We start from the raw sequence: 72,089 nt of genomic DNA, 5'->3' as shown, positions 1-72,089 counted from the left end.
AACATGAACCATGGAATACACCTTGCTCCCATAGCGTGGGGTAGCTTCGCCTGGGGAGCTAGCACCACACTCACGCCAAGGCCGTGAGTGTGGCGCCGGATAACACTCCCCGGGTTAGCTTTAGTGGACAAGCATAAATACCACAAAAAGTGGACTGGGAAACAGGGCCGCGGTATCTCAGTTGGTAAGAGCATCGCACGCGAAATGGAAAGACGTGGTTTCTTATCCCACCTGCGGCCAGTTGTTCTTTCATCCATTTTCTTTTCCATTTATTGATAATTTCGTTCATTCATTGTGGAACTGCGGATTGTTTTCCTTATGCTGTACGTGGTGCCATTGTTAGTTGGATTCTTAAATGACTATATAGAAAAATGTAAAGCACAACTTCGTGGTTATTTGTGGTGGTTTATTTACCCAACAGTTTAGGCCGGTGGACCGACCTTTTTGAGGGATCGATATATATATATATATATATATATATATATATTGTAACGTAGATCGAAGACGGAGTCTTGAAAAATAGATGCTTCTCTTTAATGGCGTGCCAGAAGAAGAACGTGCAGCCTACGCGCTTCGTCGTCTTTCACGGCGCCGACCTTTGCGCGCGCCGTCCCGCTGTGCGTGAGCCCCACATCATTGTGTCAATTGCCCCCCGTGCGAAAAGCGACCGTCTCGGTCGCGTCAAAAAGTTCTGTCAGCCATGACAAGAAATGGAGTTCCTCAGGTGCATCTGGGCGTTCACGTACGCGCATGGTATGGTTTCATGCGTACTACATGAACAACTTCAGCGCGAGGACGACGACGGAGCGAACGGGTGTCGGAACTGCAGGGGACGACTTCGTAAGTGACGTCGCTGAGGCGGCGTGTAACCTTGTAGGGACCGAAATACCGGCGGAGCAACTTTTCCGAGAGTCCACGGCGACGGATGGGCGTCCAGACCCACACGCAGTCGCCGGTATTGTAATGGACGTCGCGGCGACCCTGGTTGTATCGAAGGGTGTCGGTATGCTGTTGGCTCCGGATACGATGTCGAGCAAGCTGGCGGGCTTCTTCGGCTCTTTGTACGAACTCTTCCACGTGTTCGCTGGTCGGGCTAATATCATCCACAGGTAGCATGGCGTCAAGTGTTGACGTGACGTGGCGCCCGTATACAAGTTCGAACGGCGTAAACTGTGTAGTCTCTTGTACAGCAGTGTTATACGCGAAGGTGACATAGGGTAAAATCTCGTCCCACATTTTGTGCTCTACGTCGACATACATGGAGAGCATATCAGCCAGCGTTCTGTTCAGACGTTCCGTTAATCCATTGGTTTGAGGGTGATAGGCAGTGCTCTTGCGGTGAGAGCTATGTGTTAGCTGGAGAACGTCCTGCATAAGTTCGGCTGTAAATGCTGTACCGCGATCCGTGATGACAGCAGAAGGCGCACCATGTCGCAGGACGATGAGGTGAACGAAGAACTTGGCCACTTCATACGAGTTTGTTTGCGGAATAGCTTTGGTTTCGGCGTACCGGGTTAAGTAGTCGGTAGCGACGACTACCCATCTGTTGCGCGAAGAGGTCACTGGGAATGGCCCAAGTAGATCCATTCCTATTTGTTGGAACGGTGCTTGAGGAGGGTCCACAGGGTGGAGAAAGCCAGCCGGTTTAAAGGGCGGTTTCTTGCGGCGCTGACAATCGCGGCAGGTCTTCACGTAGCGTTGAACAGAAGAAAAAAGCCGGGGCCAGTAATACTTCTGTCGTATCCTTGCTAATGTCTTAGCGAATCCCAGGTGTCCCGCGCATGGCTCATCATGGCAGGCTTGCAAAATGTCTTGGCGCAGCGCCGACGGCACGACAAGGAGGTACGTATTTGGACCGCTTCCGCAGTTTTTCCTGTAAAGGACGTTGTTGCGCAAACAGTACGATGATAAGCCGCGCACGAGCGAGCGAGGTAAAACACCTTCAACTCCTTGAAGGTGCTCGATCAGCGGCAGCAGCTCAGGGTCAGCGCACTGGTGCTCAGCCATCTTTACGGCGTCGACAACGCCGACAAATGGCAAGTCATAGTCAGGGTCCGACGATGTCGTAGGGAGCGGTGCGCGGGACAAACAGTCAGCGTCACTGTGCTTCCTTCCAGATCGGTAGACAACGGTAACGTCGTACTCTTGTAAGCGCAGGCTCCAACGGGCTAGTCTGCCTGAAGGATCCTTGAGGTTGGCAAGCCAGCACAAGGCGTGGTGATCGCTGACAGCCTTAAAGGGTCTACCGTACAAGTAGGGTCGGAATTTACTAATTGCCCACACAACCGCTAAGCATTCTTTTTCAGTGGTTGAGTAGTTTTTCTCAGCCTTGGTGAGACTGCGGCTTGCATAAGCAATAGTACGTTCCGCACCATCTTGCCACTGCACAAGAACTGCGCCGAGACCCGCATTGCTGGCGTCAGTATGGATTTCTGTGTCTGCGTCTTCGTCGAAATGAGCAAGTATTGGGGCAGCTTGCAAACGCTGGCGCAATTCATTGAACGACTGCTGCTGCTCGTCCGCCCAAATGAATGGCACATCGTCGCGTGTAAGCCGTGTGAGAGGCTCAGCAATTGTCGAGAATCCCTCGACAAAGCGTCTATAATAGGCGCACAAACCAAGGAAGCGTTGGACAGCCTTCTTGTCTGTGGGTGGTGAAAACTCGGTGACGGCAGCTAACTTGTCGGGGTCTGGTCGAACGCCTTGAGGACCAACGACATGGCTGAGAAATTTGAGCTCTTGGAACCCAAAGTAGCATTTTTCGGGCTTGATGGTGAGGTCGGCAGTACGGATCGCAGCGAGGACGCTCTCGAGTCGTGCGAGGTGCTCGTCGAACGTGCTCGAGAACACGACGACGTCGTCCAAGTATACGAGGCAGGTTTGCCATTTGAGTTCAGCAAGCACGGTATCCATCATCCGCTGAAAGGTGGCAGGTGCGGAACAGAGACCGAAGGGGAGAACTTTGAACTCATAAAGGCCGTCAGGTGTCACAAACGCTGTTTTTTCACGATCCTGTTCATCAACTTCGATTTGCCAATATCCGGATTTAAGATCCAACGAAGAAAAGAACTTGGCATGTTGTAGACGATCCAATGCGTCGTCGATGCGTGGCAGTGGATAAACATCGCGCTTGGTGACACGGTTCAACTTTCTGTAATCTACACAGAAGCGTAACGTGTTGTCTTTCTTTCTGACTAACACTACAGGGGAGGCCCACGGGCTTGTGGACGGCTGGATCACGTCGTCTTGGAGCATCTCTTTCACCTGCTGCTTGATCGCTTCCCTTTCCACTGGAGACACTCTGTAAGGATGCTGGCGAACAGGACGTGCGGATTCATCCGTAATAATGCGGTGCTTTGTGATGGACGTACGCCGTACTTTGGACGACGTTGAAAAACAGTCGGCAAACTCGTTCACGAGACTCAGTAGTCGGTCTTTCTGATGGTTTGGCAGCGTATCGTTAACGTGAATCCGTTCGTTTAGGCTGGGTAACTCAGATTGCTGAGACGATGCGATTTCCAATGTGCCAATGTCAGTAACATGAATGATTTCTCGAAGAAATGCGATTGTCGTTCCTCGTGGTACATGCCGATACTCGTTGCTAAAGTTTGTTAGCAAAACGACTGAACATTTGTTTTGCACCTCAAGAAGTCCTCTGGCTATGCAAATGTGGCGCTCAAGAAGCAGGGGGATGTTTGCCTCAGCAATTCCTTCGGCGACGTCCTCCATGTCGCATCGGACAAGGGTAAGCACACTGCTCTTGGGTGGCAACGTGACGTGATCGTCTGCAACGCGTAGCGCGATGTCACGGTCGTTGTCATTACTGTGCGCTATGGCTTGCGTAGTAGCGAAACTGACTCTAGACTCCTGCAGGTCGATGATAGCGCCGTTCGCCTGAAGGAAATCCATGCCGAGTATAAGGTCCTTTGAACATTCAGGAAGAATGACGAAGTCGCCGATGTACGTGAAGCCTCGAATGTTGACTCGTGCCGTGCACCGGCCCATTGGGGTTAAGAGGTGCCCTCCCGCAGTACGAATCTGAGTTCCGGCCCATTGCGTCGAAACTTTGTTCAGCATACGTGCGAGATTCTGGCTGATGACAGACGTGTCCGCACCCGTGTCGATTAACGCCGTGACTTCGTGGTCATCTATGGTAACTGGCACGTCGCAAGATACTGACACCGAACTGCACCGATTTCTCTGCGTCTCAATTGCGTCATATCGCGGTCGTCGTAGTGGAGGATCTTCAGCGTTCGCAACGTCAGCGACCTCACCTCCGCAGGTCGCTGGACTCAGTTTTCCCGGGAAGCAGGGCTGGGTGAGCGACGCCTTGTTGCGCTCGGCGTGAAGAGGGGGCTGGAAGACCTGTTTCGGGCGGGTGACGGTGACCGGGTGTCATGGAATCGTGGGGAAAACGAGGTCCTGGCGTCCGCGAGGTAGGCTTCAATCTCTAGAGGGCGTTCGCCATTTCGTGGGCACGGGGCGTTCAGTGAAAATCCACGGAGCCCAGCTCGGCGGTAAGGACATGCCCTGTAGAGGTGGTCGGCTTCACCGCAATGAAAACACAAGGGCCTCCGGTCTGCAGTGCGCCATACGTCGCTCTTGCGGGGTGGTCGCGCTTCAGCCATGAATGGCGTGCGGCGAGGCCTGACGTCGCCAGTTGCTTGTTCCACGGCGCGCACTCCATGGAAGTCCGGCACGTCGCTCACACCGTGAAAAGTCGGCGACAACGAACTTCGCGCAACTTCCGCATACGACATGCGAGGCTGTGGCTGCCGTATCTCGGGCTGTGGTGTCTCGCTTCGCTCTGGGACTTGGACTGCCTGCCTGATTTCCTCTCGGATGACCTCAGCCAGAGCAAGTCGCGGTACCGATGCCGGAGCCACCTGAAGCTTCTGGAGCTCTTCTCTAACAACAAGCCTAATGAGCTCCCGCAAGGCGTCGGTATTGTCAACAGGTATAGTGAGATGGGCACGTGATAGGGTCGACACGTCGCGGTTGTACTGCCTTGTTCGCTGCTGCAGTGCCTTTTCCATTGATGTGGCTTCCGCGAGAAACTCTGCAACGGTCCTTGGTGGGTTGCGTATCAGGCCTCCGAATAGCTCTTGCTTGACACCACGCATTAAGTTCCTGAGCTTCTTTTCTTCCGGCATGGACGGATCCGCGCGTCGGAAAAATCGGCACATATCCTCGACAAACATTGCGACGCTTTCGTTCGGCCGCTGTACTCTCGCCTGAATTGCAGATTCAGCTCGCTCCTTGCGATCGAGGCTGGCATATGTGCTGATTAGCTGCCGTCGGAATTCGTCCCATGTTGATAGGGCCGCCTCACGGTTCTCAAACCATGTCCGCGCATAGTCCTCGAGGGCAAAGTAGGCGTTGCGTAGCTTGCGCTCCGGAGTCCAGCCGTTGAATTCTGCGACACGCTCAAAGTGATCGAGCCAGTCCTCAACATCCTCGAAGGTGTCCCCATGGAAGGATTTGGGGATTAGCGGCTTATTAAGCACGACCTCGGTCGGTGCAGTTGAGGAAGAAGACGGAACTGATGTACTTATCGTTCTGACTCGGTTGGGTAGAGGCTCGTGCTCCGGTGGCAGTCCTTGAAGTCGACGGCTTGTCCGTACGTGAACAGGAGTCAGCTCGACCGGACTTCGTACTGGGCTTGTAGGCGGGGTTCGATCTGGGAGTGGTAGCATGTACCCCGCACCTCCACCAGAAAAATGTAACGTAGATCGAAGACGGAGTCTTGAAAAATAGATGCTTCTCTTTAATGGCGGGCCAGAAGAAGAACGTGCAGCCTACGCGCTTCGTCGTCTTTCACGGCGCCGACCTTTGCGCGCGCCGTCCCGCTGTGCGTGAGCCCCACATCATTGTGTCAATATATAAATTGTAGCGGGGAATATGCATGTAGGCGCCGTGGGCACTGCCATCGCTTCGGCGCGAGAACCGAGCTCGAGCTGCGGATGCCAACAGCTAGGACTGTGCCTAAAAAGCCACTTGCGATCCCTCGGACCAGTTTCACTAAATCCCCCTTTCATTTGGTGGAGGTGCTGGGTCACCTCGAAAACTGGAACTCCGAAGCCGGACGCTACCCACTGCTACGACCATGCCTGACGACACCACCCAGGAAGATACACCTCAACCTCCAGCGGTCATCGCTTCTGCTGTGTTGCGCCAGCGTGATCCTGCCGTCTTTAGTGTGTGTGTGTGTAAAAACTTTTTATTTACAAAAGTCCTGAGGCTCGACTATTTCAAGTCGAGGCGGGCCGCTCCCACGATGGCACCGTTAGGCCCAGCCCTTCAGCGACATAGTGGGCCCTCTGGACAGCCCGTAGCTGATCTTGAAAAGATGAACTCTCTAGCATCTTCTTCCAATGGAGCCATTCTTCTTCAGGGTTGGTGAAAGTCGCAGGGCATCCCGCGAGCATGTGTCTGATCCCAATGATGCCATTACACGCATGACACTCTTTCTTGACCTCTCTTTCCGGATACATTTTATCAAGGTGGTACGGCGTGGGATAAGTTCCTGTTTGTAATAGTCTCATTGAAACTGCCTGAGCCCTGTTCAGCTTTGAATGTGGCAATGGAAATTGTGTGCGTCCTAGATAGTAGTGTTTAGTAATCTCGTTATATGTTAATAAATGATCTCTAAATTCCCCGGCCTGGTGGTGGACGGCTCGGTTGTGACTGTCACGGCTAGCAAGTCCTCGTGCCAAGTCATGAGTAACCTCATTGAGGTTAGCCCGGGTCTCGTCCACTTCTCCCATATGCGGAGGAAACCATTGGATTTCAGTTCTCATACTCATAGTGTTTTCAATAAGTTTAGCTGCAACCGCGGCGACGTAACTTTTATCGAATCCCTTTATAGCAGCTTTGGAATCGCTGTAAATAAAAGTTCATTTATTGTTCCTGATGGCTAGAGCAATTGCCACTTGCTCTGCCACCATGGAATCTTTGGTAAATACAGTGATGGCATCTTGCACCTTCCCTTGAATTTTTGCTACTACGGCAGTATATGCTTCTTTCCCTGTCACCCAGGCAGCATCTACGAAAGCCGCCTGTTGATTCTGCTGTTGAATCTCCCGCAAGAGTGCTTTAGCTCTTGCCTTTCTCCTTTTGATATTGTGCTCTGGATGCATGTTTCTAGGGAGGGGGGTGGTTCTAATCAGATCCCTAATCTCAGCTCAGAACTCCACTTCATCCTCTAGTGGGCGCCTTGACCTATTTAGCTCTGCCCCTATTGCCTGTAATATATTCCTGCCGGCTCGTGTTTTTCTCAATCTTTCCTGTTGCGCAAGCTGCTGAGCCTCCGCAATTTCCTCTATTGTGTTGTGTACCCCTAGACTCATCAATCTCTGGATTGCCGTGTTAATCGGTATCCCTGGGGCAGCTTTAATGAGCTTCCTAATCATCGTGTTAAGTTCTACCTGCGTCCATTTGAATAATCCAGCAACATAGGTGAAATGACAGAGAGCAAAAGCATGAACTAGCCTCAAAGGACTGTCTTCCCCCAGGCCTCTGTGTCTATTGGTAATTCTCCTTAGTAGCCTAATTACTTCATCGGTTTTATTTGAGATGTGCTGCGTTGTTCTATAGTTCGCATTATTCGCTTCTATGTAGAATCCAAGAACTTTGCCATCTCATGACTTGCAAGTTCCTGATGTTAGCAGGATCTGTGTAGCTTCAGATACTGACCTTCCTCCACACAGTGCTGTATTTGTCCCTCTTTCATGCACATCGATTGCCGACGTGATGGTCTTGCTCACACCCGCAGCCGTCTTCAGTCGCCGCCACCCTATATCATTGCCTTTCGCCCTCTTACGGTTCACCATGGTGCTGCGGAAATACTGATTTCTAACCCAAGTTCGCACACTTTGGCTTTGCGCTGTGGCCAGACTATTGGCACAATCCAGACTGTGGACGCTGACGTTATTGTGTCTTTCCCTGCTGCCGACGACCAGGCTACAACTACCGTAACAGCACTGACGCCCCATGTGCCATCTAACCTGATCTCACCAGATGTTTTTTGTCGTTCTATTGCCGATGACCTCGACCCGACACAACGTGAGCGCCTACTTGCCCTTTTAACTGACTTTCACGCCTCTTTTGACTTGAACCAAGCGTCATTAGTCCGCACAAGTACCGTTTCTCACCACATTGATACGGGGCGACACGCACCATTACGCCAGCGACTGTACCGCGTGTCATCCACCGAGCGTCGTGTCATTACTAAGAAGTTGCGGACATGCGTGAACGTGGTGTTATCAGACCTTCATGTAGTCCTTGGTCATCTCCCGTGGTACTAGTTGAGAAAAAAGATGGCTCGATTCGTTTCTGCGTGGACAATCGTCGCGTTAACAAGATTACACGAAAAGATGTCTACCCTCTACCGCGTATAGATGACGCCCTGGATTGTCTACATGGTGCCGAATTCTTTTCTTCTTTGGACTTGCGATCAGGCTATTGGCAAGTTCGGATTGATGAGTCCGACCGCTCAAAGACAGATTTCATTACGCCTGACGGCCTGTATGAATTTACGGTGATGCCATTCGGCCTATGCAATGCACCAGCGACATTCGAAAGAATGATGGACAATCTTTTGCGAGACCTCAAATGGAAGACTTGTTTGTGTTACTTAGAGGACGTAGTAGTTTTCTCCCCTGATTTCACCACTCACCTCACTCGTCTACGCAAAGTTCTGACTTGCCTTGCCACCGCCGGCCTTCAACTTAAATTGAAAAAGTGCCGCTTCGCAGCCCGCCAGTTGACCATACTTGGCCACGTCGTTTCCGAAGACGGCGTCCGTCCCGACCCTGACAAGCTTCGCGCTGTCGCAGAATTTCCCCGGCCGACTACAGTGAAAGAGCTCAGAAGTTTTGTCGGCGTGTGCTCTTATTTCCGTCGCTTTGTGCGCAATTTTGCCTGCATCGTCGCACCTCTGACGAAGCTCCTGGCTGGGCCTGGTGACCTTCGTGATTGCAATCCGGCATGTGAACAAATCTTCATCAATCTGCGTCGTCTACTTACCTCACCGCCCATTCTCCGTCACTATGACCCGAGTGCTCCGACCGAAGTTCACACGGATGCCAGCGGCGTTGCTCTTGGAGCCGTCCTTGCGCAACGCAAGCCTGGCTTCCAGGAATATGTGGTTGCCTACGCTAGTCGTGCCCTCACAAAGGCAGAAACCAATTATTCTGTCACATAAAAAGAGTGTTTGGCTATAGTTTGGGCTTTAAGCAAATTTCGCCCTTACTTGTATGGCCATCCCTTTGACGTTGGGACAGACCACCACGCGCTGTGCTGGCTTGCGTCACTGAAAGACCCGTCGGGGCGTCTTGGACGTCGGGCTCTTCAACTCCAAGAATTTGACATTCGCGTCATCTATCGCTCCGGGCTTCAACATTCTGACGCGGATGCCCTCTCGCGGTCACCCATGCGATCCGACGACACGCCACCCGCATCCAGGGACTGCCCGGTTGCTGCGCTTACTGTTCCTGACATGCCTTCTGAACAGAGAAAGGATCCGTGGATTGCGTCTCTCATTGACATTCTAACTACTTCTTCAACGGATACATGCCCTCGAGCCCTTCGTCGCCAAGCCACCTATTTTGTGCTGCGGAACACCATCTTGTACCGCCGGAACTATCAGCCGGACGGTCGCAAATGGCTGCTCGTCATCCCTCGCCATTTGCGTTCCGACATATGCACGTATTTCCACGCCGACCCACAACAAGCACATGCTGGCGTCCTGAAAACGCACGAGCGGCTCCGCCAGCGGTACTACTGGCGAGGCATGTATTCTTATGTGCGCAAATACATTCGGTCATGTGCGGCCTGTCAGCGACGCAAGACAACTCATACGACGGGCCCACTGCAACCTTTACCGTGTCCTGCACGTCCTTTTGACCGAGTCGGGATCGACCTTTATGGGCCCCTTCCATGCACTGCTAACGGAAATCGTTGCATAATTGTCGCAGTAGACCATCTAACAAGATACGCCGAAACTGCTGCACTTGCTTCGGCTGCTACTCGCGATGTCGCAGCGTTCCTCTTACGGCATTTCATCTTACGGCACGGCGCACCACGAGAGCTGCTCAACGACCGAGGCCGCGTCTTCTTGTCGGACGTTATTAATGAGCTACTAGCAGCGTGCCGCACTATTCACCGCACCACTACGGCGTATCACCCACAGACTAACGGTCTAACGGAACGCTTCAACCGCACCCTTGGTGACATGCTCACAATGTACGTTGCGTCGGATCATTCCAATTGGGACGACGTCCTCCCTTTTGTGACTTACGCGTACAATACCGCCACTAAGGCTACCACAGGCTTCTCACCATTTTTTCTTCTTTACGGACGTGAACCATCATCTACCCTTGACACCGTACTTCCGTATCACCCGGACGCCTCTGAATTCACCCCGCTTTCCGAAGTTGCTCGACATGCTGAAGAGTGCCGTCAACTGGCTCGCTCATTCACCTCGGATACCCCAGGCATACAAAACGATCGCCGCGACCACGATCAGCCAACAAAGTCCTTCGCCGTGGATTCTCACGTCTGGCTTCGGGTCCATTCCAATGTCCAGGCCTTAGCCCAAAGCTTGCGCCAAAATATCAGAGTCCGTACCGGATCGTCGAGTGTGCATCGCCTGTCAACTACGTGGTCGAACCGGTGACACCGTCTTCGGACAAGCGCCGCCGTGGCCGCGAGACGGTTCACATCAGCCGCCTGAAGCCGTACCACGACTCCCTCGTCGTGTCATCACCTTAGGTCGCCAGGATGGCTCACCTTTGCAGTGGGGGCAATCGTAGTGGGGAATATGCATGCAGGCGCCGTGGGCACTGCCATCGCTTCGGCGCGAGACCCGAGCTCGAGCTGCGGATGCCAACAGCTAAGACTGTGCCTAAAAAGTCACTTGCAATCCCTCGGACGCGTTTCAATAAATCCCCCTTTCAATATATACATATATATATATATATATATATATATATATTGTTACGACGCGTGACAAACGCAGTTTATGGAACAGGCCTCAGGGCGAGCCTCGGACGAGCAACAACGTTCTCTTCCTCGTCTTCTCCGCTCACACTCCTTCCTCTTCTACTAATGCGGCTACATTGACATTATTAATAATATATATATATATATATATCTATATATATATATATATAAGTGGTGTTCAACGTCGCACATCAGTCTTAACGTTTCAAAATGTGCCCAGATTACAGTCACGAGGGAGAAAATCCTACTGGTGTATCCTTGCTCCATTAGCAATGTCTCAATTACCATTATGGAGCAATATAAGTATCTTGATGGAGCTATTTACAAATGTGGTTAAATGGAACTGTCACGTTAAACATACAGCTTCCTGTATGTTTAACTAGGTGGTTGCGTGGAGCAGAGGTAGAACACCCGGCCTCTAATCTGAAGGCCGCAAATTCCTCCTTGTTTGTCGTCACCAGGCCGCTACCATTGTCACAGTGCTGACCGTACACTGGCCTCACCCATGGTCGGTCCCTTAGCCCTTATCCGGAAAACTATACAGCAGCCGATGGAGGTGCGTTTGGTGTTCGTCGCAAATCCAAAGATCTTCCACCGCCGACGACGACGCTGCAAGGACCATCCCACGGTGCAGAAACCGCGCGCCAATACCCCAACCGTAAAATGGAAGCAAATAAAACGTCGCCAAGACAAGACTCGACGATGAGACGTAACAGAAATGGGACATACATGACGCAGCCCTGATCCGACGCCACGACTTAAATGCAATGCATGACAAAGGATCTCCGTCCTCGGCCACGCAGTCACGGCTATAGACGTCACAGGAGCATACTACTCACTCGGTCATGAGTGGATCCTTCACTTAGTCATGAGCGGATCCTAGTTGAAGAAAGTTAAGACTTCATCGGAAGGCACAAACATCCGGACAGTTGAAGGACAGATAATTACGTCAACTGGAGCCTGCCCAGCAAGAATTACCATTCATGACCGGACCTACCGTGCGACCTTCGTCATCCAACAGCAATGCTGACGAGACGGCATTCTGGGCATGGAATTCCTGAGGTGACACGGCGCAATCATCGACCTGAATAACAAGTCGATACCAGTCTGCTTGAAGATCAAGTTACTATCATGCCTCGAGCGAACATCTTGAATTCTTTCGCTGCAGAAGCAGCTGGAGACATGGAAGACATCGTCGAGAATGACGAACAACTGCTACTAAACCATCAAATCGGCGTCGCAACAGGTATTGTTCTGTTAAATGAAGTGCAGGTAATGGTATCGAACTAGAGCCAAAAGTGCAGCCACCTGAACAAGGGCATGAAGATTGCATACACGGATGAAGGTATTGCCTTCTCAGATTCTAGCCCAAATACCTTAACTGCCCAAACATATAAATAAGCTTTCAATTCCGAGTCTCCCAAGGCGTACACAGCAGCAATTGAAAAGGCTCCCGCAATACAAAGACTGCTTTTCGTCGTCAGCAAAAACTCGACAAACGCCCGTTGCTAAGCGTCGCATAATAAGTGAAGAATGCGCTCGACTACTTCGTGAGAACTCGTACCGTGTTCGACATAGAACGGGAAAGGATAAAGCAAAGAATTGATCAAATGCTGCATGAAATTCAGCCATCCAAAAGTCCGCAGGCCTCTGCTGTTGTCTTAGTGAAGAAGAATGGAACTTTTCGTTATTGCATCAATTATCGCCGCCTGAAAAATATCACGAAGCAGGTCGTTGTCTATGAAGCAGCGCGTCGTCTATCATCCAGATAGACGACGCACTGCACCGACTATGTATTGCCAAGCATTTTTGGCCTACGGACCACAAGACGGTCTACTACTGTATCAATGTCGACGACAGGAATCAAGAGAAGACCACCGTTATCTCGGCAGACAGCCTCTATGAATTCAAGGTCGTGCCATTCGTCCTCTGCTCGGCAGCCGCAACTTTCTAAATTGTAATGGACATGGTATTGGCTGGATTGAAGTGGCAAACATATTTAGTCTACTCTGATGACGTCATTGTTCTTTCCCCGCGTTTCCACGAGCACCTGGAGCACCTGAGGCGCCTTGGAACCATGATAGGTGCAATCAAGTCATCCGTACTCACTCTGAAACCAGAAAAGTTTCGCTTCCAGCACGCAGAGCTACTGTTTCTAGGCCACGTCACCAGCAAGTCTTGAGGGTTTCCGGCTCCGCAGAAGATAGCTGTCGTCACGAACTATCTGCAGACCGACAAGAAGTGAGTTCCCAGATTCTTTTGTCTGTGCGCATATCGAACATGCTTTGTCAAGGAATTTTCCCGTATTGCCGAATCATTGTCTCGCCTCAGGAAATAAGCTGTCAAGTTCAAATGGGGCAACGCCGCAAGGCGAAGCATTCCAAGAGCTAAAACGATGCTTGTAAATAATCTCTCAATGTAAAAGTAGCGTCACGCTTTGAAGAATGCCGCCTCCTCCTCGCACGCCCTGTCCGACGCCGCGTCGGTATTGGCCTAATGACATCACGTGGGCCGTCGCGCCACTAGGCGCTGGCTGCGTTTGATTACGATTGCACCATAGAGAAAGGAATTCAACAAGAGCGGACACTCCCATAGAGCCTAAAGTCCCTATATAAGAAAAGTACCGCCATCTTTTGATCAACCCCGCTTCTCTCTCTCCTGTATCTTCGATTGGACGATGATAGCGCGCGCTTTCACTTCTTTATATTTTGTTTTTTTTTCGCTTCAGAGCCATATTGAAAGTCACTCTGCGCAGCTGCAGTCGCCAGCGGCGGCGGCGGCGCACGCTCGGCCTGAAAGCTTCAACGTGGACACTCTAGGTGCGCCACCGGCGACTTGCTTTCGCAAACAAAAAGTAAAGAAAAAAACAAGTGCTTTAGGAGAGGAAACGGCGGAGGAAAGAGTATATGGCGGTACTTCTCTTATATAGGGATTTTAATAGAGCCCAGTGGCCGAATTGACGGCAGCGCGCCAAGCGGTTGGCATCAATCGCTTCCGTTTTCGGTTTTGGGCGCGCGCATTTTGAACGCTAGCTCGGCTGCGCCCTTTTCTTTCTTATTTTGCCCGACCACGCACGGTCTTCGGGCGGACTCGGTTTATTGGTAAAATGATTGCTAACGATCTTGTCAAGTCCCATCGAATCTGTGCCGGGTGCAATTTCACAAAGTAGACGCAACACCCCTAGTGAAATGAGGAAATCTTATTCTGCTCTATATAAAAGCTCGTTCCGCGCTTATTCGTGCGTTCGTCCAACGTTGTGACCCCAGGTAAGCAGCAGTTCCCGTATCCACTTGTCCTTAACGCGAGCTCGCACGAATGCAAATCGCACAAGATAGCGTTGCGTGTCTCTGATTCCGTCACCGTAACACATCGTTCCAGTGTACTGGTTACCGTACTGAGCAACATGGACCGAACTGCCCTTGGAGTTGTTGAAACAAATGTGTCCATCCTCCTCTCGTCAAGTATGCGTCACCCGTGGCCTCCTTGAACTGACTAAATGGCCTGATGAAATCCTAATTGCGAACTTTAGTCGCGAATACCAGCACTTCACGAGGCACGCTGTTGTCGCTTACTTCGAAGAAATCAGCGACGCGCGAACCAGCCTACCACTCGCAGAACTTTAGTCCATCCGACACGACGACAAGCAGTCTACAATTCAACTCGATGTTGATTCCGAACTATCGGCTGAACAGCAAGACAGTCTTTGCTCTCTTTTGCTGTCCTTTAGCGACTGCTTTGCCACGACCTCAAGAATGAAGCAGACACATGTTGCGAAGCACAGAATTATAACCGAACCCGCCGAAAGACCCATCCGACAGCATGCCTATCGTGTGTCTCGATGAAAACAAGACGCCATTCGAGAACAAGTGAAACAAATGCTTGCTGACGACATCATTCAGCCATCTACAAGCCCATGGGCGTCACCAGTGGTGCTAGTTAGAAAGAAAGACGGCACACTGCGCTTCTGCGTTGATTATCGCAAACTCAACAACGTCACAAAGAAAGACGTCTATCCTCTTCCTCGCATCGACGACTCGCTGGACAGACGTCGGCACTCCAGATATTTTTCATCCATGGATATGCGTAGTGGTTATTGGCAAATCGAGGTCGATGACAGTGACCGGGAAAAGACCCCATTTATTACTCCGGACGGACTCTTTGAATTCAAGGTTCTTCCTTTTGGCCTGTGCTCAGCTCCTGCGACATTTCAAAGAATTATGGACACTGTTTTGTCCGGTCTTAAGTGTCAAACGTATCTTGTTTATTTGGACGACGTCGTCGTTTTTTCGGAGACTTTCGAGCAGCATGTCCAGCGTCTTCGTGCAGTGCTTGATGCGTTCCGAACTGCAGGCCTGTCACTCAAGCCCGAAAAATGCCACTTCAGTTACGAGGAGCTGAAATTCCTTGGTCATGTCATCAGCTACGATGGAATTCGCCCGGATCCAGAGCTGTTGCTGCCTTCCCAACGCCTACGAACAAACGCGAGGTTCGCCGTTTTTTAGGACTTTGTGCGTATTACCGTCACTTCGTACCCAATTTTTCGAAAATTGCTTTGCCATTGAATTTTCTCACAAGGGACAATGTCGCTTTCGTTTGGAACCCCGAGCAACATCGCGCTTTTTGTGACCTACAACAACGACTTCAGACTCCTCCAATCCTAGGTCACTTCGACGAAGATGCCGACACTGAAGTACACACAGACGCAAGCAATGTCGGTCTCGGCGCCGTCCTTGTGCAGCGGCAAGAAGGTTTCGATATTGTGATCGCCTACGCTAGTCGTACCTTGTCATTGGCCGAATCGAACTACTCGATTACAGAAAAAGAATGTGTGGCTGTCGTGCGGGCGATATCCAAGTTCCGACCATATTTGTACGGAAGACCTTTCAAAGTAGTCAGTGACCACCATTCGTTGTGTTGGCTTGCCGGTCTCAAAGACCCCTCAAGCCGCCTTGCTTGATGGAGTCTTCGCCTTCAGGAGTTCGACGTTACGGTTGTCTACAAATCGAGACGCAAGCACACAGATGCCGACTGTCTGTCTCGCGCTCCTGTAGAAACGACTCCGCCTGAACTAACTGACGAAGACAGTTCCTTCTGCGCCGTCACAGCGTCTGACTTGGCTCAGCAAAAGCGTGATGACCTGGAGATTCGCCCGCTCATCGACTGCCTTGAGGGCCAACTTACGCAGCCACCACGGGCGTTCCGGCGCATAATTTCGTCGTTTTTTCTCCGCAACAACGTCTTGTACAAGCAAAGCTTTGACTCCAGCTCTCAAACCGATCTTCTGGTGGTGCCTTCTGCGATGCGAGAAGAGATCCTGCATGCTTGTCACGACGAACCGACTTCTGGCCATTTGGGTTTCACGCGCACTCTCGCACGTATCCGCCGCAAGTACTACTGGCCTAAACTGTCTCGTATCGTCAAGCACTATGTGAAGATTTGCCGAGACTGCCAGCGGCGCAAGACACCACCCATAAAACCAGCTCGCTTGTTACAACCTGTCGAACCACCTCGGCCACCCTTTCAACAAGCCGGGATGGACTTGCTTGGACCATTTCCTAAATCTTCGGCAGGCAACCGATGGATAATAGTTGCGACATATAATCTCACTCGTTACTGTGAAACCGTCATATGCTAGCAAATGCCAAACAATCGCTTAGCGGGAACTCTACTGCGCTTGCGAAAGACGATCATACCGGCAGCGATACGAAGACCGCATCCCTCGCTCCGCTACAAAGCCGACTGAGCGGAGCGTGACAGCGTGACAGCGTGTCTACTTGGCATCTTCGTCGTTTTGCAGCCGAGCTGATAGCGCGTTGCTCGCGTCTCGGCAAGACGCGCTTATCAAATGCCAAATCTACGCAGTTCCCTGCAGTATCTCAGAGCGTGAAATGTGAGCGGAGCGCGGAGCGCAAGCGGCGCTCTCCTAAAACTGTGTAATGACCGCGCTGTTCTCCGAAAGGAAGTCTACGCCGAGAATGACGTGACGGGAGCACTGTTCTAGAACAATGAAAACGGTAGGGTACGTGTGTCCTCGCACCGCTACACGAGCCGTACATCTTACTTTTGGTGTTACTACGTGACCGCCTGCTGTTCGTATCTGTTGGCCGTCCCAGTCAGTAAGAACTTTCTTTAGCTGAGTGGCGAACACTGCGCTCACGACGGAGAAGTCAGCGCCAGTGTCAACCAGTGCAAACACAACACAGTTGTCTACCTTCACTGCTAGGTCCATGGATGTTCTGGTATTGCAGGTGCGTCGTTTTGTCGGGACTTGCTACTGACGTATCGCCCGGTCTCGTCGGAGGCATGAAGATTATGTTGTCGCGCCGTTGACGCATTTTATTCGTACGCGGCAGGCGTAGTTACACCACTGGAACGTTGCGGCGGGGGAGGGTCTTCACCAGTGCGACAAGCAGCAACCGTGTCTCCATCGGCTGCCGTCTTCAGTTTCCCAAGTTAGGGCTGGGGGACCTTCTCCGCGCCGCTCCCAAGTAGCTAGGGCGGGGCGAACCAAAACGGCAGGATGAGGGCGACGGCGACGTGTAGCAGCTCGTTTGCGTATTCTGCCTTTGTAGGTAGTGCTCGATCTCAAGCGGCCTTTGGCCAGGTTGCGGACGTGGAGCACCGATAGGGAACCCACGGATTTCGAGGTTCCTATAGTAGCAGCGACGGTATACATGTCCTGGCTCGCCGCAATGGAAACATAGAGGATGCTGGTCTGGAGTCCTCCAGACGTCGGACTTTCTCGGCGCTGCCTGTTCGACCATAGGCGGGCCGTTGTTTGGCCGCGAGCTGAGCAGTGGTGTGTACGACGGTCTAGTCAGACGCACTTGGCTTTGCACAGCAGAGGCATATGACATGACTTGAGGGGCCCGAGAGGTGTATTCGGGTGCTTGGTGCGGCTGAATTGGTTGCCCCGTTCCCAGTGCCTGCTGGACTTCTTACCTGATAACGTCGCTGAGCGCTAAGACTTGAGGACCGGAGGTAAGGAACATTTTACGGAGTTCTTCTTGTACTACAGCCTTGACTCTGTCTCGAAGGTTGCTCATGCTCATGGCGTCGAATTCCGTGGGAGACGTACCGTGGGCTAGAGCAGGGCGCCCATACCGTCTTCTTCGAATGTCGAGTGTCCTTTCGATGGCTGCGGCTTCAGTTTAAAAAAAGTTGTCGCAGTTTCACCCGAAAGGCGAGGCATCAATTGCGATAGCAAATTTGTAGAGAGCTATACGGAGTAAGGATAGTAGTTTTATCAGCTGTACAAACTTGGACATGCAGCAGCACCGGCAACACACAGAACTGTTTCGACGCCGTCGGCCTTTTGCCCGCGTTCGCACAAAACGCGCGCGGCGTTGGTGATTGTTGCTGGAGCCTCTGGGGCCGGCTCGGAGGTTTTCGACGAGATCAGAACGGGACACTCGTCGAGCAGCGTCGGAAGTCTTCACCACCTTCTCGCCTCACAACGGTTTATTGCGATAGCAATTATATGGACACTTCCACCGGATTTCTGCCGTCGGCGTCGCCGTGAGGTTCCGTAAGATAAAATATTCGCCGTAAGAAGCGTGCGGCGACGCACGCTGTCACGGAGAGCAAACGCACTCAATCTTCCACGCGCAAGCCAGGAAGCGGGAAGCGAGCGCCGGAGGGAGCGGGGGGGGGGCGCATTTCTACTCTGCCAACAACCGCGCTCGTCGCTCGCTCGCACCGTCTCTTATGTCCACACGGCTCTGACCTTTATGCGCTGTGCATTCGCCGCTCAGTTTCCGTTGAAGCGATAGACCGCACGTACCTTCGCCTGCTGCGGCGTATATGCGCTTGCTGCCAGCGTTTTGACAGTCGTTGTCTGCGGTCATTCAGTGTGATCTATTCATGTTTGTTTGTGCGCGCTCACACCACAGTTAGTAATAGTCGGGCCACATTTTCCAACGCACGCTACACATGCAATGTTGCCCGGATCGGCAGTGCAGCGCTACAGGTGTGTCCCTTCGCACGCGCTGCCCACGGGCAGCGCTTCTCATCAACACCACCGTTTCACACGCGCCTTCTCGTGGTCATCGAGTCTCTCTTCATGTCGGTCTACTTACGCCGCAGCACACCTGCTTACTTAATCAGCTCATGTTTACTACAATTCATATTGCTACCAAAGCCGCTCACCTTACTTCGTATGACATTGCTGTGTTGCTATCGCATTCATTGCTTCGCCCTTAGGGCGAAACTGTGACATTTTTTATATAAATAGGCACTTTGTGCCGCAGCTAAACGTCGCCTCCCTTCCCCCCCCCCTCCCCGCCACGGCCTTTCGCGTGTCTGAAGAAGTCGCGTTTGCTCTTCATTTATGGTGATTGTAAAGGAGGAAAGAGGCGCTTAATTCTGCAGCCCTTAAGGGAGCACGGCGCAGAACATGCGTTTGTTCTCCGCCGTGCGTTCACTCCCCGTGAAAGCGCGCCCCCCTCTGCCCTTTCACTCGCAAATACAGCGTTCGGTGCGCGACGACAATTTCATCGCCTTTGACGTCATACGGAACCTCACGGCGACGGCAACGACGACGGCGACGCCGACGGCAGAAATCTGCTTTGTAGTGTCCATATAATTGCTATCGGAATAAAATTTGGTGACAGTTTTTGGTGGGTTCCGCATAAGGCCAGCAAAAAGCTCTTCCTTCACGCCTCTGATAAGAAAACGAAGGTTCTTCCGGCATTTATGGATCTGCTCGACCAAAAAGATTCTTAATTTCTTCTACGAAGACGGCCACGCTTTCGTTAGGGAGCTGGAGACGTCTTTTAAGTTGTCTGTCAGCCCTTTCCTTGCGATGGACACTTGTAAATGTCAGAAGGCTTCACTTGAAGTTTTCCCATGTCCTGAGCTGGGACTCTTGGTTGATAAACCATGTACGTGCCGTCTCCTCCAGCACTAAGTAAACGTGCTGCAACTTCGCGTCGTCGTCCCACTTGTTGTAGCTAGCCACGTGCTCGAATTGTTCGAGCCAGTCCTCAGGATCATCGCAGGGGGTTCCTCGGAATGTCGGTGGTTCGCGTGGTTGCTGCAACACGACGGCGGTAGGAGTGAGGGGCTCGTTCATCTTGGCTGTCATGGCCTCTTTCGTAGGGCGTGTCTTCCCTGGCAGGAGGCCGTACTCAGGGGAGAGCCCAAGGTTCCGGCGGCTTCTGCGTTGGTCGTCTTCTCCTGGTTGATGCAGACTTGTGTCGCGAGTGCCCGAACGAGCGCTGGACATACCCAGCACCTGCACCAGTTGTCACGAGTGGTGCTAGACACCGGTAACTACAGAAGGCGAGCGTGCGGCAAGACAACATTTATTGAGGCGAACTTGTGCCCCGCATAACCAAAAGCCAACTAGCCGAGTACTCGTCAGTAGAAAGTCACCGGCACAGATGCAAGCCTCGTGGCAATATATAACCCTCCGAATAGACGTCCTTTGCTATACACGAAGTTACTCGGAGTATTCACTCTGCGAAAGGTCGTCTGCTACGCTAATGTGGTGTAGGCGGCGCCATGGTCGAGGAAGGAGCGCGAATGAGAGGAGAAACGAGGAGGAGTGAAGGAGAGTGTCGCTACTTTACGAAGTTTAAGGGGCTTTAGACGCCTGCAGTTACCCCCAGTGCTCGCCACTTCGCTGAAGACAGCCACACGGAAATCGACACACACGCAAATAGCCTAGGTCTCGTAGTCACAATACTCCAAAGAGGGGTTTGAAAGGGTCATTGCTTACGCTAGCTGGTCGCTTTCGAAAACCGAAGCGACTGTATTTTAGGACGGAAGAATGGCTTGAAAACATTTGGGCTACGGCGATTTTCTCCCTTACTATACTACAGGCCTTTCAATGTCGCAAGTGACCACCACGCCTTGTGTTGGCTGGCAAATTAAAAGGTTCCTTCAGCACCCCTCGCATAGAATTAAAAGTCTCAGGCGCCAGGTATTTGACATCACCGTGCCTGGAAGTCTTGACGGAAGCACTGATACCAACTGCGTATCGCGCGCCCCCACTTACCCGCCGCCGCAAGACGACGAAGATGACGACGTCTTCCTGAGAACCATAAGCGCAGAAGACATCTCTGAACAGCAACGCGCGGACTCGGAACTAAGATATTCACCGGTGATTACGATAGCCCCTATTGCGAAATTCGAGCGCGGCTCTATAAGTTATTTCATTTCGCGATATTGTAGCGAAGTGACGCAGCAGTTAGTTTTCGGACGCGTCAGCTCACCAGGGAGACGACGATGAAGGGGGATGAGCTCTGACAGCGGCAGGTGCGGAGTGGCAGGTACGACGACAACAAGAAGTAACATTTGAAGAATCTAGATTTATTTACCTTGGCATTAACTTGGTTCCTTATAACTGTACACACACATATTATACATGAAACGATGTCATACCGATCGGCGACGGCCTGCCTGACCAGCCTGGTCTCCCGTGGCGAAGTGGCACCGTGGGATGCTGTGTCCTTGCTCTCCTCCAAACAAATGACTCAAAACCCCTTCCTTAAATGTGTTTCTACAGCATTCAAGGGGCCCGTGGACCCGTGGGAGACGCAAGCCTCTGCACCAATCGCCTATTCAAGCCAATCAGGCAAGTCGTCGTGCTGCAATAGGGGTCAGAGTTTTCGGGACCACGCAGACATGGTCACGACCATAGCCCGTGAACAACAAATTTGGCCATGCCTAATCAACATCCCCCCCCCCCGATACAGCCGAGCGTGGAGCGACCGCACTGCACGTGCATACTGACACGTATACATGTTTATCCTTCACCGGTGGCCGCTTTCCACCGGCCAACAAATGTTAAACGTGATCGCTCGGCGCAGGACGCGCCTGTATCGGAAGTTTCTAGAACGTTATCGATGCTTCTTCCCGTTGCCTGTTTTCACCGACGCTTATGTTATCTGATTGTATGACCGACGCGAATAGTCTAGAACTTTCTGGAAGACCCGCGGGCATCAGGGATTAATCTGAAACCTTCGATGACTCAGGTATAAAAGCCGACGCGTTTTCCCGCTGATCAGATTTCAGATTTCGACGATAGCCGACTGTGTTCGCCGCTATCGTTGTGCTTTGAGTGTAGCTTGCTTTTGTGGGCACAGGTTCGCCGAATAAACAACCAGTTTCGTCATACACAGTGTTACGACTGTTTTGTTCACTGTCACTACTACGTGACAATACACTCGTTCAAACCTGTTTCGGGATTCCTCAAGGTCGGCCGCGGCATACGTTCTTCGCGACAATATATTGGCTGGCGCGGACAATCTGCCTGGCGCGGCACGTCGCAAACGGGGCGAAGTGTGGCGCGACTGACTCGCTAATCTGGAAATCGCGAGATCCAGCGCGTGGGTGACGCATGGGCGCGATTCACTGGAGCCGCCGCCGACAGACCTTCCAGACGACGCGCGCTACTCTGGCGCCATGTCGTATCTATCGCCGCCACACTAAGCTTTTCTTCTCACCCTTTCGCCATACTTTCCTGTTCCACTTTTCGCTTCACGGTTCCGCTGCACCCTCTTCCTCCGCTTTCCTTCTCGCGTCTTTCACCCCCCGCTGCACTACGCATTCGCTTTCATCTTTCGCTGTGCTCGTTCGCTCGATTACGGCGACGCTCGCCGCAGGAACGGTCGCCTAAATGCTGCGCTCTGAAACAATCTGACTAAGCGTGCCCATGTCAAAGCACCAAACACAGGAGACATTAAAGGGACCCTGGGTGCTATGCAGGATGCGCCGAGTTTCTCGTTCGCACGAGTTTTACTCGAGTTTGCTCGATGGCAGTCAGTGAACGGAGGTAGCAAGGAACGTGCAATAACAGCAGGCAAAAAGAAATGTCGAGATAAAGCCGCGTATGACAACATGAGCGCACCCTGCCCGTAATTATGCCACGTACACACTAGCGGAAAAACGCGCGCGGCGCGCCGCCGGCGGCAAGACGCGCGCCGCGAAAGCAGCCGCGAAACGGGTTTTTGTTGCCGCGGCAGGGATCGCTCCTGGCCCGATTTTTTGCGGTTTGCCGCGTGCCGCGGATGAAGGAGACCAATGAGAGCGGCCCGCTTCCGTGACGTGCGCGCGGGAAACTGGTGCCATGCGGACCCGCCCGACCGCTTGTTTCTCGTTTCGCACTATCATCTGCACGCGTGAGCTCCCGGATAGTTCGAGAAGGGGAAAGGAGCCTAGTCTGTCACGTGATTGCCGCAGCGGCGCGCCGCCGGTTGGTGTGGCCGCCCTGCCGCTGCTGCGTTTTGCCGCCGGCGGCGCGCCGCGCGCGTTTTGCCGCTAGTGTGTACGTGCCATAACAGTGCTTCCGCGCTTCAAGCATAGAAGACTGCGCAACAAATGCGCCAGCGCCGCGTATTGTTATCAACGTATTATCGCAATTTAGCAATACCGTGACTGTCCCGCTGTCTATCTGCACACTTGCCGTGAGTAAAGCCCCTATATATAAAAAGTATCGCCATCCACTTCCCTCCTCCTTCGTTACACTGTCGGTCTCGGCGCGACCAGCGCGATCGAGGCGCGATATCGACAGTGGCGCCGCCTGCGTCGGGCCTGCCGTGGCAGACGACAGCTAACGCGCTACCAGAGGAAATCCGAGCAAAACTTCGATCGCGCCCTGCGGAGAAGTTTTTGAGGCGCGATTTTGCTTCGTCAGTTAGTAACTGGCCTTAATAATGCCGTTTTGGAAGTAGCAACGCGACGATGCGAGACGGCGCAAATATCAAGCGTGCAGCAAGCGTTTGGCCACGACGAATGGTAAACAAAAAATGCCTTTTGCCCTCGCCTTGTCGGTTGCGGCAACTTAAGGCGCAGCAGCATGTCATCACAACGGAGTTTTTGTCCCTAACACGTTTGATCTGTTTGTGCGTACAGCACTTTCGTCGCACAGGCCCGAGAATGGCAGTCGGAGCGCGCTGGAAAGAAAAAAATATACAAAAGCGCAACGCGTGCTTCCACGTGAGACGGATTGGCCAATGGGGGAGCGGAGGAGGCTGGGGCGACAGGAGGCGGCAAGGAGGAAACGCCGGGGTGAGCGCGGTGGCGGCAAGATCTAAGAATGGCGCTACTTTTTATATATAGGGGCTTTAGCCGTGAGCCGCTTGCCACGCCTTTCTCGGGCGCGTCAGGGGCGTGCCTCATCTTTCAGGTATTATCTTTATATCCTTCGTCGAATGCCAACAGGGCACATGCGGTGCATTCTTGCACCTGCACTTTCCCTCTATCGAATACATTGAAATAAAACAAGTAAGATAACGAACATTTTAGTTTTCAATGTATCGGTTTTTCGTTTTGAATGCCATAAATTTGTGACGACAGACGGACATCGAGTGGATTAATAAATTTTGCACTTTTTTTTCCGCGAGTGGCGACAGTGAAGCGAAAGCTTACAAGCGGATACATTCTAGAGGGTCGCACGCACGGGGGAGTTCATACGGTGAGCAGTCACCAGGGGCGTTGCAGTGCTATTCTCGATAAAATCGATGCGATAATGACGAATAAATTCAGTCAATACAACGATCTGTCCATTCCCTGTCTATTAGGGGAATAGCAACGCAGCGCTGCGGCATGGCTGTTCACTGCAGGTGCTTTCACTGAGGCGGCTACTAAGGCCGCCGCTTTACCAACTGAAACGACACTCCAGCCATAGAGAAGGGGGCAACGGTTGTCGCTGCAAAATTGCTGTGCGGTATTGTAGGGTCCGTTGTGATGCAGCACAGTGAAAATGCTCCAGTTTATCTGCTTGCGCGAAGTCTCCGCGATGCACTGCGAAGAAGAGCGTGCTGCCCGGCGACACAATTCATCGCTTGTCACTGCTTGCCCAGTGAAGGTGCCTCCGTGCGCAAGTACGCAGAATTTGTGTTGTTCATTTCAATGTGCTTGCCGATTGCCTCTGCTGCTGAGCTAACAGCGATCGCAGATGGATATGGTAACGACAGCGCCGTAATCGCATTTTGGCGGGTGAGGGCTCTTCTGTGCAGTTAGGAAATTAGACTTCGAACGCAGGAAGGTGTTGCAATTCTTTAATGTGCCGTGCTTGTGATGAAGAAATGCCATCGCACTAGGTGTGTTTGCGCTGACCGCTGACCGTGTTTGCGACACTGCGGCTCCGATACATTACTGATGACAGAGCAGCCATCTCAAATGACAGCTGCGATACGTTGTCGTTGGAAAACACTACGCACTGCTCAGGATCGTCGTCCAACGCGGCGCATCGACGCCTTACAAGCAGCTACAGTGACCTGCCGATAATTATTTGCTGTGCGCTCCGTCGCCACAATGCCGGCAATGAACCGTGTTGTGAGGCCATCACAGCCCAAGAAGATATATATGCATAAGCCGGCGAAAGTCGAGGCTTTTTTTTCGATAGTGGTGCTCAGTACATCACCGATGACAGTGCGTTGTGCGTGTTTTATTTGGCCGGTCAAGACTGTTAATGCCTCTCAGTTCCGCACCATGTCGCTGTTGCCGAAAAATAAGTTGGGTGTGGCCTAACCGTGGTGGGCGCGCACAAGAGTTACATGACTCGCGCGGGGCGTGACCTATAGTTTTGATTGACAGGCGAACTCGTGCCAAACTCGTACATCGCGAAACCCCCTCGAGTTGAACTCGTGAACATCGCGGCGGCAGCAGCAGCCTGTGTCATCGCATCCAGCGGCAGTAAGCGTCAATATGACCGCCTGGACCCGTTCACCTACACGACCGACGCAGAGTTTCGCGGCATTTTTGCCTTTCCAAAACGTGAGTGCGCTGGCTGTGTGACGAGTTAAGTGAAGGCCGTCATCTGCGAAGACAGCGTGGCGGACAAATTATGCTTTCGGAGCACAGCGTGGTGTGACTAGGCTGCGGAGGAAAGGTTCGTGCGATCGCTTCGGCTCTCTCCTGTTTCAAGCGCTGCTCGTCCACCGCGCCCCATTCTCAGGCAGGTCCGACGTCGTCATCGGAGTACTGGGGCACCTGCGAGCACCTGGGGTTCAACCCGGACCAACCAACCTGCTCAGGCGAAGTGGTCACATTATATTGGAAGGCTCAGAATGGACGCCGGGCTGCCTTCCAGTGCAACAGCTGCCGAAATTAGTTTTCGCAGTTACACGGTACCGCTGCACTGCACTGGCAAAGAGGCGAAAGAAGTTACTTCGCCAACACGGACCGCCTCGGCCGTGCGGCGACAAATGATTTGGCTATGTGTAGACACATGGCTGTTGAAGGAGATGACCGGCGACTTATTTCCTCTATCGGAGCACGCCATCGCCGACTGAAGGAACTACCCCCGTAAGTTCGCGAGGGACGAGCTGCTGGCGCGACCTCCACTCGATGGCCCCGGGTAGATAGCGCAAATTGGCGAGTGCCTTCTTCGCGACGAGCAAAAGTACAATAATAATAATAATAATAATGGGGTTTTAGGTGCCAAAACCAGTTCTGATTATGAGGCACGCCGTAGTGGGAGACTCCGAAAATTTGGACCACCTGGGGTTCTTTAACGTGCACCTAAATCTAAGTACACGGGTGTTTTCGCATTTCGCCCCCATCGAAATGCGGTCGCCGTGGCCGGGATTCGATCCCGCGACCTCGTGCTCAGCAGAGGGGTGCTGCGACTGACCAACCTGTGGGCAGTGCTGCGACCCGGACCAACCAATCTGTGATGGCGAAGTGGCCACATTATATATGAATACTCAGAATGGACGCCGGGCTGCCTTCCGGTGCAACAGGTGCTGAAAGCAGTTTTCGCAGTTACACAGTATACCGCTGCACTGCACGGGAAGACAGGCGAAGGAAGTTACTTCGCCAATACGGTCTGCCTCAGACGTCCGAACGACCGCCTCTCCGGGCGGCAAATTATTTGGCTCACGTACTGCGTGAGCAAAACCGTATACATGTGGCTGTTGAAGGAGATGACCAGCGACTTGTTTCCTCTGTCGGAGCACGTCATTGCCGACTGCAGGAAATACATCCGTGAGGTCGCCAGGGACGAGGTGCTCGGCGCGACCTTCACTCGGTGGCCCCGGGAAGATAGCGCAAATTCACGAGTGCCTTCTTCGCGCCGAGCAAAAGTACAACCGAGGCCGCCTAATGACGGGCGACAACGTTTCACCGAGCCGCCAAAATTACGGCGGTGTTAAAAAGGGTGGCCCATGGGTCTTCGGCATCGTCTGGGCGACCAGAGGAGTGCTGCGACTTTAAAGGTCGACCGACGAAAGGCGGCGACGCTAGGCGCCATTATTGCAGCCAATGTTCAACCGGGGACCATTATTTATAGTGACGAATTGGCCGCATACAAATATGTCCCAAATTTAGTGGATGCTAAAGGGGCTATGCCTCAGTCTGCATTGGGATATAGTAAACCACAGCGTGAACTTTGTGTACCCCATCACGGGCGTTCACACGCTAAAAATAGAAAGTTATTGTCAAAAAGTGAAGCTCCACCTCGTCAGTGATGGGTACAGGGTAACAGCACCGATGCTGGAGTCCCACCTGGGATGGATGTGGTGGCACTCAATGGCCACGTGTGCTGCAAAGACCCTCTCTTGCGTTTGTTAGAAACCACGGATCGCTCGGGCTACCCAATATAAACAGTCTTTCCTGCGGTTGTTAGAAGCCATCGCTCGACGCTTGCCAGTATGAAGGTGCATCGCAAAGTAAAAGAAAATAAAGCGTAGTTTTCTGACCCTTCCCTATAAAAAAAACTTCATATTCGCCATAACTCCTATATCCAATAACATATGATAGGACATATAGGAAAAAACGGGTTTTTTGTATGGGATCCTATTTGTTTCGTATGGGATTATTGGATATGGGAGTTATGGGGCATATGGATTTTTCATTAGGGTTGTATGAGTGCTTTCCGGCATTCCTGAGTGCTTACACGGTAAGCGCGCGGCAAACCACTTAGGCGCTAGCCGACGCTCACTTCGTGTCGCAGCTGGGGCAGCTGGGGTGCCTCGATGCGCGCGTGCGCGCGCTTCCATGCACCCTACTCGCAGCCTTTCTTTAGCGCGAGGAACGAGCAATCTGTTAAAAGCCCAGTGGGAAAACCACGCACACACCAATCTGTTCTCGGGAATGGTAGCGCAAGCACGTAGCGAGCCGCACCAATCCAATCCAGAGGAAAGAGAGAGAGCAACGAGCGATCTGTTAAAAGCCCAGTGAGAAAACCAAGCGCACCCCAATCGGTGCTCGGAAATGCTAGCGCGAGTACGTAGCGAGCCGTGCCAATCGAATCCAGAGAAAAAGAGAGGAGGACGAGGGTCTCCTCGTGGTATAACGCGAAACGTATTAAACTACAAATTAGTCTAATACACATTCAGTGCACGTCTTGTAAAACTTAAAATGCTTGTAACCTACAATAATGTGACTAATGTTATTGTACTAAATGAATTTATTTTATAACTTGCTTGTGCCTGTAATGCACTCGGTGTAACGACAAACAAGTGAAAGAGGCACGACCATGCAACGACCGTATGATCGCGTGAGCCCCAGTTTGTCGACCGCCCATATAGCAACGCCCAAGGGTTGATAGCCACCCAGAGTGAATCTAGATAAACCAATGAAACTGGAGGCGCGCCGACGGACAAACTTTGTCTTATTACCATTTGTTCTTTCATCTTGGAGCGTCGACAGAGCTGGTGAAGATCCCGAGTTTCGCCAAACTCGGCGCATCCTGCGTAGCACCCCGTGAAACAACGATTTTCAGCATTTTGTACAAACGTACAGTCGTTAGGATAGGCCCTTCTGATCATTAACTGACGCATCTAAGGGCTCCACCTAAATCGTGTATTTTATTACAAGGTTTTAAAGATGTACAGCCTCCCACATTTTCAGCTATATCGCGTGAGAACGCTATAGCATGGTCGTACGTCGTCCTGAAGGGAACATCGCATGAGACGACTCTTGCACAGGAGAGTGCTTAGTTCATTTGATAGTCCTTCTGGCGGTCTCGTTAATTATCGCCGCCTAAAGGGGCTAAAATGATTAGTGATGGACGCTCGCGCGATATAGCTAAAAATTCGAGAGGCCGTGCAACACTACACTTCGCAGCACGCCTGAGTTATGATCCGCCTACGTGACGCGATGTGACCATAAGACGGCGAGCTATCGATTGGCTGTACAGGGCGCATCATCAGTACTTTTTCCAACATTAAGGTGAAGAAAAGTTGTTCGTAATTGTTGGAATGTTAGTTACTTTTTTTATCAAACAAATTATCGGCGGATATCAGCACACGTTAGCGGTAACGTTGTACCCATCTTGGCATCATCTCCTAACAGCTCTCGATGCAAAATTATCTCACGTCGTATATGTGATTCGCTATCGCATTTTGCAGAGCACTGATATATGACAGTGACAAATATATCTGATCATTCCACTGGTAGTGTTGTCGATGGAATCGATGCAAGCATATCGCAAAATAAAATTTCCCGCATATATTGTTTGTAGAACTTCAAGATCCAGTTCAATATTGTGTACATAGCCTATACGTATCTGGCGGGTCTTACAGCTGATGTATTCGAGGCATTTAATAGAATTTGTAGGGAAGACTTTGAATTTAGAGCTCGACTTAGAACTAGCAGTGTCAACCTAGGTCAAACAAAGTGAAGAATGCTTGTAGCCGACTTTGCTTCCAGGGATAAGCTTTCGTAGGATGCGTCTAACTGCTTTCGATACGGTGTTCTAAGCTTCACCTTGTTATATGGCGATTTGTTCCTGACAGTTGGCCATCAAGCATGAATTTAGCCTCATCTTAGCAACTTTCTGTCAACTTCACACGCATTGGTTTACCAATAAATGTTCAACATGAACAATAAGCACACACCCATCAGCAACAGCACGTATTTGCTTGTTCATTGGTGTATACGCAAACATGCGCAAATTCCTTTGTGCGTTCGTCTCTTATGTGTAACCTACAGCGACATAAGGACGAGAATGAAACATGCACTCTTCCTGAGGAGGCTCCCAGTGATAAACTTTAGGTCAGAGTCTGCCTCGGTTAAAGGAGTCATCCAATGACTGCAATGGTAATTTGGTAGTTTCTAAATCTCTGCTTTCACAACTTAAGTTCGGGATCCTGGCACTTAAGCTGCTATTGAACATCCCATTTGAAGCCAAGAGGCAATGAAGTAAGACAAAGCAAAGTGATAGTCGAAGAAAATGTTTCATTGGCTTTTGTGATATTGTTACAACGCTTATTAATTGTTTGTAATAAGCGTGCGCACAAATTGATGACATATCTGAGTGGCCTACAATGCATCAAATTTGTTGAATTTAGGCATATCCCCTACAGTCGCGAATTATCGACTGTCGATAAGTATGTGAAATTTAGATAAGTTCGATGCTAACGTGCTGGAGATTCTATGGAACCGCGTCGTGGTGGTAGAATGACTTTCAGCATCTTGTAGTAAGTCAACATAATTGCATATTAATGAAACATCTATTTGACAAGCGCACATGCTATGTAATTTTATTAAAAAATTTAATCACCTCCTCGAATTACATGCTCAGGTAGCATTGGCTGGTAGCATTACTGGAAAGCAAAAGAAAATATTTCGCAATTGCTGCAAAATAGCCCCATGTCAGACGTGGTAGCGCCTTCACCAGAGTGGTTGTCTGTAGTGATGCATTTCAAAATCCCAGAAGCAAAATGGAGGTACTTTAGGTTAGCAGGACGTTCAATTAACCCAAGCTCAATGTGTACGGTCTATTCCTTGCCACTACTGCACAAAAATGGTAAAAATAAGTGGCGTACTCAAATGCGTATGCATGACTGGAATGGATATTATTAAGTGCAGTTCACAGAATTTAAGTGTTTTTATTAGTTAAACTTGTAAAGTTGATACATTAATTATTTTTTAAATTTTGCGATTCTCGCTTCATATGGTGCAATGTGAGTGAGGAGCAGTTCACTGAAACACGCTTGTAAGAGATGCGGGGATACGAGAGAAATTTATGTGATTTCAGATTTATTTGATTTATTTTTTCAAAATACCCCCAAGGGCCCTCATTACGAGGGTATTACACGCTGACCTGCGAAGATGACCAGCGTAGTGCCGGTTGCTAGAGCAATAAGATTTTCGGCATGTTCTCTGAGATTGCATGTGCAGACTGAGTTTCCATGTTCTTGGTTGTTAAGTTGTGCTCTCGGTATAGATTACCACTCACTGAAGGACAGTCGGGTGCGCAACCTTCACAGTTTACCCGCTCGCTCACACCTCACTCCTGGCCGGACAGTGTCCTCACCTAAATATACTATATCTTGCACCGTGGTTAGCACATAGTGCTGCACAATGTTGTTTTGTCTACATCTATGATATTGCTAGGGTGGTGGCGTGGAGCAGAGGTAAAACACCCGTCTTCTAATCTGAAAGCCATAAGTTCGAATCCCACTCAAGTCCACTACATTTTCAGGCATCGAGTGGCGCCTGACACCGGGAAAAAATTGCCGAGAGCTAGTGGGGCTATACTAGTCCAAGTGCAACCAAATTAAGAAGTGGGCTAAGCTTCAACAATGTAACTCCCTCACCAGAACAGGAAATGGCCTCCCTGGTATAGTATTCGGCCCCTAGCTCCCTCATGACTCCAACAATTAACCCATGACAATCAGTCTCCAGCGGCTGCGGAGCACCTGACCAAAGCGGCGGTCAGACCTGTGAGGCGGCAGAGGTGCTAAGTATCTCTGGGTCCGGACAGGCCGCCAATGAAGACTGAACCTGGCAACGTTCAACACGCGCACCCTATCGAGTGAGGCGAGCTTAGCAGGTCTATTTGAAGCATTATGAGGTCTTGCCTGGGATATTATTGGCCTTAGTGAGGTGAGAACTGCTGAGGCCTATACAATGCTGCCTAACGGCCACGTCTTCTGCTATAGTGGTCTTCCAGATGAGAGAATTCAGGGTAGGATTTCTAGTCCATAAAAACATAGCGGGCAACATTGATGAATTCAACAGCGAGAGGGTAGCAGTCATCGTAATAAAGCTGAATAGGAGGTATAGAATGAAGGTAGTACAAGCGTACGCCCCAACCTCCAGTCACAATGATGAAGAAATAGAATAGTTTTATGAAGATGCTGAATTAGCAATGAGAAAGGTGAAAACTAAGTATACTGTGGTCATAGGCGATGTCAATGCAAAAGTGGGAAAAAAATCAGGCTGGTGAGCAAGCAATTGGTAACTACGGCATCGATTCTAGGAACGCTAAAGGAGAGATGTTGGTAGAATTCGCGGAAAGGAATAGGCTCCTAATAATGAATACCTTCTTCAGGAAGCGCAGAAACAGTAAGTGGACCTGGAAAAGCCCTAATGGAGAAACAAGGAATGAAATAGATTCCATACTCTCTGCCGATCCCAGCATAGTGCAGGATGTAAAAGTTTTAGGTAGGGTAAAGTGCAGTGACCATAGGTTAGTGAGGTATACAATTTCTCTGAGTTTGAAGAGAGAAAGAGGACAATTAGTCAAGAAGAAACAATGCAACCTAGGCGCAGTAAGAGTAAAAGTGGACGAATTCAGGCTGGTGCTCGAAAACAAATACGCCGATTTAGAACAGGAAGATAAAGACAACATAGAGGTAATGAACGAAACCATCACTAGGCTGATCTCAGAAGCAGCAGTTGAAGTTGGAGGTAAGACACCAAGGCAACCAGTAGGTAAGCTCTCCAAAATAACAAAGGACCTTATAAAGAAACTACAAAGCATGAAAGGGGCGAACTCGAGAGATCAGACAACATTCGCAGAACTGTCAAAACTGACCAACAGAAAGAAAGTAAGGGATATTCGAAATTATAACATGGAAAAGATTGAGGAAGCAGAAAAATATGCATGGAGCATGGAAATCATTGAGAAGAAAACTTGGCATATAGGACAATGCAAGATGTATGCTCTAAAAGGTAAGCAGGGTAATATCATCAGCAACTTCGATGATATAGTAAAAGCAGCAGAGCAGTTCTATACTGACCTGTACACTTCCCAGAGCTGCCAAGCTACTTTTATTCGAAGTAGTGATGAAAAAGATACAGAAGCTCCTTCTATAACTAGCGATGAAGTTAGAATGACCTTGCGAGACATGACCAGGGGAAAAGCTGCTGGAGAAGATGGACTAACACTCGATTTAATCAAAGGTGGAGGAGATATCATGCTTGAAAAGCTTGCGGCCGTTTATACGCAATGCCTCATGACTTCAAGTGTACCAGAGAGCTGGGAAGAACGCCAACATTACACTAATCCATAATAATTGAAGAATTATAGGCCCCTTAGCTTGCTTTCAGTATTGTATAAAACATTCACCAAGATAATTTCCAATAGAATCAAGGAAACGCTTGACTTGAGTCAACCAAGAGACCAAGCTGGCTTTCAGGAAGGGATATTCTACGATGAATCATATTTTTGTCATGAATCAGGTAATCGAGAAATCTGCGGAGTGCAATCAAACTCTCTATATGGCTTTGATAGATTATGAAAAGACATTTGATTCTGTAGAGATACCGGCAGTTATAGAGGCATGGCGTAATCAAGGAGTACAGGGGGCATACATGAATATCTTGGCAAATATCTTCAAAATATTTCAAAGCTCCGTTGGTTTTCCACAAGAAAAGCAGAAAGTTACCTATCAAGAAAGGGATTAGGCAAAGAGACACAATCTCTCGAGTGCTATTCACTGCATGCTTAGAAGTAGTCAAGCGCTTAGACTGAGAAGTCTTAGGAGTGGGGATCCACGGCGCATATCTCAGCAACATTTTGTTTGCAGATGACATTGTCCTATTCAGAAACAATGAGGACCAATTGCAACAAGTGATTGAGGACCTTAACAGAGAAAGTGTAATAGTGGGGTTGAAGATTAATACGTAGTGAACAAAGGTAATGTTCAATAGCCTCGCAAGGGAACAAGAATTCACAATCGCCAATCAGCCTCTAGTGACTAAAGGATTATGTTTATCTAGGTCAATTGATCACAGGGGACCCCGATCATGAGAAGCAAATTCACAGAAGAATAAAATTGGGTTGTAGTGCATGCGGTAGGCATTACCAAATCCTTACTGGGTGCTTACCACTGCCGTTGAAAAGAAAAGTGTACAATCATTGCATTCTACCGATGCTAACATATGGAGCAGAAACTTGGAGGTTAACAAATTATCTCGAGAACAAGTTAAGGACCGCACAAAGAGCGATGGAACAAAAAATGTTAGGCCTAACGTTAAGAGACAGGAAGAGAGGGGTGTGGATCAGAGAGAAAATGGGGATAGCCGATATTCTAGTTGACATTAGGAGGGAGAAATGGAGCTAGGCTGGCCATGTAATGCGCAGGATGGATAACCGGTGGACCATTAGAGTTTCGGAATGAATACCAAGAGCAGGGAAGCACAGTCGAGGACGCAAAAGACAAGGTGGGGTGAAGAAGGTGGGAAATTTGCAGGCGCGAATTGGAATCAGCTAGCGCAAGACAGGGGTAATTGGAGATCACAGGGACATGCCTTCGCGCTGCAATGGACTTAAACATATGGGCTGTTGATGATGATGGCTGCGATGAAAGCGGAATTACCGTAGTATCTATTGTTTCTGTGATAGTTACAGAATGTGCGCTTAACAAAACACGTTGCTGGGCTAGTTGGTGATGTTTTTTCTTGCTTAAGAACGTGATCCAGCGCTACTTTTTATGACGACGACACAGAAAGACATGACTGGACGGCGCTGACTCCAACTATGTTTATTAAGACAGACACACGCCGTATTTATCAAGAATGAAGGCACTGAGCGCATGCGCATTCACGACTGTAGGAACAAACATATGCACACAGAAACACAGTGCATTTAGGTGGGAAGACTGCATAATATCACCTCTCCGCCTCATAAAAAATGATCCCGATAGTTCGCGAGCGAATGTGTCCTTACTTCTGCTGAACGCGACGCTTTCTACCATGCAAATTGAATCAAAGTCAAAAGCCAACGACCGCGCAACGAACCCATGTGTGATGCATATGTGATTTGATTGCTGGTTTAGGATTGTATTTATTGAACGTTAAAGTTGAATCCATTTAGTTATGCTGCTTAGCCTTAATATTAGATCATGTAGCCGTTGAGTAGAAGCACACACACTTTCACGGACGACTCTACAGTTGCAGTTTTCCTCTGCCGTTGCCGTTACACGGGATCGGCCTTATGGGCACGATCGTGCTCGCGCTTACGTTCGCGTACGGCAGCCTCTTCTGCCGTGCGCTGCACCCGTGGCCTACCCAAGGTGACATCCGGGAATGCATTGCATGGTGCGCGTAATGCAATGCACACATGTGCAGTTCGTCTGGATAGCGTGGCCTTGCAGTTCCCATTATTCTGATTGCTACAACTGCGAATGTAAACTGTAGTGTTCTAGGATACGTATGTCGTGCGCCGTTGTTCTATTGTGTGCGCAGATGCGCAGCCGTTGTTCTATTGTGCGCGCCGATGCGCATATAGTTCCATTGTGTAAGTTGGCGTTCCTGCAGTGCGATTTCAGCACTCTCGGAAGAATCAGTGAGACATAGAAAGCTTCGATTTATTAATCTAAAATCAGTGGCACGCAGGGAGACTTGTGAAGCTGACGCAGGTGTCGCCTCTCCGCATGATAAAAAACGCTTTCGATAGCTCGCGAGCTAATCTGTCCTTAATTCTGGTTATAATTTTCATTCCCTGACGTCGTGGCTCACAGTTTGAATCGTTTATATCTTTGGAAGAGTGGGAATGGCGGGTAGATTCTTGAATGAGGCCTTTACGTCTCCTAATGATCTTTATTGTTCCCTGGCACGTTCGTTCACACAATGCCCAGTTTGACCGACAAAAACATTGCCGCATGAAAGGGCATCTCATTGACCACACCCGTTGCACACCGTAAGTACTGCTTTGTGTTTCATTGCACAGCCGGAAGTTGCAGGGCCGCTACCGCTGACCACATCTTGCCCAATTTACCGTGGCGAAGGTGATGTAGGTCAAACTCGGCGCTGTGTCAACGAACGCACCAGGGAACGTGAAATATCCTTAGGAGACGTTGCAGCTTCGGTCCACAATCTACCCGCCCATTGTCACTCTTGGAAAGATATGAACGATGGAAGCTGTGTGCCACGACTTAAAGGAATCAAAATTCAAACCAGAAGTAACGAGATAACTCCGGCCGAAACCTTTTTTTGATCATGAGGGATAGGCGACACGCGCATCAGCACCACATGAATCCCCCTGCGTGCCAGTGAATTTAGATTATCGGCGAAAAATGAGGTAATATGCAGTCTGCGAACCTTAATCTAACGTTTTTAACCCGTAAGCTTTCTTTGGCGAGCTCCCCAGCCCTGTCACGCGAAACTTGTAATGCCTTGTATCTGCCAAAAAATGCGCAATTTGCAAAGTTAGGGCATTTAATCGTTACGATGGCGTAAATGTAGATGATTGGTGGCTTTTTAAGCGATAAGGGGCAATTTAAAGCAAGAAAATATAATAAGGAGGACACCCGTAGATATACATAGGGCTTCTTAGAAAATGCATGGGGAAGCTTATAGTAGGGTTGGGCCAACTAAAATTTGGGGGTTGGTGAACTTGAAACTTACGGGTTGGGTGAACTTAAATTTGGGGGTTGGCCAACTTAAATTTGGGGGTGGGCCAACTTAAATTTGGGAGTGGGCCAACTTGAAATGTGGGATGGGCATACACAAAGTAGGGGTGGACCAACTGGAAATTTGGGCGTGGGCCTATTTGAGATTTTTTGTATGTGTATTAGTTTTTTTTCCTGCAGTCATGAGTGCGCACGCACTCAGTGCCTTCATTTTTGATAAATGTAACAGGTGGGTTAGTTGGGGTCAGTGCCCGTCCAGTGTCGTTCTGTGTCCTCGCCATAAAGAAGTAGCTCTGGATTCCGTCCTTAAGTAAATATAATTCCAGAATGTAGCATGACCTTTCTGCGATTAGCTTCAGAAACAACGGAAGTGTTATTGTCATAAAAGTGCTTTCTTAAGTCAGCCCAGATAACCACGGTCACATCAGCAATGCAACTGTTCACACCCTAGGAGCACATGTTCAAGTTCCTTGAGTTTGGACTCAAGGGCGAGAAGACGATCGAGGTGGCAATGTCATCCACGCTGTCTTTCGTGGGGTTCGAAATGAAAGCACCCGTGCGGAAGCCCGTCCAATTCGGCAAGGAGTGCGTGAGGAGTGAGCTGCTGCCCTTCCACGAGTACTGCTTCGAGAAGGTCGCCAATGAGCAGGAGGACGCCGACACCATGACCGCGCTCGGCTTCGATGGAACCGAGCTGTTCAGCTTCGAGACGCCAGAAACTATCGAAAAGAAAGCAAGTAGACAATCAGTGTTGCTGTGATTCCTGATCATTTTGGGTGAGCATGTAAGGCTGCCTTGCCTTCTTATCTTGTGAACGATGACGTTCGTAAAATTCTTTTTGCGTGAGCTTCCAACGTTAGGTGGCTGTCTCAGCTGTTTGATAAATTGGGCACATCGGTTGTCAGTATTGTGTACAGTCAACCGCAAAAATTTATAGACCACGGGACCTCAGAAAACGTTCAATTCCCGAGCAACCTGTAGCAGTCGACAGTAAAACTGTATACGACAATGTTGTTAGCATATTCTAGTCGAGGCCCGAAATGCAAATAGTAGGCTGCGGAGATGTTCAGCTTTTTCTCAGAGTTCATGGTCTGAATATTTTGCGAAGAGCGTCTCTCCAAAATGTCGGTTTCGCTCGCATGGGGTTTGCGCGCTGGCATAACATCAGATACGACCGAGGCGATCAATGATACATACAGCGAAGAAAAAATTAAAAAAAAGTGACTCGCTATACCGGCCCTGCGAAAGTGGATGGCCAGCGAAGCTGTTGAAAACGACCACCACAACTGCTGAGGCGGGTCTGCATGGCTGTACTGATACATTTCTTTTTAGAACTGAGGTTTGAACAGCGCGAATAAAACAAGGACACGAAGAAACAAACACCACAAACAAGTGCTGACTACGAACTGGAAGTTTATTTGAAATTCATCAGCCATTTATACTTTTTCGAGCATAGGCATGCGTACACCAGTCACATAAACATCCGCAAAATCAGCAATATCATAATCTATCATGCAAAAAAGCTATTCCTTTCTTCTAAAAAGCGACAGAGGGAAAACTTACGCTTTCGAATTTCATATGCCTCTGTTATATCTCTTCCCTTCTTATTTTCTTCCTTTCCCTATGAATTTTGTCTTTTTCAAAATAGGAGTACATGGACAGTTTTTGCAATGTCCCGCTAAGTGACATTCATAGCTATTCTTCGCGTTATTGTTGTGCTGACGAGCTCTATCATTGAAACACTGTCCTGTATGTCCAGTATAAGTTCTCCCACAGCTCAGCGGTATCTGATAGAAAACGTTGCGCGTGCAGTCAGTGAAATGGGATTTAAGACCGATGATGCACCGGTGCTTTCCGAGTGTTTTTATGCGATTGCATATCGAGGAAAGTTTGCGCGGGGCACTGAACAGTAAATGAACATAATGTCGGTTGGAAACTTTCTTTAGATTGCGCGACAACTTGTGCAAGTACGGCAACACATGCACTGGTCTGATGTCTTTTTTTATTTTATTTGTGTGCTGGTTTCAAACATTTTGTTTTTCTTTTCTGCAAAATGACTTCGCATACTGATCGAAGTGATGACAGAACGGGGATAACCTGCGTTCTGTAATCGTGCTGTCTGATTTAAAAAACTTAGATCACACTCGTGCTCACATGATTTATTTAGTGCTGCCTTAATGCACGTGGTTGCTATTCCTCTATTAATCAGCTTTGAGTATGCACTGTCACAGGGTAACAAGGTTTTCTTATATCTGCAATGATATGCCCAGCATACATGCTCATCCGTAGAAAAACAAAAATTGATATCGAGAAACTGAATGCGGTTGTTAATTGGCAGTTCGTCCGTGAAATTAAGACCTCCCGATGAGTTTTTGAACATGCCCAAAATTTCTTTGACCGCGTTATTATCATGATCTTTCATCAAAACAATTAAGTAGTCGTCCACGCACCTGAACATTCGCGTAATAGGCGTGTCCACCAACTTAGCAGAAATTTCATTGTCAACAGAGGATAAAAATATGTCACACAATATGGAGGCAATGGATGAGCCTATACAAATGTCAGTGCGGTGGATGTAGAACTGGCCATCATAGTTGCTGGCAGTTGAATCAATATAGAAATCTAAAAGCGTTAAAAATTGTCGCTGTTAACACCGAGAGAATCTTGAAAATTCAGTTTTCCTAAATCTTCTATCCTTTCACGCACAGCACACATTCCTCCTCCGGCACATTATTCAGCTACAGGAGAATGTCGACGCGCGGACTTGCCCTGCGCTGGAATTGCACGGCGATTCGACCAGCGGCAGCACGCCACCGTTGGTCGTATTGCTGTTTCTTTTCCATTTGCCGCTCGTCCTGTTCACGCTACTCCTCGGGATCCCTAACTAAGCGTTCTCTGCCCATAGCGGTGCTGCAACAACAACGAAATCAGTTGTTGGTCTGGTTCTTCTATATACAGGGTGGTTGTAAAGTCAATACCTATTTGTACCAATTAATAGTAATTAATAATAATAATTATTGTAATAATAAATAATCAAGGATGCAGGAGATAACATGCTTGAAAAGCTTGCGGCCCTTTATACGCAATGCCTCACAACTTCAAGTGTACCTGAGAGCTGGAAGAACGCCAACATTATACTTATCCACAAGAAGGGAGACGTTAAAGAATTGAAGAATTACAGACCCATTAGCTTGCTTTCAGTATTATATAAGATATTCACCAAGATAATTTCCAATAGCGTCAGGGCAACACTTGACTTCAGCCAACCAAGACCATCAGCTGGCTTCAGTAAGGGATATTCTACGATGGATCATATCCATGTCATCAATCTGGTAATCGAGAAATCTGCGGAGTACAATCAACCTCTCTATATGGCTTTTATAGATTATGAAAAGGCATTTCATTCAGTAGAGATACCAGCTAGCAGTCACAGAGGCATTGCGTAATCAAGGAGTACAGGAGGCATACGTGAATATCTTAGCAAATATCTACAAGGATTCAACAGCTACCTTGGTTCTCCACAAGAAAAGTAGAAAGTTACCTATCAAGAATGGGGTAAGACAAGGAGACACAATCTCTGCAATGCTATTCACTGCATGCTTAGAAGAAGTATTCAAGCTCTTAGACTGGGAAGGCTTAGGAGTGAGGAATATCTCAGCAACCTTCGGTTTGCAGATGACGTTGTCCTATTCAGCAACAATGGAGACGAATTACAACAAATGATTGAGGACCTTAATCGAGAAAGTGTAAGAATTGGGTTGAAGATAAATATGCAGAAGACAAAGATAATGTTCAATAGCCTGGCAAGGGCACAAGAATTCAGGATCGCCAGTCAGCCTCTAGAGTCTGTAAAGGAGTACGTTTATCTAGGTCAATTACTCACAGGGGACCCTGATCACGAGAAAGAAATTTACAGAAGAATAAAATTGGGTTGGAGTGCATACGGCAGGCATTGCCAAATCCTCACTGGGAGCGCACCACTGTCGTTGAAAAGAAAAGTATACAATCATTGCATTCTACCGGTGCTAACATATGGGGCAGAAACTTGGAGGTTAACAAAGAAGCTCGAGAACAAGTTAAGGACCTCACAAAGAGCAATGGAACGAAAAATCTTAGGAGTAACTTTAAGAGACAGGAAGAGAGCGGTGTGGATCAGAGAACAAACGGGGTAAACGATATTCTAGTTGACATTAAGCGGAAGAAATGGAGCTGGGCAGGGCATGTAATGCGTAGGATGGATAACCGGTGGACCATTAGGGTTACAGAATCTATACCAAGAGAAGGGAAGCGCAGTCGAGGACGGCCGAAAACCAGGTGGGATGATGAAGTCAGGAAATTCGCAGGCGCAAGTTGGAATGCGCTAGCGCAAGACAGGGGTAATTGGAAATCGCAGGGAGAGGCCTTCGTCGTGCAGCGGACATAAATATAGGCTGATGATGATGATGATGAATAGTTCAGAATGTAAACAACCCAGCAAAGTTTTATTGTCATCGAATACATTATTAGAGTGTACCATTTGGTTATTACCTTGCATTTAGACGTATGCACCCGCATTTTCCACACACTGCCTGAATCTTCTAGGACCAGACTCCACGACTCTGCGTAGCATCTAAACTGGGATATTTGCAAACACCTCGCAGATATTGTCTTCATAACTGTAAGATCCCTTGGTTTTAACCTCGTTCTTGCCTCCACCATCTCTGCACTTGCACCACTGACCCCCAAACTTCATACATGGCGGCAATCTTAGCTCTGTCCTCTACGCTGAGTGCACTGGCCATTTCGTGGTTTTCGCTCGGTCAACCTCTGAAACAATAAATGGTAAACGTCATATTCGTCAACAGTATTCATTTAGAGCTGATGCTAGTTTCTAGAGGAATCTAAATTAAATATAGGTATTGGCTTTACAAGCACCCTTTATAAGACAGGCTAGTGACGCCACTCTCCACGTCGCAAGCTACCGTCGCCGTGGCAGCTTGCGCAACAATCCGAAAGTTCTTCAGTAAAATCTGACGTTGCGCGCTCCACGAATCGTAATCCTTCGTGAAAAAAGGTAAGGCGTGCGGACACGGACACAAGAGCCACAGTACGCCCTTCAGTTGGTAGTCGACGTTTGACTTGTCTGGTTCTCTTCTCTTGTGCCTTACCTTCTTTCCCGATGAATCCGTATCAACTAGCTCAACTTTCTGTAGATCTTAAGCCTTGCTTTTGCTCTATGACACCGTGAGCGCGTACACAGCATTACTTTCCGACGCAATAAATAAGCTTTTAATAAGTTTCTTTTTTGCGGAACCCTACTTTGGCATAGTCTTGCAAATAAGTTAGAAGCTATAAACTGCTGAGACATATACAATGCTATTAAGGTGCTGAGCCCCTATGTTATACGTTATACTTCAGAAAACACTGCCATCTTTGCATGAAAATATTGTAATGTTGTAGGAAAGACAGGTTCATTATCTACTAGCCAGAAAAAGCATCCTGTGATACACTATGCGAATAATTAAGGATTTTATTTATCTATCAACTATCCTTTTTCTCCAGTATGTTTGGCTGTGTGTCCTGCAGTAGAAATAAGCTACCGTTGGCGTGTGTGCTAACCTAGTAGAGATGAGTGCGTTGTGTTGCTGACTCTTGCTTGACAGAAGATAACCAGATAAGAGGCTCATTGAACGCGCATATTGGCGCAGTAGCTATTGCCCTGATAAGGAACATTAGAGCAACAAGAAGACAGTGCACAGAAGGGAAAGTAATACAAGCGCTGTGTACGGGTGCTATGTGCGTACAATGCGCATTGGCGTTTTGTGGCTCTAATTTGCCTTATTAGCAATGCAAGACCGACTATTCCAAAATTATTTTTTTTCTGTGTAGTGCCTAGCTCGACATTTATATGAACTCGGTGCACTTCATACATGCGGAATAGACCACGGTGAAGCATCATGAACGTGACTGTAAAATTAATGACTATAAGTAACGACGTGTCAGACGTTATACTTGTTACACCTTGTGACGCCTTATTGAAGTAAATATCGGACTTTCTCTTCTTTCACCCGTCATTTCCGGACTTTTGATGTCTCATGTCTAATAATTAGATAAAATAAACACCAGCCTCTCTTGGCTGCTTGTTGCAACTATGCGGCATGCATGTTGTGTTTTACGAGATCCATAATTAATGGACGAGGGCACCTCTAGGTGCGTTTAGCTCTCTTGCGCCAAGTCCCTCATTCTCATGGGCGGAGGAATAGCCCGCAATTGAGCTCAGGCGCAATGCTGCCTGTGTGTCAAGCTTGTCAAGACCAGTAAGCGGCGACCTCGGGAGAACAGCTGAGATCATAATAAAACAGGCGGCGCAGGTTATCCAATGTGCCCAAGAGGCAGTGGGAAGATGAAGCTGGAGCTACGGCATTTCGTAGGTTGGGGGCCCACCAAGAGCGTTGATGTTGTGTTCGCGTACAAGACCGGTTGTCCGGTGTCCAGGAGGTACCACCAAAGTGTACTGACTAATGAAACGCTATTTACAGCTCGTACTTGCGCAAGTGTGAGTGGATGCACCTTCTAGCCTCCTGAGGCCCGGAGTGCATCTTGGAGTGCATATATGTAGGCCCCGAGTCCATATATATAGTTTATGCTACTTTATCGGCCAGAAAACCATAAAACGACCTGTTCTACTTTTCTGAAGCTTTGGTAATGAGCACAGCAATGTTCAACATATTGGACATTGCTGATATTGCAAAAATACTCTTACGCTAAATGCCCAGGCATTACTTTCTACATGCTCTTTCAATCATCGGAAACTCAAAAAAAAGGCATAAAGGCTCATGCTTCATTACACAGTGATAGTCGGCGTTTGTGCTGTATCGTTCTTGTGACCGTGTCAGCACGCCCTACCTTCTTTCACGATGAATCCCTACCAACTAGCTCAACTTTCTGTAGTTCTTAATCCTTGCTTTTGCTCTTTGACACCGCGAGTGTGAGTGAGTGAGAGCTTGCGTTTTGGCAAAGCTCTTATTCCGCAATGTTGAAAGCTGCTGCTTTGGCGGAAATAAGCGCACATGAATCATATACTACTATTGGCCACACAGGTTCTAGAACAAGCAAAAAAACGGTTTTCCGTCAGGTCAGCTGGGTTGATCTGGCCACTGCGCTCAGCTTTTTAATACCCATTACAGTGTGAAAATTCTCCACTGCTGGGCCTGAGGAGGCGAAGGCGTACCTATAAACGAAGGCTCATCGCCAATGCGCAGATGCGCGTCGGCGGTTTGCTTCAGGCCTCTTCGTATGGCAACGTTACACGTCTCTGCGGCACGTATGGCAGAGCAAAATTAGTTTTGAGAAAAGGCTCAGGAACATGGGTCAAAAATAAAGGGGCGGCCAAAGTGCACAAGTATCTGTACTTGGAAATTGTGGCCATAGAATACAGGAAGAGGTCGAGAAAGTTGAGAGTCATGTGTAAGGTAATTGAAAGTGTAAATACACAACCAGGAGTCATCAGAAAGAAAGTGAGAGAAACAGAGGCAGCCAACTGTATACAAAAAATGGAAACAAAAAAGCCTATGGAGATTTCCGAGAATGGGGAGAAAAAAATGGAGGACGCATAAGCTTCGCCTTTAAGAGTGGAACGCACTAGCGTTATCGGGTTCCGCTAATCGCATTTTTTTTCTTTATGTGTAGGCTTCACTGCAACACACAACCTGGGAAAGCCAGCTTACAAAGACCAAGTTTACACTTATCTCCTTAAAGTCTGCTTCACTTTTAAATACAAATGCATTGCTAGAAAGACATTTTACAGGAGCAATTTAAGCCGTCTTATATCAAAATGTGAAGACCCTAGGACCTTTTCTTATTACTTTATTAATTGTTTACTGTTGCCAGGAGGTGCGCGCGTCCAAAATTTAGAAAAGGCTAGGTTTTCAACATTCCCCTCAATGTTGCCTAGAACCAAAGTACAACGAAACAGCATCAGAATTGGAGGACGCTTAAGCTTCGCCTTTAAGAGTGGAACGCGATAGCGTTGATATATCCCTGGCTTCTTATCAGTTTTTTTTTCTCGTACATTCAATTTACAATGCGACGCTATAAATCCTGTAGGTTGTGGTTAAGTCGTACTTTACGATTTTTTGCACGTATTTTACTTTGAGAAATTCAATTTTCGTTGAATAACATTGCGCCACGCGGAGGGCCAGTGTGGTCGGGGTGGTTCGGGATGATGTGGTTCGGCATGATTATTTCCGCCAGACGCCGATACTTAACGCTGAAGCCGACCCCGACGCAGACGCCGGATTTTCTGCGACACGGGGTCCTTAACGCTGTCGCGTTAGAATCAGTAGGGGAAATCAGTAGGTTAAAACAAAGGGTAGTGCCTCGCTATTTGAGGCTCGAGCTGGTTGCCAGAACAGAAGCTTACCGGAGGAAATACTCGAAACAAGATGAGGCATGTGTATGCTGTAGCAAAAATCGGGAGACCGTTCAGCATATCCTAATGGAATGCGAAAGAATTCACCTAGTGAGACCCATAGGTAATGTACATCTTCCAGAAACACTTCGATTAAGAGTGGCTAGAAGCGTCAAACGGTAAGCACTCGAGATAAGCAACAGACGTTGAGATTATTGGTGGGAAAGAAAAAACAGGGAAGAGATTGATACGACCGGATCCGTTACAGGCATAGGTATCGGGGCAAGGTAGGTAGAGACGTTTCGAGGAAGCACAACAAAGGCGGAGTCGTATACAAAAATACCAGCATAAAAATATGTATAGCATACCAGAATAAATCAAGCAGGCTAGCTGACTATTTCTCACCATCACGTTTCAAAGCGGATGTCAATAAATCATCATTATCATACTGGGCGCAAGCTTGAAAAACGCGAGAATACGTCACTTTCCTGCGCAAGTTGCCTTTAATGACGTCAGTAATAGCCACGAACTGATCAGCTTATTTTGTTGAAATATGAAAGTAAAAGTAAAAAAATCCGGCCGAACCCACGCCCTGTGGGAATCGATATTATGCGAAGCAGTGTGCCGGGAGCCTACCAAGTTAACGAAAGGATCATAACAACACGAAGACTTACGCGGTTATTTCATGACTTACGTGACGTAAGTCCTCAGGAGTCCCTTTAGCCATGCCTATGAGACCTTAAAGCAAAATCCTTAGTCATGCTCATGACTGCGACCTCGACCATCAAACTTTAGTCTTTTCCTTCACTTAGTAGTTCATGCGAAGCCATTTCATTGATTTTATTGCGATAGCAATTATATGGACACTTCAACCGGATTTCTGCCGTCGGCGTCATCGTCGCCATCGCCGTGATGTTCCGTATAGATTCCAAGGGCGATAAAATCGTCGCCGCGCGCCATATGCGCGAGCGAAAGCGAGCGGGGGTCACGCACTATCACGGATAGCGAACGCACGGCGGAAAGCAAACACGACCGTCGCGCGAAAGGCCGTGGGGAGGGAGGGAGGCGGGGCGACGCTGTGCTCCTGCACCAAAGGCGTATCTAGCAACCCGGCGTAAGGGGAACTTGCCACTAAATCTCCCACGCGAAAGCAAGAAAGCGGGAAGGTAGCGCGGGAGGAAGGGGGGGGGGGGGCACAGCTTTTACTCTGCCAGCAACTGCGTTGGTACTTTGCCCGGCTGTGGCCATCGCTCGCACCATATCTTATCTCCACACGGCTCTGACCTTTGTATGCGCTGTGCATTCGCCGCTCAGTTTCCGTTGAAGCGATAGACCGCACGATTCTTCGCCCGCTGCGGCGGCTGCGCTTGCTGCCAGCGTTTTGACAGTCGTTGTCTGCGGTCATTCAGTGTGATGTATTCACGCTTGCTTGTGCGCGCTGACACCACGCTTGCTAATTCAGTTAGTAAGCGGATGTGTCCAAGTTTATGCAGCCGATAAAACTGCTATCCCTACTCCGAATAGCTCTCTATTTATTTGCTATCGCAATTGATGCTTCGCCTTTCAGGCGAAACTGCGACCTTTGAGTGTTAATCCTTTTTCGCTTAGTCGATGTCATTTTTGCTGACTCGTGCTCATGACTATGAGTTCTACCATCATCCTTTAGTGTTTCCTTCACTTAGTAACCACATCAAAACCCATATGAGTGGTTTTTAAATGTCAATATTTTTAGCAGCGAAGGTGTTTAAGCCTGCGGTAATTTGTGCATGTGCCACTAAATTATCATCATCAGCATTGGCTCGAGCGTCGTAAGGCTCTGTTATACTCCGACGTTTTCGGCGCACGGGTGAGCGGCGGTTGCGGTCGGACATGTGATGTCGGCGACGCCGCGCCAGACTCAAGTCCGGCTCTCTACGGTTCAACCACTTCCGACGCGGCGCAGTGGCCGCAGCTGGAGAAGCGCATGCTCAGTTAATGCGCAGAACGTCGCGCCGCCTGTCGTGAACCCGCGAAACAATTCCATTCGCCACTCGGACCTGTGTCTGTGGAGTGTCTCCCTCGTTTCGTATGGATTTCGCGCGCGTTTTGCTCCCTTTTTGTCGTCTGCTTCAAATTCTTTCTCGGCGATGGCGTGGACATGCCCCGCGCGAAGAAACATTATTCTCCGTTTCTTGGTTCATCGTCTGCGTCGCAAAAGGAAGAGGTGCGTACATAAGAGAGATCTTCGGCAAGAGTCCGGAGTACGGCGAGTATCACTACCTCGTACAGGAGCCGCGGCAGAGCGATCCGGAATATCACTTCAAGTATTTCAGGTAAATGAAAGCGAGGTACATAAGACCCGTATTGCTTGCGGGATTGTGTAGCTCGAGCACGCTTAAAATGTTGTGCCTAATTTCCATGCATTTATTGAACGCAGGATGACAAAGGCATCGTTCGACAAATCGTTCAGCCTTGTCTACAAGAGTCTTATCCACCCTCCAACGCACAGGAGGCCGATCTTTCCGGCAGTAAGGCTTGCAGTGAAACTGAGGTAAAATATATGCTGTTCGTAATTTCCTAGAAAGTATACAATGCGGCGACGAGCCGACGTACGTGCAAAGTGTAGTTAGGACATCATTTTTTCCTCACATATTATTCAGAAGGCACATCGTATAATTTTAAATATATTGCGCAATTTTATTTTTATTCGCTTGTTACATACCTGTAACAAGCTGAACCACAAGGCTTGTGAGCTATGTGGAGAAGCTGAGTTTTGAACAATCTAGGCGCCGTAGCGGGCAAGCGCGGTGGCCATTGAACATGGAAATGAGTGAGCTGCAGGCGGTAGAGAGTCGAAAAAGATGTGGATGGGCAGATGACTTTAAAAATCCGATAAATCGGTGGTGTGACTGGCCGCTACTGGGTGGAAAAGTGGCTTTGCCACGCTCGATCGTGTTGCTCGCAAAGGGCTGGGATGTAAACTAACCCTTTCGCATATTTTTCCGTGGCGTCTCCGAATTCCAGACCCTCCAAGTCATCTCAGGTTCGGTTTTGTGATAAAAACACCGGAATTCCTTGCTCTGCTGACAATCACTATTTCTTCGTTAAAAAAAAGTGATATGACATCGTCTTGCCCATGGCTTCACGCTCCCCATTGACAGTGCCCCTCAGACTGTGCTAGTTTCACAAAGTGCATTTCAATTACTCAATAATTTGTTCTATTTCTGGCACAACTGATGTCCGTCGCAGCTACCAGTTCTTTTCCGAAAATATTTTTCCTATTTGAAGTTCCCAATTTTTCAGAATTTCGGAAAGTTCTTAAACACCCGTATATTTGCTTTCCTGAACTTTCCCATGCGTTATATTAAGCAAGTACAGCATTACGTTATTGTTTCTTTTTTTTGCTCAGTTGATTGCTTATTTTTCACATATTCTGGCTGCCTATATATATAGTACTTGTTAAGTAGGCTCTACATGGACAGACCTACATACCATTCCTGTTACTATGTGTGACCCTGTAGTGTTTGTGCAACGTGATGCATGTATTTTCAAACGAACTTTATAATGATGTTGATATCACTTAAGTTCATTGTAAACATAGATGTGAAAACATTTCGACATTAATTTCAAAAGACTGTTCCATTAACACTTTTGCAGATTCCTGGCTACAGGAAGGTTTGTGCAAGATATTGCCACGAGTTACCCAATGCATGGATCGACGGTGTCAAACATACTGAAAGAGGCACTGCCAGGAATCTGGGACTGCTTGAAGCGCCTTGGGCTTGCACGTCCAAATGAACAGAAGTGGCGGAACATAGCGGCAGAGTACAATGAGAAATGAAATTTTCCGAATACTGTAGGGAGCATTGATGGAAAGCACTTTGCCATCAAATGTCCCAAAAACAGTGGGTCCGACTGCTACAACTATTTATTTTATTTATTTATTTGCCAGATACTGCCGGCTGCCTTTTGGAAGCCATGGCAGGAGTAGGTACATCGATTTCATAAGGAATAAATATACCTTAATATCATTCAAGTCGACAAAATTGATAACAACAATTGCATAAAAATACTCAGAAAGCATCTATGGCTGAATGACAACTGGAGGCGAGCACAAGAAACAAAAAGTACACAATCATTAGTACTGCACAAAACTCGTACTCTCACGAAATGGTAGTTTTTATTTTTCAGAGACAATACCGTGGCACTATAGCGCTGAAAAAAAAGCGCGAGAACTTTTATCTGCAGGCATAAGCTATAACGCGGAAGAGCGATTTCAGAATGAAGATAACAAACAAGACTCCCGAGGTTAATTGAAATCATCTAAAGGAAACATAAGGGAACGGTAAACAAGCAAGAGCTATTCTGAAACTGATATATTGGTACAGGGTTAGATTCACGGAACATTTCCGCGAACGCAAGCAAACTGGACAGGTAACAGAGAAGTGTCTAAGGAGTAGGCAGTAATGACTCGCTTACGGTGCAGGCTATATGCAAAGAAAAAAAAAGAAAGAGTACAATCAGGATCACTGTCACTAAATATTGCAAGTCAGGTTGTATGGAAGAAGTGAAGCCATCGGCTGATGATAGCCCAACTACGTCACATGGAAGCGCGATCCATTCGGCTATGGTTCGAGAAAAAGGAAAAATGATATACGTTTGTTTTCACTCGTGGCATCTTTTTGCTGTGTTTCCATCTCGTTGGCCTTGCCCTATTATACTGCAAAACTGACATGACATTGTCTTTCCCATGGCTTCACGCTCCCCATTGACACTGCCCCTCAGACTGTGCTAGTTTCACAAAGTGCATTTCAATTGCTCAATAATTTGTTCTATTTCTGGCACAACTGATGTCCGTCGCAGCTAACAGTTCTTTTCCGAAAATATTTTTCCTATTTGAAGTTCCCAATTTTTCAGAATTTCGGAAAGTGCATTCCATCTTTGTTCTACCATTTACAACATTAAAGAACATATTAAGTCGGTGTAGTTTCCTGCGTGATTCTAAAGTAGGAAGACCACTTAATTGCATAAGGTTAGTAACTGACACATGCCTGCCTTGAGCCTTGAAGATGAATCTTAGCGCTCTTTTCTGGACACATTCAATGCAATTTGTATCAACTTTGGTGTGCGGATCCAAAACGACGTCTGCGTATTCCAATAACGGTCTAACTAAGGTCGCCTATGCCACAAGCTTAGTTTTGAAAGTGCAATGTGTTAGACGATTCCTTAGTATGTAAAGTTTCTTCAAAGCCAATGAAACTACGTATTTCACATGACTGTTCCAGGTTAGCGTAGAGCTTATGTATGATCCCAAATATTTAAATTGTTCTACCGCAATTAGTGGAACATTGTTGATGCTATAGGTTCGGACGAGCGGGCTCTTTTATCGTGTAACACTCATCTGAACACATTTGGAAACGTTTAGTCGCATTTGCCACATTAAGCACCAGCTGTTAATTGCTGCTAAAAAGTTGTTTAGTATTTGTTGTTTTTCATATGACTCAATGTGCGTATATACAACACAATCGTCGGTAAATAAACGACAACTCACTCGAGAGTTAATTTGTAAATCGCTGATATATATTAAGAAAAGTAGTGGCCCGAGCACCGGTCCCTGGGGATCGCCTGAGAGAACGGATAAAAATTCTGAGTTCGAGTTGCCTATATGAACAAATTTCTCGCGCTTTGTAAGGTACGTGTCGAGCCACTGTACAATTTGATGGTTGCCTAGGATGCATCTAACCTTGAACATTAAATTGGCGTGGGACACACGGTCGAATGCGTTCTCAAAGTCAAGGAAAATAATATCAACTTGTCCGCCCGTGTCTAGTATTACCATTAGATCATTTGCAGTGTGAATGAGCTGTGTCGTAGTTGATAAGCCGCGCGGAAAACCATTGTGAGTGCTTGAAAAAAAGTTGTTGTCCTCTAAGAAGGAAGAAAGGAGCTTGAAACCGTAGTGCCCCAAGACGTTGCTACAACTGCTCAGCAGTGAGACCGGTCTATAGTTGATTACTTTTAGTTTGTCACCCGATTTATAAAGTGGCACCACTTTCGCTGTTTTCCATTCAAAAGGTATTTCCGCTTTCCTTATACTTTCTTTGAAAATGATATTCAGATACTTCGCACACCATTCAGAATATCAACGCAGAAATACTGTTGGTATGCCATCCGGACCAATAGTTTTCTTGGTGTCTAATTCAAGTAGAGCCGAAAAAATGCCCCTTTCGTTTTAGGGGCGAAGCTCCTTAGGGTGTGGGTCTGTCCCTCCTCTGTAGTATGTAGTAGTAGTCGTCGTCGTCGTAGTAGTAGTAGTAGTAGTCGTAGTACGTCTACGACGACTTTTACGTCTACATTTATGAAAAAAAAATTCCGAAAGTTGTGTCCGTAGCGCGGAATCGAACCAGGGACCCCTCGCTTCCGAACGCGCGGCGCTAACCACTACGCCACGAAGCTGTTTTTTTTTTCTCTTTATTGCATTGGCACTACGCCACGAAGCGCACATGGACACGCGCACCACGATGACAATAAATACCCAACATTAACGAAAGACTGCGCGTTTCTAACGCGTTTGTGCTAGCGCGTTACGGCCCGTGTAAGAAGCTGGTGTAAGACGCTGTGGCCTCTCCGCCTTACCCCCGTATTCATAAACGCTGATGGCGTCGGCAAACGCGGTGCACGTTCCGGCATATGTAAACGGCTGCGTAAGACGCTGTGGCTTCTCCCCCTTACTCGAGAGTTCTGCACGTTTCTAACGCGTTTGTGCTAGCGCCCCCTTAAGCGGGAGATGGTGCAATTATAATGAAGGGCGCTGTTATAAAATAGGAATGACGTCACATATGGCGCGTGTCATTGGTGGAAGTCAATCGTTCGATTTAGTGCAGCGAGACTGGGCGAATTACTCGGAAGATTCACGGTTTACCGATGATTCCCTCCGGAGCTTCGCCCACTCATCATCATTCACCCCGTGAATATGCGGTGTTTTTTTTGTCTAGATCAGGGATAGCAAACCTCGTTTTCTGAAAAGATGTAGGCTGAATGGTGGCACTAGGAAACACAGACGAAAAGTAGTCATTGAATGCATTGGCATACGGTTGGTATCAATCGTGAAAGCGTCGTCAAGTTTCAATTTGCTAACAATATCATTTTTCCTGGTTAGGTGCAACCAGAACTTTTTCGGGTCGTTGATAAGAAAGTTGTGCATTTTAACATTAAAAAAGTTGAACTTGGGCAGCTTCATTCTTGTGCGCAATTCATCGCGCAGCAGCTGCAGTGAAATCGCACCTCGGTTAGCGGCCGTACGTGATAGGCGTTTGACACGGCGTTTCCATTGTATTATCTCACGCGGGATCTAAGGATTCTGACGGTTGCGTTTTTTTTTGTCTAGTGGAAACACATCTGCTAATGCAGTCGTTCATAGTTCATAGTATGTGGATCCACAAGTCATCGATTGTAGAACTTCCGACAGCATGGTTATGCTGAAAAATATCAGTCTTGTTCCAGAAAGTCTAGTATACTCTCGTCTTGAACACAACTAAAATGGGGAAACTTTTATTGCGATAGCAATTATATGGACACTTCAACCGGATTTCTGCCGTCGGCGTTGCCATCGCTGTGAGGTTCCGTATAGATTCCAAGGGCGATTAAATCGTCGCCGCGCGCCGTATGCGCGAGTGAAAGAGCGCGGGGGGACGCGCGCTATCACGGAGGGGGAAGTCTCCCGCGCGCTATCACGGAGAGCGAACGCACGGTGGAAAGCAAATGCGACCGTCGCGCGAAAGGCCGTGGGGGTATGGGAGGGAGGGAGGCAGGGCGGCGCTGTGCTCCGGCACCAAAGGCGTATCTTCGCACTCAATCTCCCACGCGAAAGCACGAAAGGGGAAGAGGGGGGAGGGGGGGCAGCTTCTCCTCTACCAACAACTCCTTTGCCCGGCGGTGCCGGTCGCCCGCACCGTCTCCACACGGCTCTGATCTTTGTATGTGCTGTGCATTCGCCGCTCAGTTTCCGTTGAAGCGATAGACCGCGCGAACCTGCGCTTGCTGCCAGCGTTTTTGACAGTCGTTGGCTGCGGTCATTCAGTGTGATCTATTCATGTTTGATTGTGTGCGCTGACACCACGATTGTTAATTCAGTTAGTAAGCCAATGTGTATAAGTTTATGCAGCCGATAAAACTACTATCCCTACTCCGAATAGCTCTACTAATTTTCTATCGCAATCGATGCTTCGCCATTCGGGCGAAACTGCGACATTTTTTTAAATCTGGACGCGACCATCGAAGAGTGAGCTCTGAACAGCTTTGCTGTAAAAGAGCATGTCAGACATGACGACACATAATTGAAAGAACCACACAACGTAACGCTGAGTAACAACCATGGCGTTTAGTGCGTTGTGTGGTTCCTTCACTCTGCGCCGTATGCGCGAGTGAAAGCGCGCGGGAGACGTGCGCTATCACGGAGAGCGAACGCATGGCGGAAAGCAAAGGCGACTTCCGTCGCGCGAAAGTCCGTGGGAATATGGGAGGGAGGGAAGCGGGGCGACGCTGTGCTGCGTCACCAAATGCGTATCTTGCAACCGGGCGCAAGGGGAACTGGCCACTCAATCTCCCACGCGAAAGCGGAAAGCGGGAACGCAGCGCGGGAGGGAGGGGGGGGGGGCAGCTTTTACTCTGCCAACAACAGCGCTTGTACTTTGCCCGGCTGCAGCGGTCGCCTGCACCGTCTCTTCAAAGCGATCTCCACACGGCTCTGACATTAGTATGCACTGTGTATTCGCCGCTCAGTTTCTGTTGAAGCGATAGACCGCACGAACGTTCGCTCGCTGTGGCGGCTGCGCTTGCTGCCAGCTTTTTGACAGTGGTAGTGTGCGGTCATTGACTGTGATCTATTCATTTTTGCTTATGCGTGCTCGCACCACGCTTGTTAATTCAGTTAGTAAGCCAATGTGTCCACGTTTACGCAGCCGATAAAACTACTATCCCTACTCCGAATAACTTTCTACTAATTTGCTATCGCAATTGATGCTTCGCCTTTCGGGCGAAACTGCGACATTCTTTTTTAATTACGTTTTCGCTTTTACATCGCAAGACACGCATATATTGGCCAGTTAAAAAGACAGTGTCGTGATCTGATATTCCAGGGAAGTACGACATGGCATAGCTTAAGTAACTAATTTTATCTGAAACAAATAAAAGATCAAGAAGTGTGCTAGAAGTACTACCAGTTACTCGTGTGGGCTGATCCACAAACTGCTTCAGGCGAAACGACAAAGCTATATTGCTACAAGCGTGTGGTATTAGATTGTTTATATGAGGCGCGCGGGCACCAACTCAGAATGCTCACTCAGAATGCTTTCCATCTTTTTTGCGTGTTCTTTCTCTACCTGAAAATATAAAAAGACTGTTGCGAGAATTTGCTGTATCCCTTGAAAAAGGACGGTGTACCGACCGAGACTGTTGGGTAAATAAACCTAAGATAACCGCGAAGTTGTGCTCCTCATTTTTCTAAATACGCTTGGGCCATCCAGTCAATTCTACCGCAATGGCTGCCAACTAATCCATTTCCAAGCGGTCATCTCTTCGCTTTCCTCGCATTCCGATACGTTGTGCTATAATCGGAGACTCGACCATCAAGTACGTCCACGAGAACTTCAATCCCGTTGAACACGGAACTCCAGGTCTCGTGTGCTACAGCGGCGCAAGGTTCCATGATTCTCCAGGTCTCCTTCAGCATGTGGCACCGACAGGGCCGAAACTGGTGCTCCATGTGGGAACCACGGACATAGCGGATAATGGAGCGACACAAGCCTTGGAAGAGTTAAAACAACTCGTCAAAAATATTCGCCAACAACGACCACAAGCAGAGATCTACCTGAGCCTGCCACTGCCTCGAGCTCTGAACCGCCGCCGCCAGGGAATGAACAAATGGTTCGTTCACTGGTTCAACAGATAAACGTCCCGATTTGTGAGCCAGGTGCGCCGCTTCTACCACCGGAGAGAGCTCGGGCGCGGGGTCTTCTATCTAAACCACGTCTTCGAAGAGATGGCGCCTTTGAGGGTCCTGGTCGCCAACGGTCTTCATCCAAGCTTTGAAGGCGTGGCGATGCTGGCGCTTCACTACAGACGCCTGCTGACCACCAGGACAAGCCGCTGGCATCCACACCAGCAGACTCCACAGCTAGCCGGCATGGCGACCACCGCTCGTTCCGGCACTCCACAGCGTGCTACGAATGCCGACTCATCGCGCACGCCACCGACCCAGGCCCAGAAGTCCACCACCCCTACAGGACCGCCTCGGATGGGCTACAACCTGTGTAGCTATTCGGACGTCACTCAGCGACCGAAGCAGCCATGGCAGAACTGACAATGCAGGGTTCAGGTACGGTCCACTCCCCCAGTTCACGGTCACGCGCATTTTTGCAAATCAGGAAGACGATTAAGAAACGCGTAAAGTACAATCTTCACAGCACGACGCCTAAGTCATATGCAGCCTCTAATTTGGTACCAAAAGGCTTGTGGCTCAAGCTAAATCCGGCAATGACAACACTAGATCAGGACGAGCAGGTACAGTGGGACACAACACTTCATGAAGCGTCGCTAAATCCCATGAAAATCATTATTGACCACAATGAACGCCAATATCGCGAAGTAGAACAAGCTGAACACTCACTAAAATGCCAGTCAGATCTGAGCGAAATAGAGGGCAACGACCTGGTTAAGTATGAAAAAAAAAAAGAAACATAAGGGAGACAAAAGAGCGCAAGCGTCGGAAGTTAGAGCGGGATGACGTACCTCAGACGATTTCAATCAGCGCGAATGTGCCTACGACCATCAGAAGTATAACCAATGGCGTAGAAACAACGGTAGATAACCTCTCGCCTGCCCGGCTATCGGCCTCCGAAATTAGTCTTCTTGCTAAAGGCCTTACATTCTGCCCGGCAAGCGGCGGATTGGATAATAAATCAGGATTTGGATAATTTTGCCAGGAATCTTGGCTTACGGGAATACATTCATGATAAACCCAGCCGAACAGCATTCGCCGGAGCATCAGGAAAAAATTGGTTGCCACCTGATAAGAGGGATAGATATTTGGAAACGTATGTATCCGCCATCCACAAAGATATCATGGCGGCATGCTCACAATTGAAACCCTTCCGACAAAACTTGTCGGACGAAAAGCGCAAGTCGTTGGAGTCGCTGAGCCACCGATCAGATGTGATAAATAAACTTGCGGATAAGGGTGAAGCAATAGTAACATTGGATGAGATCGACTACCTGAAAGAAGGATACCGACAATCCGCCTTTTTCATTTTCCTGTGCTGCCCTCTGCCGCACGCCACCGGAAACGTTTTGGTAGGGTGCCGGGGCTTTCGCCGGTTGATTTGTGAACCTGCGCCCTTGTTGAGTGCGCATCGGTTGTGCATTTCGTGGATCGCGAATAATTATTAATGGCTTCTGCGGGGCAGCATGTCGTTCCTGGAAGCCATGTAGCACTCACCAACTATATATATAGGGTGAGCAGGCGTGATAGCGCTGTTTTGTTTATAGTGTGGCCTATAAAGGTACGCTGAGTACCCTCTGCCGTCGCGGCTGCTTTGGAGTTTGTTGTCGCTGATTCCTACGCTTGCACCACGCTTTTCTTTAAATTCTTTTTGCACATTCTTTAGACATTTTGCATAAATAAGAAGTTTTCGAGCCCGCAGCCTTCCGCGTCGGATTTAGCAGAGCGGTGCGCTTGTTTACATCGACATCTACAGCCACAGATCGTCGTTAGCGTGAAAAATTGGGAAAAGGTGCATCGCTGATATGAAAAAAAAATGTCAGAACGTAGAATAAAACACACATAGCTGCTCATATGAGCCGCGTTATTCCACCACGAGACGAGTCAGTATGAGCGCCTGAGCTACTCAACGGCGACTGTAATCCAGTTACAAATATCGGGTTGTTAATTTATTACTGATTCTCGCTTTTCTTTAACTTCATCATACTTAGTTTGCGCGTGTCATAAAGCATTATTAGAGAAAAATGTGCTCACATAAGCGCTCATTTAAAGGCCGTGTTGTTCTCCCGCAAAAACTCGGATGCCATCGCTGACACCGTTGGTATATATATAACTGAGCGATCGAGGCGGCTGTCTATGCTGGCGCTGTACCGAATGTACCGTCTCTTGTTTCGCATTTGACGCAGAGATAAACAGTACATCTCAGGAATTAAGAAATGCGTGAGCTTACCAACACGTACAAACCGACCCATCTAGCGAATACGAGCGGCAGCCTACGGGAACGGTGACCTATACAGATGTTGGCACAGCCGTTGGGCACAGCGCTGTGTCGTCGCTTGCAGATTATTGTGTACGCGCCGTGCGAAGCGAAGAGTAGTTTATTTCAAATCACTAAGGCCAGGAATTAACTATAAAAGCAGTTTCCTTCGTCCTAACTTGCTTACTTTTCAGTACAGGTCCGCCGGTAGCGGGTGCACGAACTCGACGGAGCCAGGCCTAAGCTTCGCTGAAATCAACATTGGCTCAAACGTCATGTGCACGGATTGAGAGGCCTGGTCGAAGCCTTGCGCATTTCACCCTTTCAACTTCGTAGGCATGTTTTGACTCACTTTGAGCGCGATTATTCATATATACCAACGCAGGCGTTGCGGCTATCGCGTTATCGGTTCGACGGCCTATCGCGTGGATTTCGGTCGAACGATGGTATAGGCACGGTGATTTTATCGGTGCCGTCGACAAGAAAGCCCGTCGCACTACCAAAGCCAGTCTTACGCTATACGCACACTTTCAGTACTGCACTGACGTCGAGCTACCAGTGGAGTTTCAACGCGGTACACGGCACGAGTTGTCAGTAGCACGCGTCCGAGCGCTTTTTTTTTTTTTTCGGGGGACGTTTCCCTGAGATGGGGCCGCACGGCCGCGCGCGCGACCCTTCCAAAACGTTTCGCGACTAATCCGCCAGGGCAGGGCGCATGCGCCGTAGGGCCGTGAAAAAGGCGGATTCGAAAATAAGGACTGCTATACGGAACTCGCAGAGGACCCTACTAAATTGTTTGAATCAGAAATACGCCCCGAATGAAACTCACTGCATAAGGATGGGAAAATATCTAGAGATATGCTTAAAGCAATGCTGCCGATCCAGCCAGCCCCTGGTAGTTTTTATTTGCTTCCTGAAATCCACAAAACTAACCACTCCGGTCGGCCTATTGTCTCAAGCAACGGCACGGTAACCGAACGAATTTCAAGTGCCTTGGACTTCATAACTAAGGACATAGTTCTGACCGTTCCATATCACATTTAGGACACCAACCAATTTCTTCGCACAATAACTGGACTCGAGATCCCAAAAGAGAGCTTCCTGGTTACAATGGATGTAGTAACCCTATACACAAACATACCACAAGCAGATGGCATTGACGCGACAGTCAAGGATTACATGTAGGCAAACACGTCTGGTAGTCTAGACGAGGACACGCTGTCAACGCTACTGCGGTTTCTACTAGGGTACAATAACTTCGAATTTGACGAGAAACACTTTCTCCAGATAAGCGGAACGGCAATGGGCACGAATACGGCTCCAAATTATGCGATTTTTTACGGCATCACTTGAAAAACCCTTTCTTGCGACCATACATTTGAAGCCACTCATCTACGAAAGGTTCGTAGACGATATATTCTTTATTTGGCACCATAAAAAATTGTAGCAGATTTTCATTCAGTTCACCCGTCAATCTCTTTCACATACAGCAATTCTAAATCAGATGTAAGTTTTCTTGATGTCATTGTACAAGTAAAGATAATCGCGTATGGACAAGCTTACAAAGGAAGCCAACAGACGGCCACCATTATCTTCATTTCAAAAGTAGCCATACACAACATTGGAAGAAAGCCATCGCGTATTCACAGGCCCACCGATACCGCCGCAACTGCTCTGACGAGACAGACTTCGAATGTCAAGCAAAGGAACTCGGAACGGCCCTGGTGGCGAAGGACTACCCGGAAAGTATTGTTGATGATGCTATAAGCCGAGCACAAGCCTTAGACAGAAATAAAATTTTGACGGGCTCAAAGCCCTGCCATCCTAAACATCAAACCAACCTTGTCCTCACTTACTCGTCTAAATTACAGTCAACTACATCTTAGCCAAACACTTTAATATTATTCAGCAGAGCACACGTTTGTCTTGAATTTTCACAGAGCCACCCCGAGTTCTCTATCGCCGGGGAAGGAACCTAAGAGATATCCTCGCCAGAGCTAGAACAACCATGGTTCAAAACATATAATCAGGCTGCAAACCTTGTGGTAAACAATGCTGCAAGGTCTGCAAGCACATGTCTTCAAGCTGCCTTGCTAAGGCTACTCCATCTGATTTTACATTCAAAATTAAGGAACCTCTAAACTGTGACAGTAGCTATGTGGTCTACATGCTCCATTGTGACGTCTGCGACCAACAGTATATAGGCCAGACTGGAACCGCGTTCAGACTCCGTCTGAATAACCACGGAGCTCACACCCGCGCACTACCACATCTCCTATTTTCAAAACATATCCGTCTGCCAGGGCATTCATTTGACAAAATATGTGTCACCCTTTGTTACAAATAAAGAAGAAGGTGCGCCGAGCACGCGCAGCTGCCACGGGCGCTGCTCGCTCAGTTGCTACCAGACGACGAACGAGTCAGACGTCCGGGTCTAATCCCCGTCGTTATTTTGCTACAAGTTTGGTGCCGAAACCCACACCCTCGAGTTCCCACCATGCAGCAACTACGCACCAAGCGCGACTTCGCCCGGAGATCCATCACCAAGGCCATTTATACGATGGACGCCCTGCTGGTAGATGAGGCCACCCCTGTGCTACACCCCGAGCTCGTCTTGGCGAAGCATGCGGAGCTCGTCGAGTTCGATCGAGCAATTCAAGAGACGCTCACGGATGCAGACCTGGAGACAGACCTCACCTCAGCTTTTGAGTACGAACAAAAGGTCAGCTTCACCAAGACAAGCGTGCGCCTCGCTACCCAGCCGCGTCCAGCCGCGTCCACTGGTCCTACCGCACAGCTTGCCTCGCCACCGTACCGTCCAGTCAGGCTTCCGCTCTGCTCGTGAACGGGAACAAAGAGAGCCATATTTCATCAACAAATTTAGAACAATCACGCACGGCATAAATTAACACATGGGAAACCTGTCGTTTCTTAGTTCATAAGTTAAAGTAGCTAAGTAAAAACTGAATCCCCGCATAGACATGCCGAATACGTCTGTGATCTTGAAAGAATGTCCACTACTCCACTGGCGGAGCAGACCGACCCACCCACATTATTGTGCCTTGCTTTTTATTTCATGTTTTTTCGCCAGGCTATTATTATTACATTTGCAGTGCATTTCTCATTCTTTCCACATTGGTTATTCGAACGTGTTTTTCCCTTTTCATTGTGTGGCACGACCAGGTCTTAGTGCCTTTTCTTCTTTCTTTTTCTTCCTTTTTCTTGCACGTTCAGCTCAAAATGGAAGGCGTGCCCGTCAGACATGTACGTCAAAGCACGCTTAACAGCGACCGTGTCAATGACATGTCCACTGCCACTGTTGACGGAAATGCGCCGCGAGTCGTCGTCGATCATGTAAAAGCACGTGTAGCGGGGGCATTGTGAAAGGCCTGTCTGCTGCCAATGATGACTCACGTATAATGGGGACCATATCAAACACCTGTCCACTGCTACAGTGGCTAGAATAGGGAAGTGCGCCGAAGGCACCGCTGCTCGCGTGAGCGTTTCAGATGCAGCCGCAAGGCGGTGCTCACGCTTGCATTCACGTCGCCCGACCAGGCCCAACGATCGACTAGCCGGATAAGCGCCCCGATTCGCGATGCGAATTTCCTTTTCTTTACCTCGAATGGTACATCTTGCTCAGCCGCTCGTGTTCGGGAAGATTGGAGCAACATTATAGCGACATAAGCGCCCTATAAATTCGCGTTTAACACGTCATTTGCTTGTGGCCGTCTTGGCAAGCTTACCTCGGAGGCCGCGCAGACACGCGTCGAGTTTTGCTTCACTGCGGTCTTATTTTACGCGCAAATTGCTGTCTATAAACGCACGCTTGAACGAAAACAACTGTTCTTGCTTGCAAAGATGAATTTAGTCCCCGAGTTGTTCGTTAAAGAAAGATGCAATTGGATTTCACTTAAATTTACGTAACTGCCCTTAATTGGCGGGTGGCATTCTAAACGCCGAAAATCAAAATGAGGAATTATCGGAATGCCGAAATTTAAAACGCCGAAAATTCGAAAAGCCCAAAATTTAAAAAATCGAAAATTTAAAATGCCGAGAACTCAAGACATCGAAACATAAAAATGCCGGCTTCACCCAGCTATAGTGGAAAATAAAGTATCTCGGCAAGACAAAGGTTCCGCCGGCCTTGTAAGTTGTGCACGCGCTTTCGCTCTCTTGTCTAATAGCCATGAAAAGTTCTGTTCGCATAGTTCAAGCTTTCAAAAACGGAAAAATATATTTCTGCATATCTCATCACATAGCTGAGCGATTGCTTGTTTATTACATTTCAGACAGATTAGTTGTGTGCAATTCCTCGTAAAAAACTTAGAACGTCGACATTGTCCCGGTTGCCCAGAGCAGCTGCCAAACGATTTTTGCGCAACTTTTGCTTCTTGCTTTGTGAGCGGTGGGGTTGGCCTCGGATTACTCCCTCGATGTTGTCTTCCACTCTAGCTTGCTCCCTTTTCATGGTGGTGATGAGACGCTTACGTGGTGTCCGCCAACCAATATCTCCCATCGTCGGTGCCATGCCTCAATGGCGTTGTTGCCCCTTGGAAATCCGTTCTGAGCGAGGGCAAGTACATTCCAGAGGGATGGCGGGAATACCGGTGGACCTCGTATGATCATGGCTGTGTTACGTCCGGCAACACGGCGGCGTGATTTCCCAAGCAGGCCTTACCTCGATGGCAAAGCCACCTACGTCATTTTTGTAGAGCACTGCCAGTCCTAGGTGCTGCACTCTCCTCCATACTGATTGGCACAAGTGGAACAGACGATGCATATCAGACACCGGGAGCAACGAGCGATTAGCGTTAATTGCTGCCAGTTCGAAGTCTGTACTCACAGTTTTTGGATTTAGTGCAAGTTCTATATCTGCTGCGATGTTGAACACTTCTTGGAAGAGCACCTCGTACGCCATCTGGGTTCGTCAACTCATTAGGAAGTAAACAACAGGGAACACATGACCATGACGGTAACCGTGAATTGTGGAATTACTGTTCGAAGAGGGGCGACACAGTCTTAAATGTTCCGTCCATGAGCCACATCGGAGCATTGTTCAATTTCCTCAAGTTTTCGTCCGTGAAAAAAATTAGAAGTAGAGCTCCATCTTCCGCTGGTGCAGTCGCGCCGCAGAAACTCCCGGCCATCGAAAGTTGCTCTGAACTCTCCCTCGATGATGAGCGCCTGCACGGCAGACGGCTCGTGTGGGCAGTCAGCTTTCCTTTTCCTTCTCACAATCTGGCGCAAGGCTTCATCGCTTGGAAGGTGCTGCCTTCAAGATGCTGGTACATCTGCCGTGACCTGCTGCACGACCTGCTGCCCGAGGCCGGCACCAGAGCTTTGATCCGTTCTTGAGTACGAAGAACTGTAACTCAGCAGATATCCGGAGCATGGCTGGCATGGGTCGCTGTCTTCGAGATGACCTTGTGCGTACTTTCTACAGGATGGTCGGTAACCACTCTAGCGTTGAATTCGCCTCGCTTCTTACACCTCTAATAGTGTCTAGAAGGTATTTTCTTGTCAGGCACGTAAACATAACTGTCTTTGCAGCTAAGTTTTGCGTTTCCCTTCTGGGAGCACACGTCTTCGTCCATTTCATCTGAATCAATGAAATGATAATTGCTGCACATCGGTGCTGCTCTCTGAACACTGGGCAACACTGTTTTTTTTCTGCTCACCCATAAGAGCTGTCCTATGCGACTGATATGCCTAGCTTTACAACAGATAGAAAAATACGAAATTTTACATCAATCTACTGATACTGGTGCCTTTGCAGAACGAGTTAAACAGGCTCGTGCCAGTGGAAACTGAGTGATATGGCAGAAAACGAACGAGTGGTAGTCACAAAGCGCGTCATTTCTTTTTCACGTGGTTTTCGACGTTATGATTTTTTAGCATTGATTTTTCGGCATTTCGTTTGTTAGGCATTTCAATATTTCGGCATTTCAGTTTTTCAGCGTTCTTACGTTCGGCCTTTTGATTTTCGGTGTTTTGATAGGGACCCTTAATTGGCATGTACCGATGATAATGTTACATAAGAAGTTGCCTTGGCTAGCTCAATATTTTCACGTTTGTTCGATGTCTTGGAAACTGGGATGTGCTAAGCGAAATATGGTGCAATTATTGATAATTTTTATCAATCACTGTGTTGCTATGTACTGTAAAGTGTCGCTTCAACAAATGTTATGGGGAAATGTAATTAGTTTCGAGCTCGTCGCTTATACCAAACTTTTAATTTGAATTGGTTTCGAACAAACAGAACACCATATACATGACAAGAATAAAAACAGGTCCGGATGAAGGGACATAAATATAAAGCACACATTTGACGAGAACACCGAAAAAGGCTGAGGGTGCATTTAAATTAATAGAGAAAACATTAGAATTCTTAGTTCCTTTGCTTGCCCAGTTTTACTGGGGATAATAAATGAACAAAAATTAAGTGCTCAAGTTGGTAGGTTCTTGCCTCTTACATTGCAAAGCAGCAGCATGAGGCATCAACAATACAGACAAATTTACTGCAGCCCTCATCTAATGGTAATGCGCCAAAAGCAAAGGTAGAAATAGGGATTTCGACGCAGCGCATACACAAAAGAGAAACAATAAGAACTGGGCACAACCGAGAGAAAACATAAGTGAAGAACAATGAATAAAATATTTTAAACAACATTCTTGTAAAGCAAGGAAAGCATACACACTAAGTCGATTAACACACTTAAAACTACTATAGCTACTGCACTTAATATTTAACATGAAGGAGTGTAGCTGAACACAATGCACATTCCCTTTCATGGTTCTCATGTCGTCCTGCGAAGTTTCAAGTGCTTTTTTTTTTCGCTCTTGTGGATGGTCGCGCTTTGTTTAGGGACTTTATGCAGAAATGAATGCGAGTTATGATGAAGAACTTCACGATGTTTCTAGTCAGTGTATCTTTGTGAGCAGTGCAGCCGACTAGCGATATACATTGCAAGCAATGCATGACTTCAGCTATGCTGTCTCTGTGAAGCTTATTCCAGCTAAACCAGGTGAAGCAATTTTCAATAGCTTCTACGAAGAAAAATAGCTCTTGCGATGGGTACAGCAGCCCTCCTTTGTCACAAAACGCAGTGAAAGATGAAATTCCCTTGTCCGCATCTTCTGCTGACATGAGAAGACGCTAAAAACAGTCACAGTATTCTGTTGTCATGATCTTTCGCCGGGAAACATAGCCACCCAAATAATAGACAAGTCTTGCGTCACTGGTCTGTTCAAGATACACGTTATCAGGGACTAAGGAAGAGGCCTAGAGAGTGTTCGATGCTTCATCCAGCTTCCCAGAGTCAACAATAGTATCTACTTGGCTGGCCAGCTCGTTTGTTCCGACAAACGACATGCGCGTTCGACCTGCATAATTTCCAGTGTCTGGAGCTTTAATCAAATTGTAAAAGCAGAGGCAGTTTACTGCTGTCAGAAACTGTGCAGAAGTCGGGTGGTCATTGCAGCCACAAAATTGGCGAATTATGACAAACAGCTTTTCAATGGCATCTTGGCTTGGTCTTGACCTTAGGAGGTACTTGTAACCAGCGTTCTCGGACAAATAGGTTAGCAGATCCAGTGTAGCTTTCAAAGTCACTCTAAGCCCCTCTGCCGTGCCAGGCGACAGGAAAGCTCTTTTTGAGGGTCCAGTGGCTGCTTCCCATTTGTTAATGTAATCAAGAGCGCCTTCCAATAGCTCCTCTTCTTTGGAGGAACGTTTGAGTGCGCCTGACGGCACTCTTAACGTCATAACTATGATAAGCTTCTACATGAAACTAACAAACTTCCGTGTTTGATCACCATACCACAGATTTGCGATTGGCTCTTTGTCAAAAAGATAGGCTACACAAAAAATCTAGACTAAATAGATGAAAGGCCAAGTTCACTTTCATTTTCTCAAAGTTGCTAGAACTAATATTAACCGGGGTTATCTTGGGCATTACTTTGAGTGTAATCGCATATTTGTCGTGCTCATGAGCTATTTTGATGGGCTTGACATCCACATGCCCCACTGGTGTCTTGCACCCTTCACCAATGAAGCCGTTACGAACACACTTCACCAAGTGTGGAAAGTCTGATCATGATGAGGTGCCGATGACCTGATAACTTTTGCTGTTGCCGAAATGCCGAACTTCCGCCACATTGCACGATTCCAGGTGGCGTCATCACAGGTAATGAAATCGACCCTAAGTCGAGCATTCTCTGCTAGCAGCACAGCTTCCAAGACCATCTTTGAAACCAAGGGTGCTTTAACATTGCCCCTCGAGGCAAATACACCAAGAATTTCGCGCCATGGTCCTGAAAGTGGCTGGAAGATAATCACCAGGCCATGCTCACAGGTAACAGACTTGTCAGCTTCAGGTGCGAACAGTCCAAGATCAACGAAGCCGTCAATTTTACGTGTGCCACGTGCGACAGCGAAGTTTTCAGCCAACTTATCTCATCAATTATTATTCCACCATGACGTTCAAGCTCAAACATGTTCTGGGTCTTTTTTTTGCTATGCCAAAGAGGACAGCAGCATTAAATCCAAACGTGCTTTCGTACTGCCTCACGTGCTTTCTGAGACAAGTGCAGCTAGGAAACACAAGTATCTTTTCGCTCCGCCCGTGCTCATAAAGGCCCTCTTCATGTGCATAATAATGCACTTTAAGAGCCACTCGGGGTTGTACGGCATCCCTTTCGGTGACTTGCGGCTTGCAGCTTCAAAGCACTGCATGATTGCTGGCTTTGTTTGGGTGGGAGCTTGTCGATCGTCTCCTTCAGTGCACTTTCTTCAATCGCGTGATTTGCCTGTTTTTGCTGCGTGAGAGCGTCGTCCAAGCTTTTCGCTTTGGCTTTTAGGCGGCGCACTGCAGCTTGGATCCTTGCCTTTAGCTTCCTGGCGCAATTTTCCTTACGCTTTAGCTGCCTAGCTCGACACCTCTGGTGGCGCAGAAGCCTCCCGAGGTACTTGCAGGCGATGCAGCACTTCTCAAGTCCACTTACAACGCCCTTGCACTTCGTGTGATCGAGGCTTTCATTCCGCCTTGTCATGTTGGAACTGCGGGCAAGAGGGAACTCCACCGACCACACTGCGCCAGAACAGAGCTGCATGCTCTCAACAGCCTGTAGGATGGATGCAGGATCACAGTGTTCATCAAGTGAGAGCTCGACACCACGCACAAACACTTGGTGTTCGATCCCCGCCACGAAATAGCACAAGCTTTTGGGCATCAAGAAAGTTCATGTTTGGCCCCGGTAGGCAGACGCTACATGCGACAAAAAGGGGACTTTCAGAAAAAGCGTGCTTAGCCCACTGATAGGACGGCACGATCACATTTTGGTAATCCACAGAGTTGGCGGCAAGCGTGGGTGCTTCATCCGATGTGTCGGGTGAGGCCACGTCTATTCGCAATTTTTTTCTGTGTAGCGGCGTAGCGGCGCCCGCCGCTATCATTGCGTGATCGGCGAAAGACTGAGGCGACTGTCGTCCAACTCGCCGGCCGACGAAAAAGCCCCGTCTTTATTTCCACAGCAGTTTAAATAGAACCAGCATGACGTCAACGACACGTGGTTCCATACACATGTGTCAGGCACAATGAATCGGCACATTATGCAGGAGCGTGCTTTCAGCCGCATAGAAATACAATCCAGCACATCCCTCCCTTTTGCAAAATAGAAGTTGTTTTCGCGTGTGGCATTTAGAACACTCGCGCATGAAAAGCAAGAAACCTTAGTGGTAATCGACCACGAACAAAACCTTATTCATCAATCCCGTAGCGAACTGGTCGCTTAACCACTCTGCCAGACTTGGTCAGGGTTACTGTAGCAGAAGGTACTGAAGTCGAAATCATAGCCCCTGAGGCTAAAGCAACGAAGCTGTTAAGGTGACTCCCTTTCCATAGAAACCAATTCGGCTGTATCGCTTTCATTTGGAAACTCGTAGCTGCCTTCGGCCTTCCTCTCTGGCAAGCGGTTCAGCATTCGTTGGTTACGCCGGAGCGTACTCCCTTCCTGGGTGCGTATTATTTTGGACCGCGGCAGTGGCGCACCGACGGGGGGGGGATTCGGGGGTGGTAACCCCCCCCCCCCTGAGGCCGACTTAACACCACCTTTTCTTTAACCCCTTTTCTTTCCTTACGCATTTGAGTACTGCAACTAAGATGTAAGACGCGCAATCGTCTGCACACTCGCAAAAAGCGCATTTTTTGACAATTTCCCGTGAAGAAATCGAAATTAGTGCTGTTTAGATGGAATTGGCAAATTGTCAACCCCCCCCCCCCCCCTGGCAGAGATCCCGGGTGCGCTACTGGACCGCGGTGTAGCGGCTGTCGCTAGCACCGTTGCTCTGGTCTTCATGTCTATTACCCAAATGTAATCACCTGCTCTTAGTTTATTCAGTTCCCGCGTTCTGTGGCGCCTGTTGTAGTACCGTGCTTGTAACATCTTGTTGGCACTGTCTTTGCCCCCAGATTAAGCAGCGGTGGCTGCACTGGACCACGCATCTGCGGTGCCATTGGAACTCTTGTCCTAAGACGCTGGCCCATGAGGATTTCAGCCGGACTAGAGCCAAGAATGCCTGGGGTCGCCCTGTAGGCAAGGAGAGCCAAGTACGGATCCTTAGATTTAAGGATCAGGCGCTTAATTGTTTGCACCATACGTTCTACTTCCCCATTAGCCTGAGGGTACCTAGCGCTAGCAGTGACGTGACCAAATCCATAATCATGTGCAAACCTATCAAACTCTGTACAAGAAAATTGTGGTCCATTGTCTGTCACTACGCTCTCCGAGATGCCATGGCGTGCAAAAATGCTTTTGAGTCTTTCTATCAACGCACCAGTTTTTGTTGAGGGAAGGAGGGCTACTTCCGGATACCGTGACAGGTAGTCGACCACGACAAGATAATGACAGTTCTTAATAAAGCACAAATCGACCCCAACTCGTTCCCACGAGTTGGGGTCGATTGTGCCCATTGATTTCGGGTTTAAATCAATGGCTCCGAGTTCTGGGTGACAAAGCGCGCACAAGTAACACATTATTTCACTTGCGGCGCAAGTTGTTCGCCGAGGCCTGGCTACCAGGCCAATTCTTTTGCCAAAGCTCTAGTCCTTGAGATGCCCTGATGCCCATCATGTAGTTTTTTTAGTACTTCATTTCTTAGGCACTGAGGTACCACCAATCTGGTCCCCTTTAGCAGCATGCCATTGCCTTCGGAAATTAGTGCTCGTTCCTGCCAGTACGGAACTAAGTAACAGGGAAGCTTTGGTTTTTCCGGCCAGCCTTGGCGACACAACTTAAGCAAGGCTTGACAAACGATGGCCGTTTCTTGCGCATCGCGCATTCTGTTAACAAAATTGTCACCCATTTGAAGCCTTTGAACACATGTTTTGACGAAAGACGACACTTCCGAGACGGTCAGTTCACCGGCGACTCTATCTGCTTTCGTCGGCGCTCGTGAAAGAGCGTCCGCCGTTACCAAGCTTTTACCGGGAAAGTACACAATATGAAAGTGATACCTCATCAACCGCATTCTGAAGCGCTGTACCCTTGGCAGCAACACATTAATGGGCATTTTACCAAGCAACGAAACAAGAGGTTTGTGGTCCGTTTCAAGCATCTCCTCAATACCTCTTATGTACTTATGGAACCTTTCGGCAGCCCATGTTAATGCTAGTGCCTCCTTTTCCAATTGTGCATAGCGTTGCTCGGTTTTGGTCAGTGACCTTGAAGCAAATGCTATCGGTCGGCGCTCGCCATTGCGTTGTTTCTGGAAAAGGACGGCACCGAGACCATAAGACGAGGTGTCTGCCGAAAGAATCGTGGGAAGGCGTGGATCGTACATAGCCATGCACTTTGCCGAGCAGATAATAGATTTCAAGCTTTCAAGAGCCGTGTTCTGAGCAGGACCCCAAGCGCATTTGGTCTCTTTCTGTAAAAGCACCCGTAGCGGGGCAGTGGTTTGCGCCAAGTTCGGCAAAAAACGGCCTAGGTGGTTGGCCATGCCCAGAACACTGCGTAATTGCGATATGTCGGAGGGTGCTTTCAGCTCCGAGTTTGGCCGGATCAGGCTGTATGCCTTCCTCGCTTAATAAGTGGCCCAGAAACCTTATACTTCGAATACCAAACACACACTTTGCTTTGTTTAGGGTAACGTTAGACTGGGCCAGCTTAGCTAAGACGCTTGATAGCCTAGAGTCATGTTGTGCTTTGCTGTCACCAAATATGAGAATATCGTCCATCAGGTTGACGACGCCAGGAAGGCCGGTCAGGATTTCCAACATTCTTCTTTGAAATTACTCTGAAGCTGATGTAATCCCGAACGGCAACCTAGTGAAGCAGTACCGCCCAAACGGCGTAATGGACGTGGTCAGCTCTTCTGAGGCCTTACTAAGTCGCACCTAATGGAAGCCGGAATTTGCGTCCAATTTGGAAAACCATTTTGCACTGGCAAGCGAGCCCAGTGCTTGGTCGACAGTAGGCAATGTGTCTGCGGTCATTAAGACAAACTTGTTCAACTGCGTAAGGTCTACACATATCCTTACATCTCCCGAGTGTTTTTGTACAGGCACAATGCCGGCACACCACTCTGTGGCCTCTTCGACTTTACGAATGACGCCCATTTGTTGCATCTTATCGAGTTCTCGTTTTACAGGCTGCTGAAGCGGTATAGAAATCCTGCGTGGTGCGCTTATTGCATATGGAACAGCGTCTGGTTTAAGCCTTATTGTATACTCCCCGGGCATAGTGTCTAAGTTGTTGAAAACTTGAGGGCACAAAACTCCGTAATTGGGTTCCTTGTGAGCCACAGAGTCAACGAACTTGATGACTCCCAACGCTTCGAGAGCCGGCAAACCGAGCAGTACATGGCGCAAAGGACTGACCACATAACACGTTTGGCGAGAAGTTTGTCCCCTCCAAAATGTATCCGCCTGAAACTTGCCCAGAACATTTAGGCGGTCACCGCTAGCGCCTGTCAAGACCTCGACGGCCTTTTCCAAACTCGTGGGAAGTCCAGAAAACGACGCTGGAATTACGGACAATTCTGTGCCTGAGTCGACCTTTGCAATAACAGGCACCGAGTTAAGCAATACCTGAACGTCCCACGCTTTGGAGCCAGGGGCCTCTACCGCGCCCAAAAAAACCTCCCCATTGCCATTTTGTACAGACGACACTCGTACGTTTCGCTGGTAGCCTGGAGAAGTCCCTTTGAGGCACACCTTGCCGAAGTCTCCCCTTAAGCCACAGTTGAAGCACCTCTGGTCCCTTGCTGGGCAGGCTGTCCTTGGGTGCGAGTTGCCTCCGAAGAAAATGCATGGTCCGTCGGAACGAGCTGATGTCGGCCGTGTTTCCTTGCTGCGTTGCGGTTTCCTGCGGTAGCCCACTGCGTCAACGTTGACGTCCTTACATGGCTTGCACGGTGTGTAATCGTGAACTTCGTTGGAGTTTCGAAGCTCTTCTTGCTGCTGCTGAACGGTCTCTTTTAGGCGGGCCCTCGCCAGGGCAGTTGCGAGAGACAGCTTGGGATCCATTTGGAGCGACTCGGAAAGTTTTTCACCCCGCAGGCCCACAACGAACCGGTCCCTGAATAGGCGCTGCTTGAATTCTCCGAAGTTGCATTTGTCTGCCAAGACGTGTAACGCAGTCATAAACTGGTCAATTGACTCGCCAGGCATCTGGTGCAGCTTGTGAAAGCAAGCGCTCTCGTAGACAACGTTGCTCTCCTTGATGAAGTAATCGTCGAACTTCTTCTTGACCAGCTCAAATTTCTTGGAATCTTCTGCAGAAAGATTGAAGGTAGCGAAGATGTTCCTTGCTTCTCGGCCCATGGTATAAAGCAGAGTGCGTACTTGTGCCTCTTCTAAGCGCTCGTTCAGACCCGATGCATAGCGATAGTCGTCGAAGTGCAGTATCGACGCCGGCCACTCCGAGGTAGTGTCGAAGTCCAGCGCTGACGGCTGCTGAAGGCCCGGCGGCGATGCAGTGGCCATTGGAGCCTCCCTTTCTGACGACGTCTCGATCGACTTTTTCGAATCGCTTTTAAAAGTGGGTGGACTGCATCACTTCTGACACCATGTCGTAGCGGCGCCCGCCGCTATCCGTGCGTGATCGGCGAAAGACTGAGGCGACTGTCGTCCATCTCGCCGCCAGGCGATAAAGCCCCTCTTTATTTCCATAGCAGTTTAAGTAGAACCAGCGTGACGTCAACGACACGTGGTTCCATACACATGCGTCAGGCACAATGAATCGGTACATCGTGCGGGAGCGTGCTTTCAGCCGCATAGAAATACAATCCAGCACAGAGGCGCAAACTGTGGATACAACCTTTCTTTCGGATTCCTTTTCTTGGGCACTGGCTTGGCGAGGTACTTGGGAACGTTCGAACGGTATCGCATCCGGCTGTAGAAATGGCCTGTTCCTTTCCAGGCGCACCAGCTCACCATTGATGATGTGTTCAAAGTGACGCGACACAAACTGCGGATCAAAATGGAGTTCGCACACAGCGGCATTTTGTTCCAGTGGGTTGTCGGCTCGAGGTATGTTGCGTTTCCACTTTCGGTACGTCCCCTCGTCTTTCGGTACCCAGAAGAGCGACAAATTCTTTTTGCGCGATTTGTAATCAGTCGTGCAGCCAGGCACAAAACAGTGACTTAGACGGCGTCTCATCTCTCAGCACTTGTCAGCACCGCACGAAACATAACTTCGCATAAGAATTTCTAACAAAAAATGTCGCAGTTTCGCCGGAAAGGCGAAGCATCGATTGCGAGAGCAAATTAGTAGAGAGCTATTCGGAGTAGGGATAGTGGTTTTATCGACTGCATAAACTTGGGCACATTCGCTTACTAACTGAATTAACATTCGTGGCATCAGCGCGCACAAGCAAACATGAATAGATCACACTGAATGACCGCAGACAATGACTGTCAA

Source organism: Dermacentor silvarum, chromosome 10 (assembly GCF_013339745.2).
Source record: "Dermacentor silvarum isolate Dsil-2018 chromosome 10, BIME_Dsil_1.4, whole genome shotgun sequence".
Lineage (NCBI taxonomy): Eukaryota > Metazoa > Arthropoda > Arachnida > Ixodida > Ixodidae > Dermacentor > Dermacentor silvarum.
Note: the sequence above shows the minus strand (reverse complement) of the source record.